General features: G+C 44.8%; 5 protein-coding genes and 1 pseudogene across 6 annotated transcripts; 1 reads left to right on the top strand and 5 right to left on the bottom strand.

Moving 5' to 3' along the window:
* Positions 1–14,114: 14,114 nt before the first annotated feature.
* Positions 14,115–16,450, bottom strand: LOC125514799 (uncharacterized). The gene is made up of 5 exons (XM_048680150.2): positions 16,088–16,450; positions 15,854–15,953; positions 15,533–15,632; positions 14,757–14,836; positions 14,115–14,634 (listed from the first exon to the last, which is right to left on the bottom strand). The coding sequence occupies exons 1-5, from the start codon at positions 16,287–16,289 to the stop codon at positions 14,301–14,303; spliced, it is 816 nt and encodes a 271-aa protein (XP_048536107.1). The 5' UTR covers positions 16,290–16,450; the 3' UTR covers positions 14,115–14,300.
* An 8,432-nt stretch (positions 16,451–24,882) lies between these two features.
* LOC125532683 (uncharacterized) lies at positions 24,883–27,729 on the bottom strand. Its single transcript, XM_087526589.1, has 6 exons — positions 27,673–27,729; positions 27,512–27,580; positions 27,339–27,431; positions 27,220–27,255; positions 25,020–25,185; positions 24,883–24,929 (listed from the first exon to the last, which is right to left on the bottom strand). The coding sequence occupies exons 1-6, from the start codon at positions 27,727–27,729 to the stop codon at positions 24,883–24,885; spliced, it is 468 nt and encodes a 155-aa protein (XP_087382715.1).
* LOC147964690 (protein FAR1-RELATED SEQUENCE 5-like) lies at positions 25,243–27,243 on the bottom strand (annotated as a pseudogene).
* A 1,948-nt stretch (positions 27,730–29,677) lies between the features above and the next one.
* LOC125517458 (zinc finger BED domain-containing protein DAYSLEEPER-like) lies at positions 29,678–31,131 on the bottom strand. The gene is made up of 4 exons (XM_087530112.1): positions 30,632–31,131; positions 30,244–30,599; positions 30,100–30,162; positions 29,678–29,772 (listed from the first exon to the last, which is right to left on the bottom strand). The coding sequence occupies exons 1-4, from the start codon at positions 31,129–31,131 to the stop codon at positions 29,678–29,680; spliced, it is 1,014 nt and encodes a 337-aa protein (XP_087386238.1).
* Positions 31,132–61,410: 30,279 nt separating this feature from the next.
* LOC125550430 (subtilisin-like protease SBT3.9) lies at positions 61,411–69,351 on the top strand. 2 transcript variants are annotated; one of them, XM_048713427.2, is made up of 10 exons: positions 61,411–61,642; positions 61,746–61,837; positions 61,972–62,069; positions 62,161–62,325; positions 62,444–63,057; positions 67,702–67,769; positions 67,874–68,140; positions 68,227–68,344; positions 68,418–68,589; positions 68,670–69,351. In XM_048713427.2, the coding sequence occupies exons 1-10, from the start codon at positions 61,505–61,507 to the stop codon at positions 69,206–69,208; spliced, it is 2,271 nt and encodes a 756-aa protein (XP_048569384.2). In that variant the 5' UTR covers positions 61,411–61,504; the 3' UTR covers positions 69,209–69,351. The 2 variants fall into 2 exon arrangements, with proteins under 2 accessions (XP_048569384.2, XP_048569385.2); XM_048713428.2 differs by lacking the exon at positions 61,746–61,837 and having other exon boundaries at positions 61,475–61,642.
* A 288-nt stretch (positions 69,352–69,639) lies between these two features.
* LOC125554566 (uncharacterized) lies at positions 69,640–70,449 on the bottom strand. Its single transcript, XM_048718087.2, has one exon. The coding sequence runs from the start codon at positions 70,221–70,223 to the stop codon at positions 69,870–69,872; it is 354 nt and encodes a 117-aa protein (XP_048574044.2). The 5' UTR covers positions 70,224–70,449; the 3' UTR covers positions 69,640–69,869.
* Positions 70,450–71,702: the final 1,253 nt, after the last annotated feature.

Raw genomic sequence — 71,702 nt, 5'->3', positions numbered from 1 at the left:
CCTAAGTGTATTGCGTGTGTAAATCTGGCTTACACCCGTTGTATTCGAACGTTAGAATCTATCACACCCGATCATCACGTGGTGCTTCGAAACAACGAACCTTCGCAATGGTGCACAGTTAGGGGGAACACTTTTCTTGAAATTATTGTGAGGGATCATCTTATTTTAGCTACCGTCGTTCTAAGCAAATAAGATGTAAAACATGATAAACATCACATGCAATCAAATAGTGACATGATATGGCCAATATCATTTTGCTCCTTTTGATCTCCATCTTCGGGGCGCCATGATCATCATCGTCACCGGCATGACACCATAATCTCCATCATCATGATCTCCATCATCGTGTCTTCATGAAGTTGTCTCGTCATCTATTACTTCTACTACTATGGCTAACGGTTTAGTAATAAAGTAAAGTAAATACATGACGTTTATGTTGACACACAGGTCATAAATAAATTAAGACAACTCCTATGACTCCTGCCGGTTGTCATACTCATCGACATGCAAGTCGTGATTCCTATTACAAGAACATGATCAATCTCATACATCACATATATCATTCATCACATCCTTTTGGCCATATCACATCACACGGCATATGCTGCAAAAACAAGTTAGACGTCCTCTAATTGTTGTTGCAAATTTTTACGTGGCTGCTATAGGTTTCTTAGCAAGAACGTTTCTTACCTACGCAAAAACCACAACGTGATATGCCAATTTCTATTTACCCTTCATAAGGACCCTTTTCATCGAATCCGATCCGACTAAAGTGGGAGAGACAGACACCCGCTAGCCACCTTATGCAACTAGTGCATGTCAGTCGGTGGAACCTGTCTCACGTAAGTGTACGTGTAAGGTCGGTCCGGGCTGCTTCATCTCACGATGCCGCCGAATCAAGATAAGACTAGTAACGGCAAGTAAATTGACAAAATCGACGCCCACAACTACTTTGTGTTCTACTCGTGCATAGAAACTACGCATAGACCTAGCTCATGATGCCACTGTTGGGGAATGTAGCAGAATTTTAAAATTTTCTACGCATCACCAAGATCAATCTATGGAGTCATCTAGCAACGAGAGAGAGGAGTGCATCTACATACCCTTGTAGATCACGAGCGGAAGCGTTCAAGAGAACGGGGTTGATGGAGTCGTACTCGTCGTGATCCAAATCACCGATGACCGAGCGCCGAACGGACGGCACCTCCGCGTTCAACACGCGTATGGTTGGGGAAGACGTCTCCTCCTTCTTGATCCAGCAAGGGGGAAGGAGAGGTTGATGGAGATCTAGCAGCACGACGGCGTGGTGGTGGAAGCAGCGGGGATCTCGGCAGGGCTTCGCCAAGCTCAGCGAGAGGGAGAGGTGTTACGAGGGGAGAGGGAGGCGCCAGGGGCTAGGGTGCGGCTCCCATGCGCCTCCCCACTATATATAGGGGTGGAGGGGGCTGGTTTCTTTCCCTCCAAGTCCATTGGGGCATTGGCAAAGGTGGGGGAAAGAAATCCCATCATTTCCCTTCCCCACCGATTGTTATCCCCCCTTTTTAGGGATCTTGATCTTCTCCCTTCGGGATATGATCTTATTCCTTCTAAGGGGGGATCTTGGTGCGCCTTGACCAGGGGTGTGGTGCCTTGCCCCCACTATCCACGTTCATGTGGGTCCCCCCATGCAGGTGGTCCCCACTCCGGAACCTTCTAGAACCTTCCCGGTACAATACCGAAAAATCCTGAACATTTTTCGGTGGCCAAAATAGGACTTCCTATATATAAATCTTTACCTTCGGACCATTCCGGAACTCCTCGTGACGTCCGGGATCTCATCCGGGACTCCAAACAACTTTCGGGTTACCACATACTAATATCTCTACAACCCTAGCGTCACCGAACCTTAAGTGTGTAGACCCTACGGGTTCGGGAGACATGCAGACATGACCGAGACGACTCTCCGGTCAATAACCAACAGCTGGATCTGGATACCCATGTTGGCTCCCACATGTTCCACGATGATCTCATCGGATGAACCACGATGTCGAGGATTCAATCAATCCCGTATTCAATTCCCTTTGTCCAGCGGTATTGTACTTGCCCGAGATTCGATCGTCGGTATCCGATACCTTGTTCAATCTCGTTACCGGCAAGTCTCTTTACTCGTTCCGTAACACATCATCCCGTGATCAACTCCTTGGTCACATTGTGCACATTATGATGATGTCCTACCGAGTGGGCCCAGAGATACCTCTCCATCACACGGAGTGACAAATCCCAGTCTCGATTTGTGCCAACCCAACAGACACTTTCGGAGATACCCGTAGTGCACCTTTATAGCCACCCAGTTACGTTGTGACGTTTGGCACACCCAAAGCATTCCTACGGTATCCGGGAGTTGCACAATCTCATGGTCTAAGGAAATGATACTTGACATTTAGAAAAGCTTTAGCATACGAACTACACGATCTTTGTGCTAGGATTAGGATTGGGTCTTGTCCATCACATCATTCTCCTAATGATGTGATCCCGTTATCAACGACATCCAATGTCCATGGTCAGGAAACCGTAACCATCTATTAATCAACGAGCTAGTTAACTAGAGGCTTACTAGGGACATGGTGTTGTCTATGTATCCACACATGTATCTGAGTTTCCTATCAATACAATTCTAGCATGGATAATAAACGATTATCATGAACAAGGAAATATAATAATAACCAATTTATTATTGCCTCTAGGGCATATTTCCAACACTATATGGTCAGGAGGCGAGGAAGATTTTCATACAACACCCACGGTTCAACATTGAAGTGTTCCTGAAGAGGATGAAGGATGGACGGTCAATGATCAACATCAATGAAGGCTCAATATTCGCCTTTCACTTCAGCAGCTTTCCAAATGAGATTCATCTGTCTATGTTCCGTCTATGATGCTAATTTCTAAAGGTTGTAGATGTTGCATGTGAAACTTGGTGCTGGTGCAGTTGTGTAATGGGGTAGCTGAGTGCTGAAGCTATATGATGTTGTACTCTGATGTAATTCAATTATGAAGTCCTACTTCCTTAATATGGAAATGAAATATATTATGTGCTTAATATGAAATGTCAATTAGATTAATAAATGGATTATTAATAATAGGGCAATTAGCCTGCTAATTGGGGTTTTCTATTACAAACGGTTATTGAGAAAACACCATGGGCGATGACCTCAGGCAACACACACAGTTTCTAGGAATAAACCGTGTTGGATCAATGAACAAGCACACACGACATCCTCTTGAAAACTATTTGTGTTAGGTCACCTTGCGCAAATGTTTACCACATAAAAAGTGTGTGCGATGGACAGCCTTTGCCACACAGTTTTTTCTACGCACTGTCTGTGATGCATTCAGTAACGCAAACGATAAAAATGTTAATATCGTGTGCAATGGCAATGCTATCACAAATGATTTAATGGGGAAAATTGTGTGTGATGTACCTATGAATGGAAACGATTTCCTTGGAGTGACTGTGTGGGATGTATATATGAACAGAAACGTACTTCTTGGATTAACTGTGTGGGATGTACATACTAACGGAAATGTATTCCTTGGATTGACTGTGTGGAATATACATACGGACGGAAACGTTTTGTAAGGACTGACTGTGTGGGATGTACTTACGACCGTAAACGATTTCGCCTATATAATTGTATTTTTTTAGCACTACTGTACGTATAATCGTATTTGATCGCTCGTCGGTCGCATACAACCTCATTTTGCCGAGCGTGTATACCAGGAGGGCATACCCCCGACGGTTTCTGGATCGTGTGGGAAGGACCCCCCTATCGCAGTCACTCACTAGGTGACGGTTCAGAACGCCGTCACGAAAAGGGGTTAAAAACCGTTTGTATAGCACCTTGTTGTACCAGTTTGGGTGAGCTTAAATAGTTGAAGAGACTTCGTTCGGTAATTTTAACATTCATAACTTCAAACTCTGAATCATCACCATAGGGGTCCTCATATAAAACATGGATTTCATCATCAATAGGATCTCTAGTGATGTTTTCAAACCGTTCTTCACTAAATCCTTCGTCAATTCCTTTGGAGATCCATTCAAATTTATCACAAGCATTGTTGTATAAGGCTTTAATTAATTTCGGATGAGGAACTTTCCTCCTAATATTTTGACCATAAGCATGATAGTCATTAGATTCCAACCTACGTTATCATGAAGAATTTCTTCTGTTGGAGGATGGTCACAATCTATTTTATAAAGGAAAAGATGTCCCTAGATTCGTGTATTATATAATCAAATTCATGCATAAGGATGATAGTAGTATTCTTTTTAACTTTTGGATCATGGATGTTGGGTGGTTCAAAGAACATCTTTTGTAGGACAGCATGAATATGCAAAAAATACTTTCTAATTTAACCACAAGCATACCGATGGCATCCACATAGCAATCTTTTTATCAAGAATAGATCCTTTAATTAGTGGTATGACTCCTGTGCAATTAAAGAATTCTTGGATGACATTCTTTCCAATAATATTCCCAGACCCACACGATAAGTTTTAGTTTTTAAGATTGTGGGAGCATCATTATGGTGAGCTTTATTCTCAGGAGGATCATAACTAAGATCAAATTATTTAGCCTTACCCTCATGATACTGACTAGCACTATCTTCACTAGCGCTTTCAACAATAACTTTCTCAAACTCAGACATGATAGCAACTTCAAGCAAGCAAGCAAAATATAAAAAAATAGTTTTGCGTTTTTGATTTCTTTTAGAGAAGTGGAGGGATATGAAAAAGAGAAGGCAAATAAAAGCAAATAGTAAGTAGAACAAGTAAATGACAATGTGTATGAAGGAACTTGTAGGTATTTGATGATGTCTCCCCGGCAACGGTGCCAGAAATTCTTTCTGCTACTTGTGAGCTGCATTGGGATTTTCCCCGAAGAGGAAGGGTGAAGCAATATAGTAGCGGATAGTATTTCCCTTAGTAGAGAACCAAGGTTATCTAACCAATAGGAGAACCACGCAAACACCCATCAATAGTACCTACACGCACGAGAGCAAATACTTGTAGCCAACGCGGGAAAGAGGGTTGTCAATCCCCTTGTACTCGTTAATTGCAAAGATCAAATCTGGTAATAGGTGATAGATAAATTGCAAAGTAAAATAAAACAAAGAAAACCGCAGCAAGGTATTTTTGGTTTTTGTAATATGATTAGAATAGACTCGGGGGCATAGTTTTCACTAGAGGCATCTCTCTCATAAAGATAGCATACGGTGGGTAGACAAATTACTGTTGGGCAATTGACAGAAAAGAGCATAGTCATAATGTTATTCATGGCAGTGATCATGTATATTGGCATTACGTCTGTGACAAGTAGACCGACTCCTACTTGCATCTACTACTATTACTCCACTTCGAGATCTTTCTATGCTTGCCTCTCTACGCATAAAGTTTATAACAAATAGAGTAGTGCATGAAGTATGATAGACACAACGTAGATAGAATAAAACCAAGCAATATGATTAAACCCTGTCATTTTACCCTTAATAGCAACAGTACGGTACGTGCCTCGCTGCCCCTGTTGTCACTGTGTGAGGACACCGCAAGATTGAACCCACTACAAACCACCTCTCCTTCTGAAGATAAATCAATCTAGTTGGCCAAACCAAACGGATAGATCGGAGAGAAATACAAAGCTATAACAATCATGCATAATAAAGTTAAGAAAAGACTCAAATACTTTCAATGAATAATCTGATCATAAACTCACGATTCATCGGGTCCCAACAAACACACCGCAAAAGAAGATTACATCGAATAGAACTCTGAGGAGAACATTATATTGAAAATCAGAGAGAGAGAGAGAGCTAATTACTATGGACCTGTAGGTTTGTGGTGAACTACTCACACATCATTGGAGGTGCAGTAAGGTTGATGTAGAGGCCCATTGTGATTGATTTCCCCCTATGGTAAAGTACTGAAAAGGCCTCCAGATGGGATCACGAAAGAACAGAGACTTGCGACGATGGAAAAGTTGTTTCGGTGGATGCTCTGGGGGTTTTCCAATATTAGGGAATTCATAACACTAGAATTAGGTCAGACGAAGTCACGAGGGGCCCACAAGGCATTAGGGCGCGCCTACCCCCCAAGGGCGGCCCTGTTGCCTTCCCGTCTCCTCGTAGGTGTTCTGGTCCTCCCCCGAAACTTTTAGGGTCTCTTATGTCTAGAAAAAAATCGTCAAAAAGTTTCGTCATGTTTGGACTCCGCTTGGTATAGATTTTCTGCAAAACCAAAAACAAGCAGAAAGTAGCAACTGACACTAGGCACTGAGTTAATAGGCTAGTCCCCAAAAATGATGTAATGTTGCATAAAAAGTATCTAAGATTAGTAATATAATAGCATGAAACAATAAAAAATTATAAATACGTTGGAGACACATATCAATTGTCCATGTCGATCGCCAACCTTACCTCGACTGGCAACATCCACGGCCAAGCGGCAGACTACGGCGAAGAGTAGGACGTGGGACACGGAACCGTCCATGTACGGGGAAGAGTAAGACACGGGACATAGGGTCATCCACGTCCGAGGAAGAGCAGGACATGGGACACGAAAGTGCCCAAAGCCGGTGAAGATTTAGGCTAGGATTATGTCTGACCGCTTTTGTTTAATGAAATATGTCAAAATTTTCATGAATTTGGTCTGGTTTAAATAAAATTATCCAGATTTGCATGAAATATGTATTTTTTTTTGTTAAATTTTGTTTGAAATGCATGCACGCATTATGGTCATGTGGTTGGGTGGCTGGATTTTGTATCCATGTCTGCGGGCGAGGCCATGGAGGGATAGTGCGTCCCATTTGGGACACGAAATTAGATATGCCCTTATTGGATTTAGGGCATCTCCAACACTGGCCCCCCAAAATGGACATAGTATTTGTCCGCGTACGCGTCTCCGGACATTGATACAGGAGCTGACCATCAAATACTTGCCCCCAAACCTCTTCCTGCAATACAAATTAATTTAGACATAATTCATGCAAACATGACGGAATGCATGCAAATGGACATAAATTTGATATATTTTATGTAAAATGGATATTTCATTTGTTCGATTAAAACCTAAAAGAACTTGGACTAATTTGTGGAGGATGGTAACCTTGTATGCCTCGCTGGGCTGGCTGACAGCACCTCCGTTGCTGTCGTCGTTGGAGTGATCCTTTCAGCATCAGGAGGGCGCGGGGGCACAACAGCCCTGCTCAACCACCGCTTGGCGCTTGTGGAGGAGCCGCTCGGCTTCCTCCTGTGTTGTGTGGAGGTCTGCCTCGGCCAACACCGCCCCTGGTGAGGAGCCCTCCCTGGCCCCTGTCGACAATGACGAAGGTGTCATTGAGCGACCACTCCCCCATGATCTTGGTGAGCTCCCCATCGAGCCGACGTAGTCATGGTGCGGAGGTCTCCGCGGTGGTCAATGGCCCAGGCCTCCATGTGGACCCATGCCGACGCCTCTTTGAACTTCATTAACGCTGCTTGACGCATTGCGTTGAGTGACTCCCTCTGCACCGCCTACGTGGTCGCCCTGTCCTCCGCCGACATGATGATCCACGACAACGAGCCACCGCCAATGTAGTGGAGGAGGCACCCGTGCGCCATCACAATTAACAGGGGCACCTCCTCCTTCATGGCCTTGCCGCCTTAGACGTAGCGAGGCGGCGATGTCAGCTCCTACTTCATGCGGGGTCTGATTTGAACGCTTTGATTGATTGGGGGAGCGTTGGCTCTGACTTGATGCGTCGAAGAGGCGATGACGCCGTCTTCGCCTTTACGTGATGGTGAGATGGCGATGTCGGCTCCTCCTTGATGCGGGCTCGCGGCGGCGAGGGCAGTGCTACACCGCGGTACCTGAGCGATTGCTCAATTATGAGCTCTATTTGCGCCATGTACTCCCTCGCCCGTCGTCACCGCCTCGGCGAGGAGGCGTAGCTGCTGCGGCTCTTGATCCTCCTCGTCATCGGAGGAGGTGACGATCTCCTCCTTCACAGAGGAGCCGACCGCCGTGGAGGTCGATGGCCGCGGAGAACAACGATGCTGGTGCCAAGATCCGGATTTGTAAGAAGATCCGGTGCAACCAGCTGCCGGCGTGGAGAACCACGACTTCGTCATCGTTGACGACAGTGAGCGAAAACGGAGAGGGGAGGAGAGGCGGTGAGCGGAGAGCAAAGGATGCGTGGTCTGGTGTGGATGGCGCCGGGGAAAGGACATGCCGCTTAAATAGGCGCAACCAAGCAAATGGACGCGTAGCCGGCTTCAATGCGACGCCGGAGTAGGCTTGTCGTCGCCGCGTTGGCTTTTCGGGCGGAGAGGGTTTTGGGATGGGACGTGACGGTCGGACGCGTACCGGATGGTGATCCGGACATCCACAAAGCTTCCTTTCATTTGCGTCCAGTTTGCGGTATTTCAGACAACCGGAAGCGCTCGCGGACCCATGAGATACCTCTTTGGATGAATTGTAGCGTTCTAACAGCTTGGTCCAAACATTTATATTTCAAGGGTCTTGAAGATGCCATGCTAAGAGCATCTCCAGCCGCGCCCCCAACAGGCCCCCAGGCCACTTTTTGGCGCCGGCGTCGGAAAAATGGTCCAGTCGCGTCCTCAGGAGCCCGTTTTCTGCCAGATTGGGCCGAAGTTGACGCCGGCGTACCCAACTCAAACCCGGCGCGCTGGGGTCGCGTGGGAGCGCCGGACGGACCGTTTTTAGCGCGAACTGTGATGGGCCCGCCCTGTCAGCGACGGGCCGCTTCGTCGTCCACATTGCCTCGTTTCCCGTGGGAATTAATGCCAAAGCTGCAGCGCCGTTGCCTCCATTGATGTCGCGCCTGCCGTGATGCAGCGCGCCGGTCAGCATGCCCATTGATACCGCGCAGTGAAGCGTCGCGTCGCCCAGCGCCACGACGCCCGCCACGCGTCGCCTGGCATGTGCCTCCCGCCGCCCGCCTCGCCGGTGAACGCCACACTAAAGCACATCGCCTCTCTTCCCCCCTCCCCCTCCCTCGCGCCTCGCACACTCCACTCCCCCCCCCCCCGTCGACGAGCAATGGCAGCGCGGTACCCAGGCGATTCCGCGGTGAAGAACGGTTTCGGCCGCCGCCACCTCCACGAGTGGGAGGCGCGCCTCCTTTTTGAGGCCGACTACCCGGCTCCCCCAGACATGAGGGTGCCGGGCGCGTGGCGTTTGAGCGCTGGCGGCGTGCCGGTGCCACCCGCTCCCACCGGGACGGACCGGCGGGCAGAGTTCGCCCGCATTAGGTCGTCGCTGGCGGAGGAGCAGCGGCGAATGCCGGCGTACTCCCCCGACAACAGCGTGTTCTGGACGATCTACTTCGACAGCCGCCGCGACAGCCTGATCGCCTCCACCAATGGCATCGTGCCTCGCGGCCGCCACAACGCCGAAGGGCGGCGCGAGTGGTGGGGGGTGCCCGGCCGCACCCTTGAGCACGTCCTCGACTACATCGAGGCCGGCAACACGCACGCCTCGAGTACCCCGCCCCCGCACCCCCGTCCTTCTCTCGCCGCCGTGGCAGCTCGTGGATGTCGTGGCGGTTGTCGGACGCGACGACCTCCTCCTCCTCGGGCAGCTCGCCGGCGGCCTTCGCCGTCAAGACCGAGCCGCAGGACACGGCGGGGGAGTCCCCGCTAGGGCGCCGCACCCGCAGCGGCGCCCTGACCATCCCCGAGGAAGGCCGTGGCGGTCGCCTACGCCTCGTCCGGCCGAAAATCGAGCCGGAGCCTTCCCTACTCCCGGTAAAGTCGGAGCACCTCGCGATGGCCGCCGCCGACGAGACGACCATGAGGTGGGCGAGGGAGGACTACGTCCGCGAGCAGGTGGCTCGCCAGCGCCGCTCCCTCGAGGAACTCAAGGCGCGCCATCGCCGCCCCTTCCGCGAGGTGGACGGCGTCCTCTACCTCGACAAAGACGAGGAGGAGGCCGGGCCATCCCGCGTCGGCGACACTGGACAGGGCTGCAGCAGGGACGGCGGCGGGTGGCAGGGCGAGGACGAGGACGACGACAGCGGCGGCGGCGGAGACTACACCGACTTCTATAAGGGCCTAGGCATGTAGAAGTCGGACGGCGGCGAGGCGTGGCGAGGACGCGTAGCTAGGCCGTGTTTATTTTTTTATTTGTTTTTTATACAAATTTGAATGAATGTCGTCGAGTTTGGATGAATTTTGACAAGTTTGTACCAAAAAACATCGAATTCGTTTTACCCTGAGGCCGACCTTGGGGCGACAACTGGTAACGCAGTCGCCCCCACGCCGAAAATCTCACTGGCTCGTCCCTAGGACGCATTTTTCCACGGGCATATCATCACATAGAGATCGAGCGACATGCCCTACCGTCTTTCAGACATCTGACTGAGAATCAATGGGCTAGATCAGTGTACCCACGCTACGGTGCATGAACAGTGCCCGTGCTAGGGACCGTCGCTGCAGGACGCTGAACAGTAGGCATCTACAGTGGTTCCCTGCTACAGCACGTGATCTGGGCTGTTGTTTCTCGATCCAACGGCCAGGCGTGCATGTCACTGGATCCGTGTCCTGCGCGTACCGTGGTTGCCGTACGGCGCGCGCGTGTGCCTTGTCCGTGTGGTCTGGTCGCAGGGAATAATCACTCAGGTGGGGTGGGTAGCAACGTCACATGGCGATGGCGCCGCGCAAACCCTTGAAGTCTTCAAAGGTCCAAACTGGGTTAAGTCACCGGTACGTACGACTAACCAAAACACCGCGCCGCGCCGTTCAGTTCGTCGTTTCGTCACCGCCACCAACCATCGCGCGACGGCGACGGTGACGGCGGACCCCATGTTAGATCTTTGAGAGGGCATCCCTCGCGTTCCGTACGGACGGCACGGATGATGGGTGTGTATGTGTATGTATGCTGGTGCCGGCAGCGCCGTTCACCTCTCCCGTAGGAAGCAGGACAAGCGTGACCGGTGCTTTGCCGGCGGTCAACCGGCCACGTGGCCGGACAAACCTGCTGAAAGTCGTCGCCCCAGGTCTAAAGGCGCACGGGCACGGTCAAATGCCATACCACCACAGGAATTTTGCGGCATATCACCTGACCTGCCTGCACCTTCCTCGCGTACCTGAGTCATGCCCACTGGCCTACTAGCTTTCCTTTCCATGCAAAAATCAATCGCCTTTTCCAGCGCCAAAGCTCGGACGCTTTCCCCCAGCCACCCCAAGTGTAAATTATACTGTACAGTACTAGTTTACATTGTACGTACCCGAAAAAGAATGAATTAAAACATCTACAGCCGGCACTCCGAGCCCGTATCAAACACCCAGGCTGAAGGTCCGGCCACGAAATTTCAATCCAAACAGGTGTCTCAAACGGGCCTTAAAAATCGACACCCCTTATATCCAGCCTACATATGAAATGTATACGGAGCGATCGGCCACGCCCGCTGACCTTGCTGCAGGTCGTAGTGGTCCCATCTACAACGACGAAAGTTCCGTCTTCTTTTATTGGTGCACCTAAATTTTAGTCTCACATTACCGCGCGAGGCGGACGCCGGCCGGCTTAAATAGCTGCGCCGGCGCATGGTGGCAAGCTTCTTTGTAGTTGTGTAGATCTATCAATTCCCACTGCGTGAGCGAGATAACTTGACACTAGAGTGCATTTCATTAACTGATGAATATTCATCAAGTGTCAAGTTCGTCTCGTTCATGTATGTTGATACCCTACTACAGTGACAGTAGATTTCTTTTTGTTCAAAACTTTACACGCACTATAATTTGGAATAGGGGGAGTACTAGTAATATTTTCGTAAAATGTAAACTTGCAGTAGGGAATTTATTTATTTATTTTGTCGAAAAAGAATGGATTACGCTGGAGTGGCCCACGGCTGTCCCTGCCATTCCATTTCCAACTCGCGCGCCCACAGGTACACGATTGGGACGGGAGCGCGTAGGACAGTACGAGTGCGAGTGTGAAGCGCAGCGCAGCCGCGGGCAACGTGCGGACGCGGCGCGGAGTCCTGCAAAGCAGCAAGCGCGTGCCGGGCGGCCGAAAATGTCCGTCCGTCGGTAGCCGCTGCCGCTTGGGCGATCCACTCATCCTTCGCTTTGCCCGCTGCTTCCGTCCGTCCTCCCGCGCTTGTCCTGCATGGGAACGCCCCCACGCTGGGTCATATCATAGCCGCTGAGAAGGCCCTACGACCATAAATCTTTGCTTGTCACGAGTGATGTCAGGGCATATGCAACGTCACGTCAGGTCGGTGCAAATTCCCTGGAGGATGATCGCGTCAGCTGGCACTACCACTGATGTTGTTGGACAGCAACAGAAAAGCGCGCACAAGAAAATGAGGTTCCTTGCGTTGCTGAATCAGCCGTGGTAACGCTAACGTGAGATACAAAGAATATGTCATATCTCCTCATCCCAAGAAAGGAATAGCACGATCCGGCCGGCCGGATGGATATGCAGATAGCTAAATCCAGTACCGACCGCGGGCGCTTTTGGTAAAAGATTCAGCATTCAGCAGTATGAACAGACCGAATAAAACTACCCATGACACAGCACTGCTGGAAAAAAAGTGCTAACGCTCTGGCCAACCAGGATTACCGACGTTATTCGGTGCGTGCTTTGCTACCCGGCCAAGGAACAAGACTTTTGGACTCACTTTGAGTAGGTTTTACTGCTACACATTCTCTCTGCAGTGCGAAGCAAATTCACACTCGTGAATCCATCCATTATGCAATAGCAATGCAAATTTCCAGTACTATATCTCCTGCCAGTAATCAGTTTCTTCTTCAGAAAAGTGCATATATAAACTAGTAGTATGAGCCTTCACCTACGTACCAGATGGAGAACCTGAATTTCCAGATAGGGACTGAACTTGCACTTTGCAGTGTCAACTGTCAAGTTTTATACTGTACTAACGCGGAGTCCATCCTTCTTAAACAAATACAAATGCATCCATTCACTACAGCTCTGATACTATTTTAAGAACCCCTCTCCACAAGCAAGCACACACGCTGCCGCAGGCCGGTCAAACTGAGCGTGTAAATGCAACCCAGAAAAGCAAAGATTTGGTTCAGAATCTAGGGGTGGTTGCAGCCTAACGAGATCAAACCTACCACCTTCCTTTCCTCCGTTTGTCAACCCTCATCCCTCCATGCGCGCGCGCTCATTCAAAGTCCTTGCCGCACACGTCTCACCTCCTCCCCTCCCGTGCCCCCGTCTCGCCACCATTTAAGCGTCCTCCTCCCTTCCTTCCTCCTCCAGGCCAACACGACCAACACCTTACGCACACAACCTCTCCTTCTTAAACCAGAGCTCTCCCTCTTGCCGATCGACGACCGCCGACAAAGCCCTAGCCCGTAATCGGCACCGCCTTCGACCGCCGCGGAGCTAGGATGGCGAGCTTACGCGTGGTGGTCACCGTGGTGTTGCTGCTCTTGTGCGCCTGCGCTCTGTTGGCGGAGTGCTCCCGGCCGTTGCGCGATCATGGCCACGGAGGGGGCGGCTTGTCGACGGCCAACTTGCCGGTGTTTGTCGTCGCAAGGGCGGGGCCAAGCAGGCGAGGCGCCGGTCACTAGTAGCCGGTTCTGTACGTAAACTTGTGAAATGTATCATATCACCGGTCTCTCTCTTTCAGTAGTTTTTGCTGATGTTGTTCTGCGGCTGTTTCATTTGTTCTTCCCCATAGGTATAGGCTTCGGTCGGTCTCTCTCTGGAGAAAAGATAGGTACTGCTAATTGTGAAAAATGTACTGTTAATATTCTTCTTTCATGGCTAGCAACCTAGCCCTCTTTTTCACACTTTTTTGGGGGGGTCGATTACATGTAAGATGGGTAGTGAACTTTCCCCTAAAAAGGTGTTATGTTATCTTTTCCTTTGCGGGGGATGTGCAGATGGAGTTTAACAGCAATAAGATTTATTAAGAATCCCAACGGAGATTACATAATGTTTGCCCAGGTTTATTGCTCATGATCACAGGGTAATTGTTGTCGGTCCGCTGGCTGCACAAGTTACTCAGAAGACCACAAAATGATTTCTGAAATATTAACAGTAAATTCTCAGGACCATCAAATTTGGAAGGAGTGAAAACAGAGGATAAATATCTGATTGCACTAAACAATAAGACCATCAAATTTGGAAGGAACAATGAGTCAAAAAACACATATATACACTGAACTTTAAGGTCACCTAGGCTAATGGCCTATCCTATGTCATGCAGGGAATTACTGGTCGTCTGCCGCTTTTCAGGGCTTCATTCAGAAAATAAAACAGAAGATGTCCGATAGATAGCAGTTGGGTATCATTTACTCCGGGCCTTCGACATTTTGGAAGACAGCCATTTCCCTAGCTTTGGTCGACTGCCCTTTTCGCAGGAGGGTTGCTCAATATTCTCCGAGTGTGTTCTCCTGTTACCCCTCAATCTAGAGTATGAGAACCAACCGCGAACAGAGCTTCCTTTCTTACGATCTTCCTCCACGTGCTGCTCGTGGTGCTCATAAACACAAAAATCTTCATCCAGAATACTGGTCGAATGCCTAGTAGCAGCAAGCTTCTTCTCGCCCTCATCTTCTTCGATCAGATCATCCATCAAACTCCGTGGTCTGACACTAAAACCTTCCACTGAAGTCCTTGACCTGCCATATGAAATTACTTGCCACATCATCGATTGTGAGCATATAGAAAATCCATGAGAGTTCTAGGAAGATGCAGATCAAGTGGACAAAGGGCCTTAAAGAGGCACTAGGATCTCACATACCTTCTGTGAGATGTTGCCCTTTGACTTTTTGAACTCTTGCAAGGGCTGTAGTCAACGGAGAGATGCTGGGCGAAATGGAGCTGCATGACAAGGACAATATAATGGAAGGTATTCAGAGGCAAATCAGTGGAAGTAGAAAATGGCACATCAGAATGTGACATTAAATAGGATTTGACACTTACTTCCGCAAATAGCTGAAACAGTTTACTCGATTTCCAAATGGCCTTGAACACAAATAATGAATCATACTACAAATGCATTATGCCAGCATGCATTTATTATACTCACTTATTGGATAATGGAAAGTAATTCTTGTTCAGGAATTTTCAGTATGCAAGAATGAGAAGAGGAAAAGTAGTACATGGCTGTGTTGGAATTTAGTAGCTCTAGCACCATTACTGAGCTACCTACAATAAGCATTTGGTACAATAAGCATTTGGTACAAGAGGACCACAAGTGACATCATCGGAACTAATATGTCAAGTAAAATCAAGGGTATTTAATAATTGTTATGCTCACACAAGAGCATAAGACGTTGTCTGATAGGCAAAAGTGCCAAATCAAATATGGAAATAACTTAACTGTAGATTGCCTAACAATAGGGGCATCTCTATTGTATGAACAAGGAGTAAGCGGAACAATGAGCAGTACAACAGCACATCATAGTTTCATAAATAGGATGACTTGTATCCTTACTGATCTCATGAAACGGGGCAGAGCTAATCCACACTAAAATGCACATTTCTACCAATCACAGAGGAGGAATGTGCACAGACCTCATCACCATCTTTTATACCAAATGCACGCAAGGTTGCCCTGTCATCCGTCATTTTCTCATCCTTGAAGCATAAGCAGAAGTGGCTCCACACGTGCTGCCTAAAACAAGCAAAGCAACAACCTTAAATGTTAAATTCCCACCACCAAATTTTAATTCAAACAAACAATGACAGTGAATTTCACTCTAAATTGCCCATTATTCATTGTATGTCAGAGAAAAAAATCTCTCTTCAATTATTTTGAATTATCCACATGGCATCCAAGCGCAATTAAAAGCAAACAACTTGCTAAATTACAGACCCCTTGTATATGTGGCATACCAAGTGACAGCATTCTCCATGTCATCGTAGAGAGCGATGAACACGCCTTGTATCGCCGCCTTGAGCTCCCACACAGCGGCCGACCTGGCGATCTGCACGCCTACATAATCAGAAGCAACGCACGGAAGGTCACATACTCGCAATCCCCACGCCGCGGCAGGGATCAATCTAGGGCAGAACCAAACCCCCCAAGCAATTCGGGGGAATTAAACGGAAGGGGGCGGGATCTGGTACCGAAGTAGGAATCGTCGAGCTTGCGGACGGTGAGGCGGAGGGGCGGCTCGGGGAGGCGGTGGTAGGAGAAGCTTGCGCGGCCGCAGGCGAGCGCGCCGATGCAGTCCGCTTTGGCTGCGCGGGCGGCGATGTCGTCGAGGTCGAGGGCGAACTCAATGTCGCCGGCGCCCATGGACGACGAGCGGGTGGCGGCCGACGGCATCGCGGGGCATCGACGGAGGGCGAGGGTGGTGGTGGCGCCGGGGCAGAGCGGGTGCGTGCAGCGTGCTCCCCTTATCTCGGCGAGGCAGTTTGCGGAGTGGTCGCGCCTCCTTGCGGCGCCGCGCTGTGCGTCGGGAATAGCGCAACGGTAGCCGTTGGTGGCAAGGATTTGGGCTGGGCCGTGATTAGCGGGAGTGGGCCAGAATTTGGGAGTTGCTGTGTATTGAGCATGATTGGTTTGCACATGCCAAAAGTCGGATTTCCTAGAAACAAATTGCCAAAAATTGGCTAGTGACTGCTTGGTTACCAACCTTTCTTACCAAGCTTACAAGAAGATGCCAAATTTTAGATTTTTTAAATGTTGGTTTGCCAAGTATTGGCAATGCCAAATGTTGGTATCAAACCAATCAGCCTTATCGTTTTCTCTTGCAGGCACCCTAAAAAGAATTATATGGAGGCACAAACACACACAATGTCTACGCAAAACATGGTTGCCTACCTTTAAGATTAATGATATACTTCTCATTGTCGACAAAAACATCGTTTCACATTTAAAGAATATTCTACTTTACAAGACATATAGAGTACCAAACGTATGCCACACTCATGTATTTGTTTATTGCAAGTATTAGAGACAAGTTGTTTTCCTAGGGTTTGCTAGAGAGGATGCGTCTAGCTTAACCCCTCAACCCGTTGATGCTGATTGGGGTTCCCTTGGCCTCTGTCGACAGTTGTGGCGACGGGTGTAAAGGTAGGACCCCCGATCTGAGTGTCCCAGGCCTTGTCTGCTATGGTCTAGCTATTCATCTTTGGTAATGTCAGGGCAGCTGCAATGATGGGAATAATAGTTACCTGGTTTTCTCCATGTCCATATATTTCCTCAAAGCGGCCTCAACGGGTAATAGGATGGTGTTTATGCCGGGCACTCGGTCTAGAGTGATTAGCATTTGTTCACATCGTCCGCGTCATGCGAAGAGAATGGTATTACAACGTATTGTTGGTCTCTAGTTTCATCTCCATCCGTTGAAGCTCAGCCATATATGATTCTGTCGGAGGAATTGTGAGGTTTGTCTCCCTCCTCTATTTGGGTGGAGCTGTGATTATCTTCTAGCCCTCCTCCATGTCGGCTTATCTGGGTCATCGGCTTCTTCTAGCCTACATCGACAAGTTCCTGGTTGCTGCTTTTACAAGATCCTATGTTCCAACAATGTTCTTCCGTTGAGTCGGAGGCTTAGAGGCGTCAATGAGTTTTACTCACGGCACGCCGTCGGTGGATGTAGAAGGAAGACGGTGTTGATTTCTTGAAGGACTTGTTATTAATTTCTTACTCTTGTAAGAAGCTGTTTTTATATAAGGGATAATTTATTTATTTCCCGACAAATACCATCGAGGTTTCTTTCTCGTTGGTTTTTTCTTGTTTATTTGAAAATGTTTTTTTCATGAACTTTGGTACGATAGATGAATATTTTAATGAGATACATGAACATATTTTCTTCTGAACACGTGAACATTGATTTTTCAAAAGCTGAACAACTTTTTGGGATATATGAGCATTTCTTTTTGTATATAAAGTGTTTCTAAAAACATTTAAAATTTAATTATTAATTATATGAAAATTTATTTCGAAATATACATACATTTTCGACAAGACATGTCCATTCATGTTTACGTATCAGAGTATTTTTATAAATGAACAAATTTTTATATGCATGAAAAATTCCTTTCAATGTTATAAAACGGTTGTATTTATTTTCTTGCAACACATGAAAAAAGTTCATTATTAAATTGATTGTTTGAAATTAGTGAAATAAAAGTATTTCTGAGATATTCAACAACTAAAAACCGTGCATGTTAATGGCCTCAAGCGATGTTAGTACAGTGCTCATTATAAGACCATGTACGATGCAGTGTGTACTTAGAGTGATGTTTAGAAAAATAAACAACTTTTTTTCTTAACCATTATTCCTTATTGCTATAGCACCTGTACCTGATTTTTTTTAAAGCACATGTACCTGCTTAAGCATATGTATTCTACCAATAAGCACCGTCGCTTAAGTAAAAACAACTTTATTTTTCTAAGATCCTTCTAAGCACCTTGAATTGTACATGTAAGTGTCATGTAGGCGCTCCCATTGTTGGTTGGCCTAGCTTCCATGTGTATGGCGAAGCATTTGCTTTGCCTAATAGTACATCGTTTTTAGTTGCTAAAACAAAAATACATTGTTTTTCTTTTACTTCCATCTGCCTCCCCCCCCCCCCCCCCCCCCTCTTAATTATCACATCCTAATTGTTTCATCTTGTTTCTTCAAACATAAACAAGTAATAAAATCAGGAAGTGTTAAAAAGCAAAAAAAATCACCCTAAGAAGCAATAAAATGAATAGAAAAAGTAATTAATCATGTGCATTCATGCACACAATCTGCTTACTTATCTCATATATACTCCCTCCGTACCTTCTTCGTCCACATTTTAGATTTGCCTTAAATCTAACTTTGTGAACTTTGATCAACTTTATATTAAAAAATGTCAACATCTGCAATACCAAATAAATAAAATATGAAAATATATCCTACAATGCATGTAATGCTATTTTTTTGGTATTACTAACATTGACATTTTCTTCTACAAACTCGATCAAACTTTACAAGTTTGACTTCAGGCAAAGCTAATATGCAGAGTAAAAAGGACAAGAGGGAGTATGAACTCATCACAAATACGACATCAACAAAGGGATAATCATATCAACGTTTTTCTTTTCTAGGCATGCATCATGATTGTTTCTCTACTTTAATTGAAGGGAAGTTGGTAGTTCACCTCACCTCCTTCTTCGTGTTTCCCTCCTCACACCCTCATTCGTGCTTGGTTTTGCGATAGATTTTTTTGGTAATATCAACTAATGCCGCATTAGAGTGACATGAAATAATCTGAACCAAATCGACACTTTTCTTTTCTTGTCCAACTCATTCCCTTCAAACAGAAAACAACATTCATTAATTTATGAAAAGTATAGCATTGGACTGAAGAGTCGCATTAATTACCCACAAAAAAAGAAGGGCCACATTAATTATGGAGAGTTATATTTTTGTGATTTTGACTATAGCATGCATAGTGCAGTTAAATACCTCAAGCGAGGATCACCTTAATTTAAGGAAATTATAATTTATGTGGGCTCCTCCTAAAATCTCTTTTCATTTTTCATCACCTCCTTTCACGTTCTGCCGGAAGATACTACTGGACGACGTCAATGTGGGACATGCCATATGAAAAAAAAGCACTTGCAACATCTCTGTTGAGACACTCCTATTGGTATTAACTCGCTAAAATATGTTTGCCCCGGTTGCAACACACGACAATTAGGTAGTAAGTAGTTAACTGAGTGGTTGTACCTTCAACCCAAGTACGGATGAAATTAAATCCCATTTTAACGCTTTGTGTCACATTAAGATCTATTTTCCTATCCAAGTACGGAGTATCTAAGATAATACAAATTGCAGAGTCAAAAAAATAATCATATACCAGCAATGCGCCCGTGCGTTGCAAGGATCCAAAGTAGAACAATACTTGTTCACAAACTTGAAAGAAAACACTCTAGTTTTGATATACATATGTCACTAAAATATATTATGTTTCACTAAAAATATATTACTCGGGCTGTTCCGATGAGGTGAGGAAGGGATGTCCTTGGTTTCAAAATACTAAGGAGTTTTCTACAAATTGAAACAGAGAAGTGAGCTACTGTTGCAAAAAGACCACAGCTTACCTCATAGTCGTTAGATGCACAAATCTAATGGTCAGAAATGATGGGTGGCAGACACACCATCATCATCAACTAAGTCTTTTATATTAGTAGGGATCATGGTGGTCGCCATGAGTGAAAACACGAAACATGCGATCATTTTTGCATGCAGGGGCCAATAAGTAAGAGGAAATTACTTTACCTAAGACAACATGTCCGGAAGAACAGTCTATCCGTAGCTGTGGATTAAACACAATACAATGGGGGTCGAAGAGCAGTGAGATATAAGTAAGAAGGAATTAAGGACAAACGCTATTGATCGCACCTCTTGCGTGTAGAATTCCAGAGCTAGCACTGTACACACGTGTGTGTATAGATATATGGTTGAAGGAAGTGATATTGGCGCGGCTCAATCAGATATGTTAGGTTTATTACGACGGACGGACGGCGTAATTAAATCCCATTCATCGGATTGAGCCTCCCCAATATCGCTCTCTCCATCCACCATGCGCGCAGCTCCCTTGTCTCGTCTCACAACTCAAGCTCTCTCTTATACGATCGTGAAGACATGGCTCTCACCAAGAAGGATATCGGCCGGCGATCTCGTTGCCAGCCACACGCAGGACAGATCGAGGGACGATAGATCTGCTCGATCGCAGCTTCTTATCATGATGGAAGGATTGAAGCAGGAGTAGGAGTGGTGGGCTGGCGAGGTAAAGTAAAGCAGCTAGGCTGCTTTTAAAGGGGGCTGCAGGAAGAGTCATGTAGCACTGGCTTGCTTGGTTGCTAGCTAGGGCTAAACTGCCGGCCTTGCAAAACCCTAGATGTATAGGAGTACAAGATCATTCAGCTAATGTACACATGCATGCTTAGCTAGCAGCTACAGGCCATGGAGAGAAGGCAGTGAGGTGAATGATGAGGGACGTACACACACTCTCTCTCGTGTGCAAATGATACATGGTCAATTGGTGTCTAATTAATTAACCATGCATGCAAGTACCAATTGACCATGTTAACAAACACTTCTTCTTCGGTACAACCCCCCTAGACACATCAACCGTTCAGATCGTCTTATACCCCTTCATGTAAAAACTTAAAAAATGGTAGGATGATCATTCCCCATCACCCTTCCCCCAGCCCCGCTCCCACGACGTACCCGCGCGCGAGGCGACGGCTTTTTTTTTACACTCGCGGAAAGACGGTGTATTTTTGTACAGTGGGGCGACGGCTTTTTTTTTACACTCGCGCAAGGACGGCATATTTTTGTATAGTGGGGCGACGTACGTACGCGCCCGTCGGTGGTCAAACAACGTCGGTGGTCAATCCGCGACGCGTCGCCCGCGGAAAACGCGTCGTGGCGCGTGGATAGCGGCCCCGCTGTCCCGTCCCGTCCGTCCCTTCGACTGCCGCAACGCCGCTCTCGACTGCCGTCCCGCCGCCTGCCACCCCGTCGTATCCCGTGCGCATCAATGCCGTCGACCCACCCGCCCGTCGCCATTACTGCCCGTCCGCCCGCCGCCCCCGCCGTCTGCCCTATAAAAACCACCCCCGTCCACCCGTCGCCGCTCACACCATTCCTTCCCCCGACCCATCGTCACATCCACCTCTGAAAAGCTCGCCGGCGAGATGTCGTTCCACCGCGGCAGCAGCTCCGGCACCGGCAGCGGCGACGGGCCGAGCGTGTGGCCGTCGAGCCTGAGCACGCCGGAGACAGAGGAGCTGTACCGGTTTGGGCTCCTCGTGCCGCCGGGTTGCCGTCTGCCGCACGACTGGAAGCTCGACAAGGACGGCTACCCGAGGCGCGGGCCCGGCGCCACCGCAGAGGAGAAGCGGACCGGCGGCCGCAACAACGTCGCCGGCCGTCACGCGTTCTGGGACGGCAAAGACTACGCCGCCGTCATTCGCGCGTGCCGGCTCGCGGAGTCCGGCGGCACGGCAGACCTCGTCCCGTGCCCCCGTCCAGAAGCACGCGGCCGTCGGGCCCCTCCACCACCTGCGCCGGCGACCGCCGATCCCCCCGCCCCGCCGGAGGTGGAACTGCCGCCGGAGCAGTTGGTTCTTCGGGAGGACGGTGATCCCATTACTGAAGAGTACCGCTTAAACAAAATAAGAATGGAACGGGCTGAAAAGAACAAGAAATCCAGTACGAGAAAGTCTAACATTACTGGAAGGAGAACAGGCGTGAGTACATCTGAGGCTTCAGCTACCCAGAACCCTATTATGGATCGGATTTTGACTGAGCTGAAGCACATTCGTAAGGATATGCTTCGTATGCCGGAGCTATGCGCACAGGTACAAGTTTTCTGATTTTGCCGTTCATAATGGTTTTCGATGTGTCACATAACTAATTACAACTAATTTTTAATCACAGAGGGTCATAGAGAAATTGAACAAAAGCGCTGTATTTTACAAAGCCGGTGATAGTGAAAAAGAAGAAGAGAGTGAGTATGGTGAAAATAGTGAAAGTAGAAACTATGGTGGAAAACCTCGTAAGGAATTTGTATATAATCCTGACGTGGAAAATTTTGAAACACTGGGAAAAAAGAATGTGCAAGAGGATGATGAAGATGATATTAATGATTCTGAAGAGAAGACACCTTATTATTGCACACTTGAATATTTCGATAGTTTCAAAGGTGATGAAGAAGATCCTATCGAAGTTCCTGAGGTATCTAATGAGAAATCCGTTACATCTTTAGGAACAGATGAAATCGCATCACGTGAATCGGTAGATTGTATTGGAGAAGATGAGGTAGAGGAGAAGGGTGTAGGGAAACGGAAGCGGAGACGATCAAACCATATAAAGTCTCCTTATATTCCCGTTATACCTACAAAGCATGCAAAGCGTTCAACAAAAGCAAGTGAGTTTTATCATATTATTTTCGAGCTGAAATTACTACTTATCATTGAATTATTAACATATTACCGTCATGTATTGCAGAACTATTCGAGAAAGAAGTCTTTGAAGAAGAATACGATGTGATTAAAGCTAGTGTTAAGTTTGTTCATGCTTATCAGCGGTCAGCAAAACATAGAAAGAAGGAAATATTCAATGATGGCATGCGCGAAGGTCTGAGTGCAGAGAGGGCTTGTAAGATTCTTGACCATGAATGGCTAACTGGTGATGTAAGTTATTGTTCTGTTTTCTATTAGCATTCAATGCAAATTGGAATTGTTATACATCATTTAAATTATTTTCAGGTTATCAATACTTATTCGTCGTATCTATTGGGAGTTGTTGGTGAAGATCGTCATATAATACCGACCTGGCTGGTCAATTGGTTACTTGAATTTAGACCGGACACCCAGGGAGGAAAAAATGACAACGAAGTTGTGGCGAAGAAGAATGGACCCTTGAATAGATGCACCGATGAGTATTTTAAAAAAGATAAGGTAAGTTCAACTGCCTTAAAGTATGCATATATGGGATATAAAACAATATGAAAGTATTTAAAGGGAATTTTTCACCGTTCAAGCCATTTTTCTCAGGTCTGGTTTTTTTTTCAAATGTTTATATTCAATTAAATTCATTATGTAATACTATTTGAATTGTACTAATATGAAGTTCTAACAGGGGTCAATTGATAAATTGAGGGACTTAATGATTGCGCAGCTTATTTTTTCGGAGAGAAATACGCTCAACGATGTGAAGGATAAAGTTACCCGGCTTGCAAAGAAGAAATAAATATGCCAAAAAAATTTGTAAAAGAAAATTTTGTAGGCTCAAATAATGTTTACATTTATTTCGACTATCATGTCTTGTGATGAAGAAGACACTACTATTTTGAATATTTAAGTCGAGAATGACATTTGGATTATTATGTTGTCTTCATGCCGTTGTCTTTAGATTTGAAATCTTCATATTTATAGTTGTGCAGTCGTCAAGTTGTTTTCCTGTACTGCTAAATGTTAAAAAAATGTACATGTATTTATTATGCACTTTAAAGCACTATCTATGTCGCTTATTATAACACCGACGTTCTTAATTTCCTTTTCTACAAAAAAAATTGCCGACAAGTGCGCCGGCTAGTCTGACGTCAGACAGGACCGACGGCACTGTCCAACAGGGCAGCGTCGAACGACGGGTAGCATAACTAATCAAAGACGCTCGACTGCAAGTGCGCTGCCGGGTATATAAGCTGGTCGTCGCGTGCTCCGTCGGGCGAGGTGGGACTAAAACTTAGCTATTGCAGCCGCCGTGCCTGCAGCGACGCACGTGACCGCGTGGGCCGGCCCAATATCATTGTTTCCGCCCACGGCGCGACGACGGCCCAAGTAGCACGCGGCGCGACGACGGCCCAAGTTCCACGCGGGGCCACTTGGGCTGTTTAGTCCCACCTCGGCCGACGGAGCGCGGGACGACCGGCTTATATACCCGGCGGCACATAGGCTATCGAACTTCTTTTTGTTGCCTTGTACTGCTGCCGCCGTCCGACTCTGCCCTGTGGGACAGTGCCGCCGGCCGACGCTGCCACTGTGGGACAGTGCCGCCGGCGCACTTGTCGGATGTTTTTTTAAATGACGGCGTTCTAAGCGACGGCGACCGTGCAATGCAGAAAATATACAGTAAACAGCGATGGCAGTACTATGCAAAAATGAGCACGTCAAAATAAACAACAGCGACTTGCACAAAATTAACAGTAAAAATTAACACATCAAAATAAACAAAGTAAAACTCCTTCTTGCATTACATAGTCTATCATCAAAACAAAATAGTCTGACATCAACGAAGTAAAATAAGTTCATATAACATATTATAACAATTATTAAAGATCAAATATATAGAACATTAAAAAACTGTCTTCAATGAAAGGGTGGAACGATCTTCCATAGCCATCCATAATAAAACTGTCTTCAATCAAAGGGTGAACCAATCTTCCATACTCCACAAGTTAAGCAAAGTTCCTACATAACAATAAGATATGTGTTAATTCACAATGAACAAATAAATTCGGTTTGAACAATAACATATACAATAACATAAGAAAATTATACTTAGGATTTTGAGGGCACGTGGACTTATAATGACCCGTAACACCGCACAGTCCACATTAACGTTTGCTTTTCTCATCAAAAGCTTTTGGTCGCCCATTTTTAGTGACATCAGGACCATCCTTACCGTGGCCTTTAACATTCTGTTTTGGTGCGCTTTTGGTGTTAACTTTTGCGGGATCACGAACAAGACCATGATCTTGATTAGGCTCGAATGCATCGTCGTTCACAAACTGTACCTCTGCACCAGGCTCATCCTCCTCAGTGTAATCATTATCTATTATGTCCCTCAGAGCCGCCTTCAACTTGTCGAATAAAAATGGTTTATGACATGCTTTATGAGTTGCTTCAACAGATAAGATAGTCAACTCGCTGTACCTAGCTCTGTCCCTTGCACCTGCCCATCCCCATGCAAACAGATCGCTAGTGCGCTTCACGGGAAGTCCACCCCTTGCAACTTGGCTCAGTACTAAACACTTAGGTATCTCACGTAAGCGTAGCTGAATCAGAACGTGAAGAATATGTTTGCAAGGAAGTCCTTTGCGATACATGCTTCTGCAACTGCACTTCACAGTTTCTTCTAAGTTACCTGGGGTGTAGTCCACAGTGAATCTGATATCTCTATTTTCCTTCCATGTCAGTATGAATCTGTGAGTGTCTGCTCCTCTCAGTCTCTCAAGGACCTCTAGATCCCGTGCCTTCTTCATATCTTCCTGCAAGATATAAAAGTTTGCCGCAGTGAACTCACGGGCAGCTGATTTCTCAATATCTTTACACTCATCCAATACTGGTACTGGAACTGTCTGTGAGTTTGTGCAATCGTCATGCGCCTCATTCTCACGGAGACGAACTATGCAGTTCTCATAGTGCACAATCATATCAACAATAGTCATACCGGAGTCTAGATGCAAGTGAAGGCATGAATTCAGACTCTCACTTCGCTGGTTACTTCACATACCTAAGAAAAACCCACCTGACAGATATGATGCAGCCCAAAGCCTTTTCTTCTTGTACATCCTACATAACCATGTCTTTGTTTTCTCCGACTGCCATTTGGCGGTAAACGCTGCCCATCTCTCCTCAAATACCTTTTTTGAAGTGGCATAATAAAGTAGAGACCTGAACTCCTTTAGAGACTTATGATGAAGGTGTTTCTGCATGTTCTTCTCAATATGCCACGAGCAAAGACGATGCCAAACCTCCGAAAGTACCTTCCTTATGGCCTTAATCATAGCTGCATCTCCATCAGTAATTACTGACCTGGGCCTCTTCTGACAGTGAGCCCTCAAAAACGTCTGAAGCAGCCAGACATATGTATCTTCCGTCTCGTCAGACACAAGAGCACAACCGAATACCGTGGTGCAACGGTGGTTGTTCAGACCGACAAAAGGTATAAATGGCATGCCATACCTATTCATCCTGTATGTGCTGTTGAAGACTATCACATCACCGTAGTCAACATAGTTTCGACGTGATTGAGAATCACACCAGAATATGTTTTTCAGTCTTCCTTCATCATCGACGGTGTGCTCAAAGAAGAAATCTGGATCTCTCTCTTTTCTGGTCATCATGATACCAATGGCAGTGTCTGCATCACCTTGTGCAAGCAACTTCATTTTTTTTCTCTATAACACATGTTATAAAGCTTCTTCCTCCCAAAACCAGCCTTTGCATATGACCCGGAGCGCGCAACGAGTTGATCATAAATCATATGTTTCCTGATTCCAGCACCTGCCATGGTTAAGATCTCAGCCTTCGGATATTCTTTTATCTGATTGTGAGACCGAAGAAACGTGACTTCATCCGGTCTAGCTAGAACGTGACTGTGATCATCATTGAAACTGCTGACATACCAAACGTCACGCTCTTTATCAAGTTTCAAAGTTATATGCGCATCGCAGAAGCAACGAGTCTCCCCTCTCAACCTGCGGGTCCTGCCTTCCATTGTACAACGTTTTGCCTGTCGTTTCCTAGCTCTCGCACACACATACTTTCTCAAGCGCTTAGTTGCCTCAGGACCTTTCGAATATTTCAGTGAGTCCTTTCTTACGCTGAAACCACGCTCGTACGCATACTGATTATAGAAATTGTAAGCATCTCCTAGTGACTTGAACGTCTTCCTCATGACCTTCCAATGCATGTCCAATGATTCTTGCTGATATTCATCAAATCCGATGTCAAAATTAAACAGATCATCACCAACATGCTCATCATTCCCGCTTGTACCATCTACATCTCCCTGTAAATTAATGTATTAAACCATTTATGCCAGTCAGTTATAATTTTAAAATGTACTTTAGTGATGTAAGTTTCAAAACTTACTTTGCGGAAGCTGTCATCATGAGATGCATCAACGTGCGATTTGTCACTTTCATCGTCCACAATATTCCTCACAAAGTCCCCGTCCTCGTCCATCTGCGCGCATTGCAAAAAAAACATGTAAGCGCTCATATGGTTATTATGTCATTTCTTCTCTGATTTTATTAATAACATACCCGGAGTGCACTTTCAGCAAATGAATCATCTATATCCATATCATCATCATCATCATCATCGCCATGTCGCTGCATCATGCAAAAAAATATTAAATTTTCCGTGCGGTCTATCATATTTACCCCCTCATATTTATTGTTTTATCAACATTGATCACACTTACATTGCCACTATAAGATTCATCCGAACTCATGTAGTTCTCCTCACGAGGTTCATCCATATTCCGTGACGAGGTTTCGTTGTCCTCGCCGTAATCATCGCCATCATAATCTCCCTCCTCCTCTAACTATATAGTTAAAAAAACCTCTAACTATATATAGTTAAAAAAATTTGTACGATGAATCAAATGCCGTGTAACATCATCCCTAAAACAACTATCTTATCAAGCACAACAATGTCTCAAACCAACCTCTTGCACGGCGGCGAGGATTTCAGCCGGATCCATTTCCTCCGATGACGAACGTGATGACGGCGTGACGTTGCTGGCCGGCGGAGGCAGGTGTCGACGGCGTGAGGACGATGGCTGGTCGTAGTAGGCGTAGTGCGCGGAGGGAGGCGGCGACGTAGATCGCGGGTGGGCGGCCATCTGGGCGACGGGAATGGAATGCGGCGGCGGGCATGCGCGCCGGCAGCGGTAAAGGCGTCGGGGCACGCGCGGCGGCCTGTTTGGGCCGCGACTCGGGTGACGGCGACTTCGTGTAGATGGGGGCCAACATGGAGACGGCGTGGATGCGTTAGGGTTCAGGGTTTCGACGGCGGGCGTCGGCGGCTACCGTGTCTTTTTTTTTCCTCCAACAACTGTCCACGCCAACGTCGAGACGTGAGAGCGTACGGCGACGGGTGCGGATACGCGGGCGGGCGGGCGTACAGCAGCGGGTGCGGCATACGCGGGCGGGCGTACGACGTCGCGCGTGACGTACGGCGTCGGGTGGGTATTCCTATACCTAATGTGAAATTATCATACTACACACTATACGTTTTAGGGGGTTGTATCGAAGCACTCCCCGTTAACAAATTAGCACACGATCGCATAGAATAGGGAGTGATCCCGCACCGATGCGGTAGAGGAGCGGAGAATCTTTTCCCCCGCAATCGAAGTGCCATCGGGAGCAGGAGCCGAATATGTGGCGCCTCGAATGGATCCTCTCCTCGGAGGCGCGTACGTACAAAACCATATGCACGCCCCCAATTTCTTATGGCCGACTTGCACTCTCAAACCTCTCGCTCTGGAATGCAAACGCATGTTCACGAATCATTCTCCTACGTGCACGTCCAAACGAAGATACGATGAGGGTCCGGCCGGCCAGAAAGCGGGGACAGCGGTGTTGTTCCGCATGCCGTCGCACCCGGGCCGGGAACAGCGGCCTCGCATCGCTGCTCCTTGGTTTATGTTTTTACTCGACCATTTCATCCCGGCCGTCTGCTACTGATCTTGCCCTCTTCATTTCTTGCGTTTGAAAAGGTACTATATTCAGTTACAAAGTTTATTTTGTATACTGCGGGCGGTTCCATTTTTTCTTAATCGGAGTACTGAACAAGAGATATGATCAGAGCAAGAGAATGTTTGCTCTAATCGTGTGTTACTATTACGGCGGAGTCACGCTGGTGAGGGTCCCATCGAAACTTTCCCTGTTCATTACGTACCTCTTGCCAGAGGGTCGGCATGGCCCACGCGATTTTTTTTCTGAGAATCGCCCATGCAAAATACTTGAGTTATTTTGAGAAACGCGCGAAATACTTGAGTTTTTTTTGAGGATTGCGAAATACTTTTTTTTTGAGACGAAGAGGATTGCGAAATACTTGAGTGGGTTGCTGAAAGGAAACACAAATGGGCCGGCCCACTTTGCCTATGACTGATTTTCTATTTATCCGTTATTTTTTCGTCAGGGTTTTCACGCACAAAAACGGTTTTAGAAGTTACTCCCCCGTCGCTATATCTGGCCATGGGCCGGGCCGGGTGGGCTTTGGCCCAGGCCCCATCAAGCCCACGGTCTGTTTCCCAGGCCCACGGAAATACTATGTTTCCCAGGCCCAGGCCCTCCCAACACAGAAAGCCCGAAAGCCCTAAGCCCTCCCAAAAGCCCTCGACGTTGTAACATCAAATAGTATCAGAACAAAATTGCTCCAAAACAACACAACACATAGTATCCTAAAGTGCATAAACAGCATTAAAGAGGAAAGAGCATAAACAACACCAAAACAAAATTGCTCCAAAACAACACAACAACACCAAAAGTGCACAGCAGCACCAAAAGTGCATAAACTGCACCAAAACAGCAGCACATCAGCACCAAAACAGCACTAAAGAGCATTGTTTTCACATCAAATAGTATCAAACATTCCAATTTCGAGTTTCTAGAAATACAAGTGCATAAATGTATTATTACACGCTAGATGGCCAATTCATAGAACCAAAAATAAGGACCAGTAGCTGCTAGTTGCCATCTCGACATGCCTTCTCCGAATCTTCTACTCATCTCATTGCTCTAGCAAGAACTCTACAAAATGCAATAAATAGCAGGTTATCTATAAACTCTAAAGTACATGTTGAACTTGACAAGTAGACATGAACAAATAATAGGGATGTTACATTCATCATCGGAAGAAGAATTTTCATCATCTAGCTCAACCACTTCCGCCTTTCTCTTATGACCTACAACTACAACAACATGTTAGTTATAAACTCTAAAGTACATAGCATGAAGAAAGAAACAAAGTAAGTTAAACTATATACCATCTTTCTTCTCCAATTTGCAGCGATACCAATCTTGCAAACACATCAAGGCCTCAACCATCTTTGGTTTAAGTGAGGCTCGGCTCGGGGTTATAACCTTTTTACTCAAGCTGAAAGCAGATTCTGATGCAACACTTGACACGGGAACAACAAGGATATCACGTGCCAATCTTGCTAGCTGCGGATACCTAGCTGCAGACTTGCTCCAGTAATCCAAGATATCAATGTTCTCATTTAACCTCTTCGCAGGTTTAGCCAAGTACAATTCCAATTCAGATTTCTCTTCAAATGTGCTCGTGCTTTCCACATACTGATCATAGTCAGCAAAGGCACCAAGTCCACAAGTGCTTGACATACTAGTTTTGGGTAAGTTGTCATGAATAGGCACAACACTACCATTTCATTAAATAAAGAAGTCAAGGTAGTTCTAACATCAGCAATCCGACGCTTGGCATCATCCTCTTCATACAACTTGGAGTAGGAATAAGCCAAGAACTTGAACTTAATACGAGGATCGAGAACAGCAGCACAAGATAGAAATACGCTATAGTCAGACCAATATTTCATGAACTTTTCTCTCATAGCAAACAACATTGGACCCATGTAGCCATTTATACCATCGGTAGCCTCAATAATAGCAATGTGAACTAGATAAACATTCATGAAGTACAAGTTGGCTGTTGGATATTTTGTTCCTGAGAAAATAGTAGTTACCTCGAAGAAAACCTTCAAAAACTGATAAATATGAGATACCTTGGACCATTCTTCCTCACATGGCCAAAAATGCACCTTGAAGATGCTATCCCTCTCAGGATACCACTGCAACACTTCTTTAAAGTATAAACAGGAGCCAAGCATAGTATACGTTGAATTCCAATGAATGGGCATGTCAGGTTTCAACTTCCTTGATTCTTCTAGGTTGAAAGTAGTTGTAGCAGTGATATAAAACTTGTGCAGCCTATTACTTGAAGCCTTTAGATACATTATACCATCTCTAAGTTTGTCCACAACTTTATCAATCAATGTCAAACCAGATTGAACTACCAAATTCAGTATGTGTGCACAACAACGAATTTGAAAGAATTTTTTGGACAAAGGTAAAGCACCTTGAGACAAGTGGGTTCGCAAGCAAACAATCATTCTATCATTATAGGCTGCATTATCAAGAGTGATGCACATTACTTTCTTCTCAATCCTCCATTCACGAAAAGCTAGATGGACCTCGTCGGCAATAGATGCTCCATCATATGGTGGATCAATTTTTTTGAACCAAACAATTCTTTTGTTTAGTTTCCAATCAGCATCTATGTAATGACAGGTAATGCAAATATAGCTATGCTTGGTGACTTCAGATTTCCAATTGTCAGATGTGGAACTTACTTTACCAGGGGCAGCAACAATAATTTCAAGAAATTCTTTTTTCTGGTCAAGAAACATTGCCATTATCTCTCTTTTTATTGTGTGCCGACCAATACTCTTGAATGCTGGACAACAAGCAGTCATCATTGTTCTAAAACAATCTTCTTCAACTGTTGTAAATGGATGAGAACCGGACACAAGATAAATAGAGACTCCATGTCTAGCTACTTGAGCATCATATCTAACATTTCTCAACGCATTTGTTCCATCATCATTTGTTTCAGATTTCAAGAAAAAATTATTCATTGTTGATTGATCAGTCTTATGCAACGATTCGGTGTGCCTAAGGAGATGAGATGTACCGTGTCCAGGTTTAGCTGACAGCTCAGCGGAGCAATGGTTGCACTTAGCTACAATAAAGGCATCACCATCTTTGGATATCTTGGTGAAGTCCAACCATACTTTTGACTTCAGTCTGCTACTGTTGGGGAACGTAGTAATTTCAAAAAAATTCCTACGCACACGCAAGATCATGGTGATGCATAGCAACGAGAGGGGAGAGTGTGATCTACGTATCCTCATAGACCGACAGCGGAAGCGTTATGACAACACGGTTGATGTAGTCGTACGTCTTCACGGCCCGACCGATCAAGCACTGAAACTATGGCACCTCCGAGTTCTAGCACACGTTCAGCTTGATGACGATCCCCGGACTCCGATCTAGCAAAGTGTCGGGGAAGAGTTCCGTCAGCACGACGGTGTGGTGACGATCTTGATGTTCAACTATCACAGGGATTCACGTAAGCACCACTACAATATTATCGAGGACTATGGTGGAAGGGGGCACCGCACACGGCTAAGAGAATGATCTTAGAGATCAACTTGTGTGTCTAGGGGTGCCCCCTGCCCCCGTATATAAAGGAGCCAAGGGGGGGTGCGGCCGACCCTAGGAGGAGGCGCGCAGAAGGAGTCCTACTCCTACCAGGAGTAGGATTCCTCTCCCTTTTCCCTAGTTGGATTAGGACTTGGGGGGAAGGAGGAGAGGGAAGAAAGGAAAGGGGGGGCGTCGCCCCCCCTCCTTGTCCAATTCGTACTTGGGGGGGCGGGGGCACGCGGCAGCCCCTAGGCCTCCTCTCCTCTTCCTCCACTAGGCCCATTAAGGCCCATTAGGTTACCGGGGGGTTCCGGTAACCTCCCGGTACTCCGGTAAAATGCCAATTTCACCCGGAACACTTCCGATGTCCAAACATAGGCTTCCAATATATCAATCTTTATGTCTGGACCATTTCGAGACTCCTCGTCATGTCCGTGATCACATCCGGGACTCCGAACTAATTTCGGTATATCAAAATATATAAACTCATAATGAAACTGTCATCGTAACGTTAAGAGTGCGGACCCTACGGGTTCGAGAACAATGTAGACATGACCGAGACATGTCTCCGGTCAATAACCAATAGCGGAACCTGGATGCTCATATTGGCTCCCACATATTCTACAAAGATCTTTTATCGGTCAGACCGCATAACAACATACGTTGTTCCCTTTGTCATCGGTATGTTACTTGCCCGAGATTCGATCGTCGGTATTGTTGGGGAACGTTGCAGAAAACAAAAAAATTCCTACTCATTTCACCAAGATCCATCTAGGAGTTCATCTAGCAACGAGTGATTAGATGCATCTACATACCTTTGTAGATCGCGAGCGGAAGCGTTCAAAGAACGGGGTTGATGTAGTCGAACACGACGTGATCCAAATCACCGATGACCAAGCGCCGAACGGACGGCACCTCCGCGTTCAACACACGTACGGAACGGATGACGTCTCCTCCTTTCTTGATCCAGCAAGGGGGAAGGAGAGGTTGATGAAGATCCAGCAGCACGACGGCGTGGTGGTGGATGCAGGGCGTCACAGTAGCAGGGCTTCGCCGTGTACTACGAGGGAGAGATGTAACAGGGGAGAGGGAAGCACCAAAGGCTGAGGTATGAAGTCCTCCCTCTCCTCAACTATATATAGGAGGGCCAAGGGGGGGGGGGGTGCGCCAACCTAGGAGATCCAATCTCCTAGGTGCGGCAGCCAAGGGGAGGTTTCCCTCCCCCCCAAGGCACCTAGAGGTGCCTTCCACCATTGGGACTCTTCCCTTTTGTGGAAACCTAGGCGCATGGGCTTTTGGGGCTGGTGCCCTTGGCCCATGCAGGCCAAGGCGCACCCCCTACAGCCCATGTGGCCCCCGGGACAGGTGGCCCCACCCGGTGGGCCCCCGGGACCCTTCCGGTGGTCCCGGTACAATACCGATGACCCCGAAACTTGTCCCGATGGCCGAAACTGCACTTCCTATATATAATTCTTTACCTCCGGACCATTCCGGAACTCCTCGTGACGTCCGGGATCTCATCCGGGACTCCGAACAACATTCGGGTTACTGCATATACATATCTTCACAACCCTAGCGTCACTGAACCTTAAGTGTGTAGACCCTACGGGTTCGGGAGACATGCAGACATGACCGGGACGACTCTCCGGTCAATAACCAACAGCGGGATCTGGATACCCATGTTGGCTCCCACATGCTCCACGATGATCTCATCAGATGAACCACGATGTTGAGGATTAAACAACCCCGTATACAATTCCCTTTGTCAATCGGTATGTTACTTGCCCGAGACTCGATCGTCGGTATCCCAATACCTTGTTCAGTCTCGTTACCGGCAAGTCACTTTACTCGTACCGTAATGCATGATCCCGTGATCAACCACTTGGTCACCTTGAGCTCATAATGATGATGCATTACCGAGTGGGCCCAGTGATACCTCTCCGTTATATGGAGTGACAAATCCCAGTCTCGATCCGTGTCAACCCAACAGACACTTTCGAAAATACCTGTAGTGCACCTTTATAGTCACCCAGTTACGTTGTGACGTTTGATACACCCAAAGCACTCTTACGGTATCCGGGAGTTACACGATCTCATGGTCAAAGGAAAAGATACTTGACATTGGAAAAGCTCTAGCAAACGAACTACACGATCTTGTTCTATGCTTAGGATTAGGTCTTGTCCATCACATCATTCTCCTAATGATGTGATCCCGTTATCAATGACATCCAATGTCCATAGCCAGGAAACCATGACTATCTGTTGATCAACGAGCTAGTCAACTAGAGGCTTACTAGGGACATATTATGGTCTATGTATTCACACGTGTATTACGATTTCCGGATAATACAGTTATAGCATGAATAAAGACAATTATCATGAACAAAGAAATATAATAATAATACTTTTATTATTGCCTCTAGGGCATATTTCCAACAGTCTCCCACTTGCACTAGAGTCAATAATCTAGTTACATTGTGATGAATCGAACACCCATGGAATTCTGGTGTTGATCATGTTTTGCCCTAGGGAGAGGTTTAGTCAACGGATGTGCTATATTCAGGTCCGTATGTACTTTACAAATCTCTTTGTCTCCATCTTGAACATTTTCATGAATGGAGTTGAAGCGACGCTTGATGTGCCTTGTCTTCTTGTGAAACCTGGGCTCCTTGGCAAGTGCAATAGCTCCAGTGTTATCACAGAAGAGTTTGATTGGCCCCGACGCATTGGGTATGACTCCTAGGTCGGTGATGAACTCCTTCACCCATATTGCTTCATGTGCTGCCTCCGAGGCTGCCATGTACTCCGCTTCACATGTAGATCCCGCCACGTCGCTCTGCTTGCAGCTGCACCAGCTCACTGCTCCACTATTCAATATATACACGTATCCGGTTTGTGACCTAGAGTCATCCAGATCTGTGTCGAAGCTAGCGTCGACGTAACCCTTTACGACGAGCTCTTCGTCACCTCCATAAACGAGAAACATTTCCTTAGTCCTTTTCAGGTACTTCAGGATATTCTTGACCGCTGTCCAGTGTTCCTTGCCGGGATTACTTTGGTACCTTCCTACCAAACTTACGGCAAGGTTTACATCAGGTCTGGTACACAACATGGCATACATAATAGAACCTATGGCTGAGGCATAGGGGATGACACTCATTTCTTCTATCTCTTCTGCCGTGGTCGGGCATTGAGCTGAGCTCAATCTCACACCTTGCAAAACAGGCAAGAACCCTTTCTTGGACTGATCCATTTTGAACTTCTTCAAAATCTTATCAAGGTATGTGCTTTGTGAAAGACCTATGAGGCGTCTTGATCTATCCCTATAGATCTTGATGCCTAATATATAAGCAGCTTCTCCAAGGTCCTTCATTGAAAAACTCTTATTCAAGTAGGCCTTGATGCTGTCCAAGAGTTCTATATCATTTCCCATCAAAAGTATGTCATCTACATATAATATGAGAAATGCTACAGAGCTCCCACTCACTTTCTTGTAAACGCAGGCTTCTCCATAAGTCTGCGTAAACCCAAACGCTTTGATCATCTCATCAAAGCGAATGTTCCAACTCCGAGATGCTTGCACCAGCCCATAAATTGAGCGTTGGAGCTTGCACACCTTGTCAGCATTCTTAGGATCGACAAAACCTTCCGGCTGCATCATATACAATTCTTCCTTAAGGAAACCATTAAGGAATGCCGTTTTGACGTCCATTTGCCATATTTCATAATCGTAGAATGCGGAAATTGCTAACATGATTCGGACGGACTTTAGCTTCGCTACCGGTGAGAAAGTCTCATCGTAATCAACCCCTTGAACTTGTCGATAACCCTTAGCGACAAGCTGAGCTTTATAGATGGTCACATTACCATCCGCGTCTGTCTTCTTCTTAAAGATCCATTTATTTTCTATGGCTCGCCGTTCAACGGGCAAGTCAGTCAAAGTCCATACTTCGTTTTCATACATGGATCCTATCTCGGATTTCATGGCTTCTAGCCATTTGTCGGAATCCGGTCCCGCCATCGCTTCTTCATAGTTCGAAGGTTCACCGTTGTCTAACAACATGATTTCCAAGACAGGGTTGCCGTACCACTCTGGTGCGGAACGTGTTCTTGTGGACCTTCGAATTTCAGTAGGAGCTTGATCAGAAGTATCTTGATCATCATGAACAACTTCCTCTCTAGTCGGTGCAGGCACCTCAGGAACATTTTCTTGAGTTGCGCCATTTACCGGTTCAAGAGGCAATACTTCATCAAGTTCTACTTTCCTCCCACTTAGTTCTTTCGAGAGAAACTCTTTCTCTAGAAAGGATCCATTCCTGGCAATAAAGATCTTGCCTTCGGATCTGAGGTAGAAGGTATACCCAGCAGTTTCTTTAGGGTATCCTATGAAGACGCATTTTTCCGACTTGGGTTCGAGCTTTTCAGGTTGAAGTTTCTTGACATAAGCATCGCATCCCCAAACTTTTAGAAACGACAGCTTAGGTTTCTTCCCAAACCATAATTCATACGGTGTCGTCTCAACGGATTTCGACGGAGCCCTATTTAAAGTGAATGCGGCAGTCTCTAAAGCATAGCCCCAAAAAGATAGCGGTAAATCGGTAAGAGACATCATAGATCATACCATATCTAATAGAGTGCGATTATGACGTTCGGACACACCATTACGCTGAGGTGTTCCAGGCGGCGTGAGTTGTGAAACTATTCCACATTTTCTTAAGTGTGTGCCAAATTCGTGACTCAAGTATTCTCCTCCACGATCTGATCGTAGAAACTTGATTTTCCTGTCACGTTGATTCTCAACCTCACTCTGAAATTCCTTGAACTTTTCAAAGGTTTCAGACTTGTGTTTCATTAAGGAGACATACCCATATCTACTCAAGTCATCAGTGAGGGTGAGAACATAACGATAGCCACCGCGAGCCTCAACACTCATTGGACCGCACACATCAGTATGTATGATTTCCAATAAGTTGGTTGCTCGCTCCATTGTTCCTGAGAACGGAGTCTTGGTCATTTTTCCCATGAGGCATGGTTCGCACGTGTCAAATGATTCATAATCAAGAGACTCTAAAAGTCCATCTGCATGGAGCTTCTTCATGCGTTTGACACCTATGTGACCAAGGCGGCAGTGCCACAAGTATGTGGGACTATCATTATCAACCTTACATCTTTTGGTACTCACACTATGAATATGTGTAGTAATACGCTCGAGATTCATTAAGAATAAACCATTGACTATCGGAGCATGACCATAAAACATATCTCTCATATAAATAGAACAACCATTATTCTCGGATTTAAATGAGTAGCCATCTCGTATTAAACGAGATCCTGATACAATGTTCATGCTCAAACATGGCACTAAATAACAATTATTGAGGTTTATAACTAATCCCGTAGGTAAATGTAGAGGTAGCGTGCCGACGGCGATCACATCGACCTTGGAACCATTCCTGACGCGCATCGTCACCTCGTCCTTCACCAGTCTCCGTTTATTCCGCAGCTCCTGCTGTGAGTTACAAATATGAGCAACGGCACCGGTATCAAATACCCAGGAGTTACTGTGAGCACTGGTAAGGTACACATCAATTACATGTATATCAAATATACCTTTGGTGTAGCCGGCCTTCTTGTCCGCTAAGTATTTGGGGCAGTTCCGCTTCCAGTGACCCTTCCCTTTGCAATAAAAGCACTCTGTCTCAGGCTTGGGTCCATTCTTTGACTTCTTCCCGACAGCTTGCTTGCCGGGCACAGCAACTTCCTTGCCGTCCTTCTTGAAGTTCTTTTTACCCTTGCCCTTCTTGAACTTAGTGGTTTTATTCATCATCAGCACTTGATGTTCCTTCTTGACTTCTACCTCTGCTGATTTCAGCATAGCAAATACTTCAGGAATGGTCTTTACCATCCCCTGCATATTGAAGTTCATCACAAAGCTCTTGTAGCTTGGTGGAAGCGACTGGAGGATTCTTTCAATGACCGCGTCATCCGGGAGATTAACTCCCACCTGAGTCAAGCGGTTATGTAACCCAGACATAGTGAGTATGTGCTCACTGACAGAACTATTTTCCTCCATCTTACAGCTGAAGAATTTGTCGGAGACTTCATATCTCTCGATCCGGGCATGAGCTTGAAAAACCATTTTCAGCTCTTCGAACATCTCATATGCTCCATGTCTCTCAAAACGCTTTTGGAGCCCCGGCTCTAAGCTGTAAAGCATGCCGCACTGAACGAGGGAGTAGTCATCAGTACGTGTCTGCCAAGCGTTCATAGCGTCTTGGTTCTGTGGGACGGGTGGATCACCTAGCGGTGCTTGTAGGACATAATCTTTCTTGGCAGCTATGAGGATGATCCTCAGGTTCCGGACCCAGTCCGTATAGTTGCTGCCATCGTCTTTCAGCTTGGTTTTCTCTAGGAACGCGTTGAAATTGAATACAACGTTGGCCATTTGATCTACAAGACATATTGTAAAGATTTTAGACTAAGTTCATGATAATTAAGTTCATCTAATCAAATTATTAATGAACTCCCACTCAGATTAGACATCCCTCTAGTCATCTAAGTGTTACACGATCCGAGTCGACTAGGCCGTGTTCGATTAACACGTGAGACGGACTAGTCATTGTCGGTGAACATCTTCATGTTGATCGTATCTTCCATACGACTCGTGTTCGACCTTTCGGTCTCTGTGTTCCGAGGCCATGTCTGTACATGCTAGGCTCGTCAAGTTAACCCTAAGTGTTTTTGCATGTGTAAAACTGTCTTACACCCATTGTATGTGAACGTAAGGATCTATCACACCCGATTAACACGTGGTGCTTCGAAACGACGAACTGTAGCAACGGTGCACAGTTAGGGGAGAACACTTCTTGAAATTGTTGTAAGGGATCATCTTATTTACTACCGTCGTTCTAAGCAAACAAGATGCAAAACATGATAAACATCACATGCAATCAAATAATAATAGTGACATGATATGGCCAATATCACATAGCTCCTTTGATCTCCATCTTGGGGCTCCATGATCATCCTGTCACCGTCATACTCATCGACATGTAAGTTGTTATTCCTTGTACAATAGCATGAACATCTCATACATCACATATAGATCATTCATCATTCATCACAACTTTGGCCATATCATATCACAAAGCACTTGCTGCAAAAACAAGTTAGACGTCCTCTAATTATTGTTGTAGGTTTTACGTGGCTGAAGTAGGGTTCTAACAAGAACGTTTTCTTACCTACGTGAAAGCCACAACGTGATTTGTCAACTTCTATTTACCCTTCATAAGGACCCTGTTCATCGAATCTGCTCCAACTAAAGTAGGAGAAACAGACACCCGCCAGCCACCTTATGCAACTTGTGCATGTTAGTCGGTGGAACCGGTCTCACGTAAGCATACGTGTAAGGTTGGTCCGGGCCGCTTCATCCCACAATACCGTTGAAGCAAGATAAGACTAGTAGCGGCAAGAAAGTTGACAACATCTACGCCCACAACAAATTGTGTTCTACTCGCGCAAGAGAAGTACGCATAGACCTAGCTCATGATGCCACTGTTGGGGAACGTTGCAGAAAACAAAAATTTTCCTACTCGTTTCACCAAGATCCATCTAGGAGTTCATCTAGCAACGAGTGATTAGATGCATCTACATACCTTTGTAGATCGCGAGCGGAAGCCTTCAAAGAACGGGGTTGATGTAGTCGAACACGACGTGATCCAAATCACCGATGACCAAGCGCCGAACGGACGGCACCTCCGCGTTCAACACACGTACGGAATGGATGACGTCTCCTCCTTTCTTGATCCAGCAAGGGGGAAGGAGAGGTTGATGAAGATCCAGCAGCACGACGGCGTGGTGGTGGATGCAGGGCGTCACAGTAGCAGGGCTTCGCCGTGTACTACGAGGGAGAGATGTAACAGGGGAGAGGGAAGCACCAAAGGCTGAGGTATGAAGTCCTCCCTCTCCTCAACTATATATAGGAGGGCCAAGGGGGGGGGGTGCGCCAGCCTAGGAGATCCAATCTCCTAGGTGCGGCAGCCAAGGGGAGGTTTCCCTCCCCCCCAAGGCACCTAGAGGTGCCTTCCACCATTGGGACTCTTCCCTTTTGTGGAAACCTAGGCGCATGGGCTTTTGGGGCTGGTGCCCTTGGCCCATGCAGGCCAAGGCGCACCCCCTACAGCCCATGTGGCCCCCGGGACAGGTGGCCCCACCCGGTGGGCCCCCGGGACCCTTCCGGTGGTCCCGGTACAATACCGATGACCCCGAAACTTGTCCCGATGGCCAAAACTGCACTTCCTATATATAATTCTTTACCTCCGGACCATTCCGGAACTCCTCGTGACGTCCGGGATCTCATCCGGGACTCCGAACAACATTCGTGTTACTGCATATACATATCTTCACAACCCTAGCGTCACCGAACCTTAAGTGTGTAGACCCTACGGGTTCGGGAGACATGCAGACATGACCGGGACGACTCTCCGGTCAATAACCAACAGCGGGATCTGGATACCCATGTTGGCTCCCACATGCTCCACGATGATCTCATCGGATGAACCACGATGTCGAGGATTAAACAACCCCGTATACAATTCCCTTTGTCAATCGGTATGTTACTTGCCCGAGACTCGATCGTCGGTATCCCAATACCTTGTTCAGTCTCGTTACCGGCAAGTCACTTTACTCGTACCGTAATGCATGATCCCGTGATCAACCACTTGGTCACCTTGAGCTCATAATGATGATGCATTACCGAGTGGGCCCAGTGATACCTCTCCGTTATATGGAGTGACAAATCCCAGTCTCGATCCGTGTCAACCCAACAGACACTTTCGAAAATACCTGTAGTGCACCTTTATAGTCACCCAGTTACGTTGTGACGTTTGATACACCCAAAGCACTCTTACGGTATCCGGGAGTTACACGATCTCATGGTCAAAGGAAAAGATACTTGACATTGGAAAAGCTCTAGCAAACGAACTACACGATCTTGTGCTATGCTTAGGATTAGGTCTTGTCCATCACATCATTCTCCTAATGATGTGATCCCGTTATCAATGACATCCAATGTCCATAGCCAGGAAACCATGACTATCTGTTGATCAACGAGCTAGTCAACTAGAGGCTTACTAGGGACATATTATGGTCTATGTATTCACACGTGTATTACGATTTCCGGATAATACAGTTATAGCATGAATAAAGACAATTATCATGAACAAAGAAATATAATAATAATACTTTTATTATTGCCTCTAGGGCATATTTCCAATAGGTATCTCAATACCTAGTTCAATCTCGTTACCGGCAAGTCTCTTTACTCGTTTCATAATACATCATCTCACAACTAACTTATTAGTTGTAATGCTTGCAAGGCTTATGTGATGTGCATTACGGAGAGGGCCCAGAGATACCTCTCCGACAATCGGAGTGACAAATCCTAATCTCGAAATACGCCAACCCAACATGTACCTTTGGAAAAACCTGTAGAGCTCCTCTATAATCACCCAATTACGTTGTGACGTTTGGTAGCACACAAAGTGTTCCTCCGGCAAACGGGAGTTGCATAATCTCATAGTCATAGGAACATGTATAAGTCATGAAGAAAGCAATAGCAACATACTAAACGATCGGGTGCTAAGCTAATGGAATGGGTCATGTCAATCACATCATTCTCCTAATAATGTGATCCCGTTAATCAAATGACAACAGATGTCTATGGTTAGGAAACATAACCATCTTTGATTAACGAGCTAGTCAAGTAGAGGCATACTAGTGACGTTTAGTTTGTCTATGTATTCACACAAGTATTATGTTTCCGGATAATACAATTCTAGCATGAATAATAAACATTTATCATGATATAAGGAAATAAAATAATAACATCATTATTGCCTCTAGGGCATATTTCCTTCAGTCTCCCACTTGCACTAGAGTCAATAATCTAGATTACACAGTAATGATTCTAACACCCATGGAGCTTTGGTGCTGATCATGTTTTGCTCGTGGAAGAGGCTTAGTCAACGGGTCTGCAACATTCAGATCCGTATGTATCTTGAAAATCTCTATGTCTCCCACCTGGACTAGATCCCGGATGGAATTGAAGCGTCTCTTGATGTGCTTGGTTCTCTTGTGAAATCTGGATTCCTTTGCCAAGGCAATTGCACCAGTATTGTCACAAAAGATTTTCATTGGACCCGATGCACTAGGTATGACACCTAGATCGGATATGAACTCCTTCATCTAGACTCCTTCGTTTGCTGCTTCCGAAGCAGCTATGTACTCCGCTTCACATGTAGATCCCGCCACAACGCTTTGTTTAGAACTGCACCAACTGACAGCTCCACCGTTTAATGTAAACACGTATCCGGTTTGCGATTTAGAATCGTCCGGATCAGTGTCAAAGCTTGCATCAACGTAACCATTTACGATGAGCTCTGTGTCACCTCCATATATGAGAAACATATCCTTAGTCCTTTTCAGGTATTTCAGGATGTTCTTGACCGCTGTCTAGTGATCCACTCCTGGATTACTTTGGTACCTCCCTGCTAGACTTAAAGCAAGACACACATCAGGTCTGGTACACAGCATTGCATACATGATAGAGCCTATGGCTGAAGCATAGGGAACATCTTTCATTTTCTCTCTATCTTCTGCATTGGTCGGGCATTGAGTCTTACTCAATTTCACACCTTGTAACACAGGAAAGAATCCTTTCTTTGCTTGATCCATTTTGAACTTCTTCAAAATTTTGTCAAGGTATGTGCTTTGTGAAAGTCCAATTAAGCGTCTTGATCTATCTCTATAGATCTTAATGCCCAATATGTAAGAAGCTTCACCGAGGTCTTTCATTGAAAAACTCTTATTCAAGTATCCCTTTATGCTATCCAGAAATTCTATATCATTTCCGATTAGTAATATGTCATCTACATATAATATCAGAAATGCTACAGAGCTCCCACTCACTTTCTTGTAAATACAGGCTTCTCCAAAAGTCTGTACAAAACCAAATGCTTTGATCACACTATCAAAGCGTTTATTCCAACTCCGAGAGGCTTGCACCAGTCCATAAATGGATCACTGGAGCTTGCACACTTTGTTAGCTCCCTTTGGATCGACAAAACCTTCCGGCTGCATCATATACAACTCTTCTTCCAGAAATCCATTCAGGAATGCAGTTTTTACATCCATCTGCCAAATTTCATAATCATAAAATGCGGCAATTGCTAACATGATTCGGACAGACTTAAGCATCGCTACGGGTGAGAAGGTCTCATCGTAGTCAATCCCTTGAACTTGTCGAAAACCTTTTGCGACAAGTCGAGCTTTGTAGACAGTAACATTACCGTCAGCGTCAGTCTTCTTCTTGAAGATCCATTTATTTTCAATTGCTTGCCGATCAATGGGCAAGTCAACCAAAGTCCATACTTTGTTCTCATACATGGATCCCATCTCAGATTTCATGGCTTCAAGCCATTTTGCGGAATCTGGGCTCACCATCGCTTCTTCATAGTTCGTAGGTTCACCATGATCTAGTAGCATGATTTCCAGAACAGGATTACCGTACCACTCTGGTGCGAATCTTACTCTAGTTGATCTATGAGGTTCAGTAGTATCTTGTTCTGAAGTTTCATGATCATCATCATTAGCTTCCTCACTAATTGGTGTAGGTGTCACAGAAACTGGTTTCTGTGATGTACTACTTTCCAATAAGGGAGCAGGTACAGTTACCTCATCAAGTTCTACTTTCCTCCCACTCACTTCTTTCGAGAGAAACTCCTTCTCTAGAAAGTTTTCGAATTTAGCAACAAAAGTCTTGCCTTCGGATCTGTGATAGAAGGTGTATCCAATAGTTTCCTTTGGATATCCTATGAAGACACATTTCTCCGATTTGGGTTCGAGCTTATCAGGTTGAAGCTTTTTCACATAAGCATCGCAGCCCCAAACTTTCAGAAATGACAACTTTGGTTTCTTGCCAAACCACAGTTCATAAGGCGTCGTCTCAACAGATTTTGATGGTGCCCTATTTAACGTGAATGTGGCCGTCTCTAAAGCATAACCCCAAAACGATAGCGGTAAATCAATAAGAGACATCATAGATCGCACCATATCTAGTAAAGTACGATTACGACGTTCGGACACACCATTACGCTGTGGTGTTCCGGGTGGCGTGAGTTGCGAAACTATTCCGCATTGTTTCAAAGGTACACCAAACTCGTAACTCAAATATTCTCCTCCACGATCAGATCGTAGGAATTTTATTTTCTTGTTACGATGATTTTCAACTTCACTCTGAAATTCTTTGAACTTTTCAAATGTTTCAGACTTATATTTCATTAAGTAGATATACCCATATCTGCTTAAGTCATCTGTGAAGGTGAGAAAATAACGATATCCGCCACGAGCCTCAACATTCATCGGACCACATACATCTGTATGTATGATTTCCAACAAATCTGTTTCTCTCTCCATAGTACCGGAGAACGGTGTTTTTGTCATCTTACCCATAAGGCACGGTTCGCAAGTACCAAGTGATTCATAATCAAGTGGTTCCAAAAGTCCATCAGTATGGAGTTTCTTCACGCGCTTTACACCGATATGACCTAAACGGAAGTGCCACAAATAAGTTGCACTATCATTATCAACTCTGCATCTTTTGGCTTCAACATTATGAATGTGTGTGTCACCACTATCGATATTTAATAAGAATAGACCATTCTTCATGGGTGCATGACCATAAAATTTTTTACTCATATAAATAGAACAACCATTATTCTCTGATTTAAATGAATAACCGTCTCGCATCAAACAAGATCCAGATATAATATTCATGCTCAACGCTGGCACCAAATAACAATTATTTAGGTCTAATACTAATCCCGAAGGTAGATGTAGAGGTAGCGTGCCGACCGCGATCACATCGACTTTGGAACCATTTCCCACGCGCATCGTCACCTCGTCCTTATCCAATCTTCGCTTAATCCGTAGTCCCTGTTTCGAGTTGCAAATGTTAGCAACAGAACCAGTATCAAATACCCAGGTGCTACTGCGAGCATTAGTAAGGTACACATCAATAACATGTATATCGCATATACCTTTGTTCACCTTGCCATCCTTCTTATCCGCCAAATACTTGGGGCAGTTCCGCTTCCAGTGACCAGTCTGCTTGCAGTAGAAGCACTCAGTTTCAGGCTTAGGTCCAGATTTGGGTTTCTTCTCTTGAGCAGCAACTTGCTTGCTGTTCTTTTTGAAGTTCCCCTTCTTCTTCCCTTTGCCCTTTTTCTTGAAACTAGTGGTCTTGTTGACCATCAACACTTGATGCTCCTTCTTGATTTCTACCTCCGCAACTTTCAGCATTGCGAAGAGCTCGGGAATAGTCTTATTCATCCCTTGCATATTATAGTTCATCACAAAGCTCTTGTAGCTAGGTGGCAGTGATTGGAGAATTCTGTCAATGACGCAATCATCTGGAAGATTAACTCCCAATTGAATCAAGTGATTATTATACCCAGACATTTTGAGTATATGCTCACTGACAGAACTGTTCTCCTCCATCTTGCAGCTATAGAACCTATTGGAGACTTCACATCTCTCAATCCGGGCATTTGCTTGAAATATTAACTTCAACTCCTGGAACATCTCATATGCTCCATGACGTTCAAAACGTCGTTGAAGTCCCGATTCTAAGCCGTAAAGCATGGCACACTGAACTATCGAGTAGTCATCAGCTTTGCTCTGCCAGACGTTCATAACATCTGGTGTTGCTCTAGCAGCAGGCCTGGCACCCAGCGGTGCTTCCAGGACGTAATTCTTCTGCGTAGCAATGAGGATAATCCTCAAGTTATGGACCCAGTCCGTGTAATTGCTACCATCATCTTTCAACTTTGCTTTCTCAAGGAACGCATTAAAATTCAACGGAACAACAGCACGGGCCATCTATCTACAATCAAACATAAACAAGCAAGATACTATCAGGTACTAAGTTCATGATAAATTTTAAGTTCAATTAATCATATTACTAAAGAACTCCCACTTAGATAGACATCCCTCTAATCCTCTAAGTGATCACGTGATCCAAATCAACTAAACCATGTCCGATCATCACGTGAGATGGAGTAGTTTCATTGGTGAACATCACTATGTTGATCATATCTACTATATGATTCACGCTCGACCTTTCGGTCTCCGTGTTCCGAGGCCATATCTGTATATGCTTGGCTCGTCAAGTATAACCTGAGTATTCCGCGTGTGCAACTATTTTGCACCCGTTGTATTTGAACGTAGAGCCTATCACACCCGATCATCATGTGGTGTCTCAGCACGAAGAACTTTCGCAACGGTGCATACTCAGGGAGAACACTTCTTGATAATTAGTGAGAGATCATCTTAAAATGCTACCGTCAATCAAAGCAAGATAAGATGCATAAAAGATAAACATCACATGCAATCAATATAAGTGATATGATATGGCCATCATCATCTTGTGCTTGTGATCTTCATCTTCGAAGCACCGTCATGATCACCATCGTCACCGGTGCGACACCTTAATCATCATCGTAGCATCGTTGTCGTCTCGCAAATCTTATGCTTCCACGACTATCGCTACCGCTTGGTGATAAAGTAAAGCATTACAGCGCAATTGCATTGCATACAATAAAGCGACAACCATATGGCTCCTGCCAGTTGCCGATAACTCAGTTACAAAACATGATCATCTCATACAATAAAATTTAGCATCATGTCTTGACCATATCACATCACAACATGCCCTGCAAAAACAAGTTAGACGTCCTCTACTTTGTTGTTGCAAGTTTTACGTGGCTGCTACGGGCTTAGCAAGAACCGGTCTTACCTACGCATCAAAACCACAACGATAGTTTGTCAAGTTGGTGTTGTTTTAACCTTCGCAAGGACCGGGCGTAGCCACACTTGGTTCAACTAAAGTTGGAGAAACTGACACCCGCTAGCCACCTTTGTGCAAAGCATGTCGGGAGAACCGGTCTCGCGTAAGCGTACGCGTAATGTCGGTCCGGGCCGCTTCGTCCGACAATACCGCCGAACCAAAGTATGACATGCTGGTAAGCAGTATGACTTATATCGCCCACAACTCACTTGTGTTCTACTCGTGCATATAACATCAACGCATAAAACCTAGGCTCTGATACCACTGTTGGGGAACATAGTAATTTCAAAAAAATTCCTACGCACACGCAAGATCATGGTGATGCATAGCAAGGAGAGGGGAGAGTGTGATCTACGTACCCTCGTAGACCAACAACGGAAGCGTTATGACAACGCGGTTGATGTAGTCGTACGTCTTCACGGCCCGACCGATCAAGCACCGAAACTACGGCACCTCCGAGTTCTAGCACACGTTCAGCTCGATGACGATCCCCGGACTCCGATCCAGCAAAGTGTCAGGGAAGAGTTCCGTCAGCACGATGGCGTGGTGACGATCTTGATGTTCAACTGTCGCAGGGCTTCGCCTAAGCACCACTACAATATTATCGAGGACTATGGTGGAAGGGGGCACCGCACACGGCTAAGAGAACGATCTTAGAGATCAACTTGTGTGTCTAGGGGTGCCCCCTGCCCCCGTATATAAAGGAGCCAAGGGGGGTGCGGCCGGCCCTAGGAGGAGGCGCGCAGGAGGAGTCCTACTCCTACCGGGAGTAGGACTCCTCTCCCTTTTCCCTAGTTGGATTAGGACTTGGGGGGAAGGAGGAGAGGGAAGAAAGGAAAGGGGGGGGGCGCCGCCCCCCCTCCTTGTCCAATTCGGACTTGGGGGGGGGGGCGCGGCAGCCCCTAGGCCTCCTCTCCTCTTCCTCCACTAGGCCCATTAAGGCCCATTAGGTTACCGGGGGGTTCCGGTAACCTCCCGGTACTCCGGTAAAATGCCGATTTCACCCGGAACACTTCTGATGTCCAAACATAGGCTTCCAATATATCAATCTTTATGTCTCGACCATTTCAAGACTCCCCGTCATGTCCGTGATCACATCCGGGACTCTGAACTAACTTCGGTACATCAAAATATATAAACTCATAATGAAACTGTCATCGTAACGTTAAGCGTGCGGACCCTACGGGTTTGAGAACAATGTAGACATGACCGAGACATGTCTCCGGTCAACAACCAATAGCGGAACCTGGATGCTCATATTGGCTCCCACATATTCTACGAAGATCTTTTCTCGGTCAGACCGCATAACAACATACGTTGTTCCCTTTGTCATCGGTATGTTACTTGCCCGAGATTCGATCGTCGGTATCTCAATACCTAGTTCAATCTCGTTACCGGCAAGTCTCTTTACTCGTTTCGTAATACATCATCTCACAACTAACTTATTAGTTGTAATGCTTGCAAGGCTTATGTGATGTGCATTACCGAGAGGGCCTAGAGATACCTCTCCGACAATCGGAGTGACAAATCCTAATCTCGAAATACGCCAACCCAACATGTACCTTTGGAGACACCTGTAGAGCTCCTTTATAATCACCCAGTTACGTTGTGACGTTTGGTAGCACACAAAGTGTTCCTCCGGCAAATGGGAGTTGCATAATCTCATAGTCATAGGAACATGTATAAGTCATGAAGAAAGCAATAACAACATACTAAACGATCGGGTGCTAAGCTAATGGAATGGGTCATGTCAATCACATCATTCTCCTAATAATGTGATCCCGTTAATCAAATGACAACAGATGTCTATGGTTAGGAAACATAACCATCTTTGATTAACGAGCTAGTCAAGCAGAGGCATACTAGTGACGTTTAGTTTGTCTATGTATTCACACAAGTATTATGTTTCTGGATAATACAATTCTAGAATGAATAATAAACATTTATCATGATATAAGGAAATAAAATAATAAAATTATTATTGCCTCTAGGGCATATTTCCTTCAGCTACTGCTAGAGGACGCAGTGCGTTGCTGCTGTGCTTTGGCTGTAGGTTGCTGCTGTGCTTCGGTTGTAGGCTGCTGCTGTCCTGCCGATTGTCCACTTCCTGAACGTGCAGTAGATGCTGGCCTCCTCCCCCTTTTACTTGCAGATTTCTGTCGTACATGAGGAGGATTTGGAGGTACATACAATAAACAGCTCCATCTCACCCTCAACCTCATGCCCTTCTAATTCTTCAGGATGATAATCTGGTTCATCACCCTGAGCACCCTCCATGCTAAATCTATATCAATGCTACCTCTTGAGCACTTGCATTGGTTTTCCCTTGAAGAGGAAAGGGTGATGCAGCAAAGTAGCATAAGTATTTCCCTCAGTTTTTGAGAACCAAGGTATCAATCCAATAGGAGGCCACGCACGAGTCCCTCGCACCTACACAAACGAATAAATCCTCGCAACCAACGCGATAAGGGGTTGTCAATCCCTACACGGTCACTTACGAGAGTGAGATCTGATAGATATGATAATATAATATTTTTGGTATTTTTATGATAAAGATGCAAAGTAAAATAAAAGGCAAAGGAAATAACTAAGTATTGGAAGATTAATATGATGGAAGATAGACCCAGGGGCCATAGGTTTCACTAGTGGCTTCTCTCAAGAGCATAAGTATTCACGGTGGGTAAACAAATTACTGTTGAGCAATTGACAGAATTGAGCATAGTTATGAGAATATCTAGGTATGATCATGTATATAGGCATCACGTCCGAGACAAGTAGACTGACTCCTGCCTGCATCTACTACTATTACTCCACACCTCAACCGCTATCCAGCATGCATCTAGAGTATTAAGTTCAAGAGAACAGAGTAACGCTTTAAGCAAGATGACATGATGTAGAGGGATAAACTCATGGAATATGATGTAAACCCCATCTTGTTATCCTCGATGGCAACAATACAATACGTGTCTTGCTGCCCCTACTGTCACTGGGAAAGGACACCGCAAGATTGAACCCAAAGCTAAGCACTTCTCCCATTGCAAGAAAGATCAATCTAGTAGGCCAAACCAAACTGATAATTCAAAGAGACTTGCAAAGATAACCAATCATACATAAAAGAATTCAGAGAAGATTCAAATATTGTTCATAGATAAACTTGATCATAAACCCACAATTCATCGGTCTCAACAAACACACTGCAAAAGAAGATTACATTGAATAGATCTCCACAAGAGAGGGGAGAACTTTGTATTGAGATCCAAAAAGAGAGAAGAAGCCATCTAGCTAATAACTATGGACCCGTAGGTCTGAGGTAAACTACTCACACTTCAACGGAGAGGCTATGGTGTTGATGTAGAAGCCTTCCGTGATCGATGACCCCTTCGGCGGAGCTCCGGAAAAGGCCCCAAGATGGGATCTCATGGATATAGAAATTTACGGCGGTGGAATTAGGGTTTTGGCTCCGTATCTGGTAGTTTGGGGGTACGTAGGTATATATAGGAGGAAGGAGTACGTCGGTGGAGCAACAGGGGGCCCACGAGGGAGGAGGGCGCGCCCAGGGGGGTTAGGCGCGCCCCCTACCTAGTGGCCTCCTGGTTGATGTCTTGACGTAGGGTCCAACTCCTCTGGATCATGTTCGTTCCGAAAATCACGTTCCCGAAGGTTTCATTCTGTTTGGACTCCGTTTGATATTCTTTTTCTGCGAAACCCTAAAATAGGCAAAAATACAGCAATTCTGGGCTGGGCCTCCGGTTAATAGGTTAGTCCCAAAAATAATATAAAAGTGTATAATAAAGCCCAATAATGTCCAAAACAGAATATAATATAGCATGGAACAATAAAAAAATTATAGATACGTTGGAGACGTATCAAGCATCCCCAAGCTTAGTTCCTGCTCGTCCTCGAGTAGGTAAATGATAAAAACAGAAGTTTTGATGTGAAATGCTACTTGGCATAATTTCAATGTAATTCTTCTTAATTGTGGTATGAATATTCAGATCCGAAAGATTCAAGACAAAAGTTTAATATTGACATAGAGATAATAATACTTCAAGCATACTAACTAAGCAATTATGTCTCTTCAAAATAATATGGCCAAAGAAAGTTATCCCTACAAAATCATATAGTCTGGCTATGCTCTATCTTCACCACACAAAGTATTTAAATCATGCACAACCCCGATGACAAGCCAAGCAATTGTTTCATACTTTTGGTGTTCTCAAACTTTTTCAATTTCACGCAATACATGAGAGTGAGCCATGGCCATAGCACTTTAGGTGGAATAAAATGGTTGTTGTGGAGGAGACAAAAAGGGGGAAAATAGTCTCACATCAACTAGGCGTATCAACGGGCTATGGAGATGCCCATCAATAGATATCAATGTGAGTGAGTAGGGATTGCCATGCAACGGATGCACTAGAGCTATAAGTATATGAAAGCTCAACAAAAGGAACTAAGTGGGTGTGCATCCAACTCGCTTGCTCACAAAGACCTAAGGCATTTTGAGGAAGCCCCATCACTGGAATATACAAGCCAAATTCTATAATGAAAAATTCCCACTAGTATATGGAAGTGATAACATAGGAGACTCTCTATTATGAAGATCATGGTGCTACTTTGAAGCACAAGTGTGGTAAAAGGATAGTATCATTGTCCCTTCTCTCTTTTTCTCTCATTTTTTTATTTGGGCCTTTTCCTCTTTTTTTATGGCCTCTTTTTTTTGGCTTCTTTGGCCTCTTTTTATTTATTTATTTTTCGTCCGGAGTCTCATCCCGACTTATGGGGGAATCATAGTCTCCATCATCCTTTCCTCACTTGGGACAATGCTCTAAAAATGATGATCATCACACTTTTATTTACTTACAACTCAATACTTAGAACAAAATATGACTCTATGTGAATGCCTCCGGCGGTGTACCGGGATATGCAATGAATCAAGAGTGACATGTATGAAAGAATTATGAACGGTGGCTTTGCCACAAATACAATGTCAACTACATGATCATGCAAAGCAGTATGACAATGATGGAGCGTGTCATAGTAAACGAAACGGTGGAAAGTTGCATGGCAATATATCTCGGAATGACTATGGAAATACCATGATAGGTAGGTATGGTGGCTGTTTTGAGGAAGCTATATGGTGGGTGTATGATACCGGCGAAAGGTGCGCGGTATTAGAGAGGCTAGCAATGGTGGAAGGAAGAAAAGTGCTTATGATCCATGGACTCAATCTTAGTCATAAAGAACTCATATACTTATTGCAAAAATCTACAAGTTATCAAAGCAAAGTATTACGCACATGCTCCTAGGGGGATAGATTGGTAGGAAAAGACCATCGCTCGTCCCCGACCGCCACTCATAAGGAAGACAATCAATAAATAAATCATGCTCCGACTTCATCACATAACGGTTCACCATACGTGCATGCTACGGGAATCACAAACTTTAACACAAGTATTTCTCAAATTCACAACTACTCAACTAGCATGACTCTAATATTACCATCTCCATATCTCAAAACAATTATCAAGTATCAAACTTCTCATAGTATTCAACACGCTCATAAGAAAATTTTATTATTAATCTTGAATGCCTAACATAATTAAAGAAAATTACCATAATTTTTTGTAGTACTCTCAAAATAATCTAAGTGAAGCATGAGAGAACAATAGTTTCTATAAAACAAGTCCACCGACGTGCTCTAAAAGATATAAGTGAAGCACTAGAGCAAAAACTATATAACTCAAATGATATAAGTGAAGCACATAGAGTATTCCAATAATTTCCGAATCATGTGTGTCTCTCTCAAAAGGTGTGTACAGAAAAGATGATTGTGGAAAACTAACAAATAAAGACTCAAATAATACAAGATGCCCCAAGCAAAACACATATCATGTGGTAAATAAAAATATAGCTCCAAGTAAAGTTACCGATGGAAGTAGACGAAAGAGGGGATGCCTTCTGGGCATCCCCAAGCTTTGGCTTTTAGGTGTCCTTAGATTATCTTGGAGTGCCATGGGCATCCCCAATCTTAGGCTCTTGCCACTCCTTGTTCCATAATCCATCAAATCTTTCACCCAAAACTTGAAAACTTCACAACACAAAACTTAAAGTAGAAAAATCTCGTGAGCTCCGTTAGCGAAAGAAAACAAAACACCACTTCAAGGTACTGTAATGAACTCATTCTTTACTTATATTGGTGTTAAACCTACTGTATTCCAACTTGTCTATGGTTTATAAACTATTTTACTAGCCATAGATTCATCAAAATAAGCAAACAACACACGAAAAACAGAATCTGTCAAAAACAGAACAGTCTATAGTAATCTATAGCTAACGCAAGATCAGGAACCCCAAAAATTCTAAAATAAATTGATGGACGTGAGGAATGTATCTATTAATCATCTGAGAAAAGAATTAACTAAATACCACTTTCCAAATAAAAATGGCATCAGTTCTCGTGAGCGCTATAGTTTCTGTTTTTTTACAGCAAGATTAAAAGGACTTCCCCCAAGTCTTCGCAACGGTTCTACTTGGCACAAAAACTAATTAAACACAAAAAACACAACCAAAACAGAGGCTAGATAAATTATTTATTACTAAACAGGAGCAAAAAGCAAAGAATAAAAATAAAATTGGGTTGCCTCCCAACAAGCGCTATTGTTTAACGCCTCTAGCAAGGCATAAAAAGCAAGGATAGATCTAGGTGTTGCCATCTTTGGTAGGCAATCCATAAGTGGCTCTCATAATAGATTCATATGGTAATTTTATTTTATTTCTAGGGAAGTGTTCCATGCCTTTTCTTAACAGAAATTGGAATCTAATATTCCCTTCCTTCATATCAATAATTGCACCAATTGTTCTAAGTAAAGGTCTATCAAGAATAATAGGACATGAAGGATTGCAATCGATATCAAGAACAATAAAATCTACGGGCACATAGTTCCTATTTGCAACAATAATAACATCATTAATTCTTCCCATAGGTTTCTTAATGGTGGAATCCGCAAGATGCAGGTTTAAAGAGCAATCATCAAAATCACGGAAACCTAATAAATCACACAAACTCTTTGGAATCGTGGAAACACTAGCACCCAAATCACACAAAGAATATAATTCATGATCTGTAATTTTAATTTTAATAGTAGGTTCCCACTCATCATAAAGTTTTCTAGGGATAGAAACTTCCAACTCAAGTTTCTCTTCATAAGATTGCATCAAAGCATCAACGATATGTTTAGTAAAAGCTTTATTTTGGCTATAAGCATGAGAAGAATTTAGCACGGATTGAAACAAGAAAATACAATCTATCAAAGAGCAATTATCATAATTAAATTCCTTGAAATCCAAAATAGTGGGTTCATTAATATTTAAAGTTTTGACTTCTTCAATCCCACTTTTAACAATGTTAACATCAAGATCTAAAGACTCCGAATTCTTGGAACGCCGTCTAGGTAAAGGTGGATCATATTCAGTCCCATCATTATCAAGATTCATATTGCAAAACAAAGATTTAATTGGGGACACATCAATAACTTTTAGATCTTCATCTTTATTATCATGGAAACTAGAAGAACACGCTTTTATAAAGCAATCTTTCTTAGCACGCATCCTAGCGGTTCTTTCTTTGCACTCATCAATGGAAATTCTCATGGCTTTGAGAGACTCATTGATATCATGATTAGGTGGAATAGATCTAAGTTTTAAAGAATCAACATCAAGAGAAATTCTATCAACGTTCCTAGCCAACTCATCAATCTTAAGCAATTTTTCTTCAATCAAAGCATTGAAATTCTTTTGCGAAGTAATAAATTATTTAATATTAGATTCAAAATTAGAGGGCATCTTATTATAATTTCCATAAGAATTGTTGTAGGAATTACCATAATTATTAGAGGAATTACTAGGATACGACCTAGGGTTAAAGTTTCCTCCATACGCGTTGTTACCAAATTTATTCCTACCAACAAAATTCACATCCATAGATTCATTATTATTCTCAATCAAAGTAGACAAAGGCATATCATTAGGATCAGAATAAACACTTTTATTAGCAAATAATTTCATAAGTTCATCCATCTTTCCACTCAAAACATTAATTTCTTCTATCGCATGCACTTTCTTATGAGTAGATCTTTCAGTGTGCCATTGAGAATAATTAACCATAATATTATCTAGGAGTTTAGTAGCTTATCCTAAAATGATTTCCATAAAAGTGCCTCCCGCGGCCGAATCTAAAAGATTTCTAGAAGCAAAATTCAATTCGGCATAAAATTTTTATATAATCATCCACAAATTCAAACCATGTGTAGGGAAATTACGTACCATTAATTTCATCCTCTCCCAAGCTTGTGCAACATGTTCATGATCAAGTTGCTTAAAATTCATAATATCATTTCTAAGAGAGATGATCTTAGCGGGAGGAAAATACTTAGAGATAAAAACATCTTTGCACTTATTCCACGAATCAATACTATTTTTAGGCAAAGACGAAAAGCAAGATTTAGCACGATCTCTAAGCGAAAAAGGAAATAGCTTTAATTTAACAATATCATTATCCACATCTTTCTTCTTTTGCATATCACACAAATCAACGAAGCTATTTAGATGGGTAGCGGCATCTTCACTAGGAAGGCCGGAAAACGGATCTTTCATGACAAGATTCAGCAAAGCAGCATTAACTTCATAAGATTCCGTATCGGTAAGAGGAGCAATCGGAGTGCTAATAAAATCATGTTGTTGGTATTGCTAAAGTCACACAATTTAGTATTATCTTGAGCCATCGTGACAAGCAAGCAATCCAACACACAAGCAAATGAGAGACAGGCAAAAAGAGGCAAATAGAGAAAGAGAGGGAGGACGGAGAGAGAGAGGGCGAATAAAATGGTAAGGGTGAAGTGGGGGAGAGGAAAACGAGAGGCAAATGGCAAATAATGTAATGTGGGAGATAAGGGTTTATGATGGGTACTTGGTGTGTTGACTTTTGCATAGACTCCCCGGCAACGGCACTAGAAATCCTTCTTGCTACCTCTTCAGCACTTGTGTTGGTTTTCCCTTGAAGAGGAAAGGGTGATACAACAAAGTAGCGTAAGTATTTCCCTCAGTTTTTGAGAATCAAGGTATCAATCCAGTAGGAGGCCACGCACGAGTCCCTCGCACCTACACAAACAAATAAATCCTCGCAACCAACGCGATAAGGGGTTGTCAATCCCTACACAGTCACTTACGAGAGTGAGATCTGATAGATATGATAAGATAATATTTTTGGTATTTTTATAATAAAGATGCAAAGTAAAATAAAAGGCAAAGAAAATAACTAAGTATTTAAAGATTAATATGATGGAAGATAGACCCGGGGGCCATATGTTTCACTAATGGCTTCTCTCAAGAGCATAAGTATTCACGGTGGGTAAACAAATTACTGTTGAGCAATTGACAGAATTGAGCATAGTTATGAGAATATCTAGGTATGATCATGTATATAGGCATCACGTCCGAGACAAGTAGACCGACTCCTGCCTGCATCTATTACTATTACTCCACACCTCGACCGCTATCCAGCATGCATCTAGAGTATTAAGTTCAAGAGAACAGAGTAACGCTTTAAGCAAGATGACATGATGTAGAGGGATAAACTCATGGAATATGATGTAAACACCATCTTGTTATCCTCGATGGCAACAATACAATACGTACCTTGCTGCCCCTACTGTCACTGGGAAAGGACACCGCAAGATTGAACCCAAAGCTAAGCACTTCTCCCATTGCAAGAAAGATCAATCTAGTAGGCCAAACCAAACTGATAATTCGAAGAGACTTGCAAAGATAAGCAATCATACATAAAAGAATTCAGAGAAGATTCAAATATTGTTCATAGATAAACTTGATCATAAACCCACAATTCATCGGTCTCAACAAACACACCACAAAAGAAGATTACATCGAATAGATCTCCACAAGAGAGGGGGAGAACTTTGTATTGAGATCCAAAAAGAGAGAAGAAGCCACGTAGCTAATAACTATAGACCCGTAGGTCTGAGGTAAACTACTCACACTTCATCGGAGAGGCTATGCTGTTGATGTAGAAGCCTTCCGTGATCGATGCCCCCTCCGGCGGAGCTCCGGAAAAGGCCCCAAGATGGGATCTCGTGGATACATAAAGTTAAGGCGGTGGAATTAGGGTTTTGGCTCCGTATCTGGTAGTTTGGGGGTACATAGGTATATATAGGAGGAAGGAGTACGTCGATGGAGCAACAGGGGGCCCACGAGGGTGGAGGGCGCGCCCCCTACCTCGTGGCCTCCTGGTTGATGTCTTGACGTAGGGTCCAAGTCCTCTGGATCATGTTCGTTCCGAAAATCACGTTCCCGAAGGTTTCATTCCGTTTGGACTCTGTTTGATATTCTTTTTCTGTGAAACCCTAAAATAGTCAAAAAACAGCAATTCTGGGCTGTTCCTCCGGTTAATAGGTTAGTCCCCAAAATAATATAAAAGTGTATAATAAAGCCCAGTAATGTCCAAAACAGAATATAATATAGTATGGAACAATCAAAAATTATAGATACGTTGGAAACGTATCAATCAACAACAAGAAATATATATGTCAAGTTGTCAACAACAAGAAATATCTATGTCAACAGCAGCAAGATATCTATATCAACACACTTATAGCCACGGTTTCATCAATCATCTACACACACTTATATTCATGTACAGCAGCGAGTTCATCTATAGTTCTACAGTCTACACACACTTATATTTATGTACAGCAGCGAAATCATCTACCATTGTTTATGAAATACAAATCTGCATCAAACCCATCCTGCTGACATGCATGTACACCTGCTAATCAGTCAAGAACAGGAAAAAAATCTGCATCAAATTACCTTAAGAGCAGAGGTGCGGCGGCGCTCGGACGACGGCTAGTTGCTGGAGAGGAAGCATGCCGGCGTCACGGTTGGGGAGGAGAGGAGGCCTGCCGGCGGCGGTACGGTTGGGGAAGAGAGGCAATCAGGCAGCGGCGCGGTTGAGGAGGAGAGGCAACCGAGCGGCGTCGCTGTTGGGAAGGAGACGAATCCTGCCGTCGTCGCAGTTGGGGAGGAGAGGAGGCCTGCCGGTGGCTGTGCGGTTGGGGAGGAGAGGCAGCCTGCCGGCGGCGGTGCGGGGCGGGGGCGCGGCACTGCAGGACGGGCTAGGTCGCCGCAGCCAGCACGGGCCACAGGCAGAGGAGGGGAGGGGTAGCGAGTACCTGTCGATGGATAAATTAGGGTTCAAGTCGATGCGGTGGAGTCGAGGACTAGAGGTGGAGTGGTGGACTGCTGGGCTGCCTACTGGGCTGCTGGTTGCTGCTGTTGGAGTAGGGCCGAATGAGCCTAATTTTGGTCTAATATTGAAGCCCAGGCCCGGCCCCAATAATTGTTGGGGCTTACTTTTGAGGCCCAGGCCCGGCCCACTGATCAAGCCCAGCCCTCCCAGGCCTCTTTTTTAATATTCAAATACGTCTGCACACATCCGTTTGACCAACACTTAATATGGGATGGAGGGCATATTTTAAAAACATATTAAATAATAGTAGACATGTATTAAAAAATTGTTAAAAAACTTAATTCTGATTTTCTGAAAAAATTGTGAACATAATTTTGAAAACCTGAACACTTTTTGAGAACGTGAGTGGTCCCATCGGAAGTTTTTGTGTTTATTACCTCCTGCCAGTGGGTCTGCCTCGCATGCACGAAATACTTAAGTTTTATTTTTGAAGAAAAATGAAATCCTTGAGTGAGAGCTCATGTATGATGCTCGTAGGCGTTAGACAAAGGAGCTTTCACTGAAGGACAGCGCAAATAGACCGACTTTCTATTTATTCTTTGTTTTTAGTCAGTTTTTTTCACGCACAAAAATGGTTATAGAAGCTACTCCCTCCACCGATATTAAGGGTCGCTCAAATGGATGTATCTAGCCTCTAGATACATCCGGTTGAGCGACACTTAATACAAATGGAGGGCATATTTTAAAACCTATTTAAAGATATAGAATTTATTTCAGAAAATTGTGAACAAATTAGAATTCTGAACAATTTTTTTCAATTTTTGAACAAGTTTTAAAAGGTGAACAAAATTTAAAAAACATGAACACTTTTTAAAATATGAACACTGTTTTTCTGAATACGTGAACATTTTTTAAATCGCAAAAAAATTCAAATTCTGGAAAAAAAATCTGAATTGTGGTTTGAAAAATATGAACATTTTTTTAGAATGTGAACAATGTTTTTGAAAAAGTACCTTTCGAAATTACAAACACATTTGAAATTCTGAACAATTGTTTTAGAATTATGAACAATTTTTGGACACATGAACAGCATTTTTCAACAAATGTGATTTTTTTTAAAAGACATAAACAATTTTTGAAATCATGAACGTTCATATACGAAATGTAATGATTACAAAGACTTCCATGTACATTCAATGAACTAGGCATCTTCAGAAGAGGCGTAATCTTTTGTGAACAAAATTTTGAAAACATGTATGTTCACAACAAAGTTAAATTTCAAAAAAGTATTATAACTTTTGTTCAAATTTTTAAAAGTGAACAAATTTTGAAAAAAAAAGGTGAAGAAAATGTAAAGATTATGAAGACTTCCATATACGTTCATAGCACTAGGCATCTTCACAGAAGAGGAGTAAAGCATGAAGATGATGAAGTATACATGACGACGTGGCTTCATAGGTTGTGTGGTACATATCTCATTAGTTTTAGGATTGTGGTTTAGGTTGCGAAGCCAGTGATGCGTGCTTGCTGAAAATGATGTGATTGGGTTATGAAATCCATGAGAGAGGGAGAGCAGATTGGTCCTTAATTTTTCGGTTCCTTTTTTTTTAACATAGTATAAATGAGACGCTAATACATATGCACATACACTCATCCCTATGAGTGCACGCACTCGCATCCTATCCCTATGAGCATCTTTAAAAGACTAAATCGCCACATCATCTTAAGATTGACGAAGTCGCCACAGACGTCTTCATAGTCAACGAAAACGTCTCCTCTCACTTAATGCACATAGCGAGAAGACTGAAATAAATATAAAAAAATGCGAGCATCAACGTCAAGTTTAATACTTGAATCCTGGCGGGATGGGGATACCAAGGTCCTCCTACCCATATAACCACATGTTGGTTCGCCTTATTTCTCCATTTTCAAAGGGACTAGGCAGGGGTTCCGGTATCACCCTGTCTTTTTGATATACTACCTCCTTTCCGGTTTATATGGCTTATCTTAAAATTTTAGTTTTTCCATTTTATAAGGCTCAATTTAGTTGTTCCCCATCACATGTTCAGACTTCAAGGTGCATTAAATCATTGCATGCAAGTATTAAGAGAAAACTGACCAATGCATGCACTTTATGCATGCATACATTGCAATTAATGCATTCGTAAACATAATTTTTTGAGGAAAATAAGAGCATTAATTGAATGCTTTTGCAAACTACAAAAAATATTCCACCACTCATCATCTATCTTGGTTGGTGAGATTTTTGAATTGAGCCTTATAAACCGGAAAGGATGGAGTAATTGCTAATGGACTAGCTATACTCGTCAGAAAGCTCATGAACAACCGAACAAGGGTTGATTAAAGGCTTGCTTCTCATTTGTTGATGATACCATTTTCTTGCTTTGTTGATTTCATCTTGCTTGGCCATTCCATGTCATCCATGATGCAATGAATCTTAAAAAGACGCGCTTAGAAGGATGTCCAAGGCACCCTACGTCGGCCTTAAAGAAAATAGAAAATGCATGTACGTCATCGCCAATAAACCGATAGTATTGCCTTATCTGTAAACTTGTCTATAAGAAAAACGAATCAGCCAAACCATTCGTCGCTCGTGGAATGTTTTATTATTCTGCCAAAAGTCTACCAAACTCTATGAAATTCCGTTGCACGTACGATTGTCAACTTTCCTATGAGTTATAACTACACGTCGACGAGGTCATTACATCAGAAACCTGAATACCATATTGGGTTTCATGGTTATCTGATCGGGTACATGGTAGTTTTTCTCACGTGTTGGTCTATGAACTGTTTACCTGCACCCCATGGCTGAACATGTCTGGGGCTGTATTTATGAATACACATGAGAGAACAAAAGGATACTCACTTGACAAACATAACACTTGTCCCCAAACCAGACATGGATATGAGAAGAGCTTTCGCCTGCACCCTGCTACTGGCGGCACTGTCGCCTCTTTCCGAGGCGGATGCGTCGAGCAAAGTAAGATGCATGATTCCTCTTTCAAAAGACTTACTTTTCAAAAAAAAAAACGGTCGTCTTGTTCTGATATGAGTTCTTGAAAACATCGTGTCATGAATTCCAGCTCTATATAGTGTACATGGGGGAGAAGAAACATGATGATCCATCCATGGTCACCGCGTCACACCACGACATACTAACCTCCGTTTTTGGGAGGTACTAGCTAGTACTCCCTCCGTTTTCATAACAAGTGTCGTGGTTTTAGCGAGTAGCTAGTAGTTCATAGTGCCTGATATACATATTACAACGAAACTGATATAATTTGCTCACCTTTTCTCCGTTGGCAACAGCAAGAACGAAGCCATGAAGTCGATAGTTTACAGCTACAGGCACGGATTTTCTGGCTTTGCCGCCATGCTCACCGAATCTCAAGCTGCGACACTTGCAAGTAATCATTATTCATAAGATGGCCTCAGCATGTTATCATTGCATCTTACATGCATAATCCACAGAAACTAATCAACACGCGCCCACTGTAGAATGTTCTGATGTTGTCAGTGTGAGGCCCAACATTTACCACGAAGCGCACACGACTCGGAGCTGGGACTTCCTCGGCCTTGACCACGACCAACCGCCAGAGGATTCAGGCCTCCTGCAAAAGGCAAAGTACGGTGAAGATGTCATCATCGGGGTGATGGATTCAGGTTTGCAACCACATTTCTAGCTTAAAATCACCATCACCACATCCAAATGAAAAACAAAAGGACTCAGAGAGTCGGGGACATAATCAATCGGCTCCATGTCTGTGCATGCACGCTGCAGGGATATGGCCTGAATCACGAAGCTTTGACGACAGCGGCTATGGTCCGGTACCGGCGAGGTGGAGAGGCACATGCCAGGCCGGACAGCAGTTCGACGCCACGAGTTGCAACAGAAAGATCGGCGCACGATGGTTCAGCGATGACATGAGCGATGAGGAGCTCAAGGGAGAGTACATGTCGCCCAGGGACCTCAGCGGCCACGGCACGCACGTCGCCTCGACCATCGCCGGCGGGCAGGTTCCGAACGTGAGCTACGGAGGCCTTGCCGCCGGGGTGGCACGCGGCGGGGCGCCACGCGCCAGACTGGCAATCTACAAGGTGTTGTGGGGGGCACGTGGATCGGGCTCCCACGCGGGGGTCCTTGCGGCCCTCGACCACGCCATAGACGACGGCGTGGACGTGCTGTCACTTTCGCTGGGACAGGCAGGCAGCGAGCTCTTTGAGACGCTGCACGCCGTCGAGAGAGGGATCTCCGTCGTGTTCTCTGCCGGGAACGGCGGACCTGTGCCGCAAACGGCGTGGAATGCTGTGCCTTGGGTCACCACGGTGGCTGCTAGCACCATAGACCGGTCTTTCCCTACAATGATATCGCTCGGGAGTAAACAAAAGTTAATGGTAAGTACCGTACAAACAATTTTGGGTTTTACTTTTATTTTATTTTTTAGAAAAGGAGGACGATCTCCGGTCTCTGCATCTGGACGATGCATACGGCCACTTTATTAATTATTGACACAAGACTGTACAGAGTCATACAACAATAAGACTAAAGCCACCAAACTAAGCAACGACTGTCGCTATCCTTATCCAGTTGATGTAGGGGCGCTGAAAGTCTGGGCCTAATACCAAACAGACCACGCAGCCAAACCTAAACATCTAAATACTTGAGGTCCCACCCAGGACGCCTGCCGGGTATGGGCACCCACCAGTCCGGCGTGCTTCTCAACCAGGAGCCCTACCGGGTATGAGGCCGCCGCAGCCACATGCACGAATTCATCTTCAGAGCTGTACTACTGCATCAACCTTGGCCGGTCCAACTGCCGCCGACGCCACCATGACGCCAGGCAGCGTCACCCTCCTGCGCGAGTCCATCTCCGATCATCAGGCGCCGAGTCTCCACTGCGCCACGCCGCCGAGATCCGCCGTCATCAATGAAGCAGATGAAACACCGCTCCTCCTCTTGTCCCCTCCAACCAACACTCGCTCCAAAATGATGCCCCCATGAGGGAGAACGATACCGATAGCACCGTCATCGTCCGATCCGGTAGACCCAGATCTAGGGTTTCCCCCGGAACTTCCCGATCAGGTTGATGAGACCTGCAACGACGATGCCTCCAGAAGGAAACGACGTCTGAGACGCCGCCATCGTCCGCCAAGACCACAGTCTGGCGCGATTTTCATCGGAAGCCACGTCTTCCCGACCTCGTGGCTGGCTGGAACCGAACGGAACCTCGCCACGAAGACGTATGTTGCCGTCGGTACTCCGGCGGAGATCCACATCTCCTCACCGGTCCCTCCACGCGCCGCCGGTCGGCGAAAGGCCTCCCTGCGACAGATCCAAACAGGGCGTTGGATCCGCAGTAGCCGTTGTCACCATCACGAGCAGGACAGCCCACCTCGCCGGATGGGGCACTGCCACCGTTGCCGTCCATGCAGGGCCGCCGCTCCGCCGACGATGGTGCTCGGGCCCTCGCCGCACAACCCGGATACTCCGTCCTAGCCGCCGCCGTTGGAACTCATGAGAAGGGCCGCCCCACCGCCTCAGATGGGATCCGCCGCCTCCCCCCGCCCAGGACCTTTGGCACCGGGCCCGCCGCCACCGCGGCCCATGCCGGCGGCAGCAGCGGCAGGAGGGGGTGGAGGGAGAGGTGCTGGCGGCGCTAGGGTTGGGCCCCCTGGCATCGCCCGGGGGGAGGCGACGCGAGGGGTGCGAGTTCAGCCCACCTACTCGTACAATGTATGTTACAAAATGACGCGAGGGTTGGGTTTTACTATTATTGAGTACTGTTTTTATTACCGGTTCTAATTCAATGCATGTTAATGGTTCCGGGGTAAATTCAGATTTTGGCAAATATATGCATGCATATTCCTACGTACGTCTAAAATTGTCAAAAATCATTTCATGCAATTTTAGGCTTCATGGTATGTATAATTTAATCAAACCTCTAAAAATATCAGACGACTCCGAAATAGAAAATCATTGTTATCAAAATGAATTTTATATATTCCTTGACGTCATGATTTATTAGATATATTAGTAGGTCTAGAGCCTTACAACATTATTTTTGCGAGCGCATGGCTAATAGTATAGCAAACTATTGGCTATAGAAATCTGTCGTCTCATCTATTGTCATCATTTATAGTTACTTCTATAGTAGTGTGGGTTAAGGTTGGCTATTACATCACTATTTTATTTACCTACTCTCTTTTTCTTTCTTCGCATTTATTATATTTGTCTAGAAGTATGCATATAGTTAGGCTTTTTGCATGAGAGTCCACTCCTCTTACTTTTTAATATATCTCTCCTTCACATATGCAAAAGTGTCATGTAAGTAGGCTATAAGCCGGAAAATGCCAACGGAGGCCAAGCTCCAGGGAGCTCGGTATTTTTGAAAAAAACCAAAAGTCATATTTCAAAGTTTCAAATAAATTCAAAAAAAATTCCATAGAAACTTATTAGATTTCCGCATGTGCGTGTGGAAAAATCATTTGAAATTTTTGTATTTTGTAGGCTGTACAAAAAAGACAAAATTTCGGCCCAACAACAAAAAAAGCGGCCCATTTTAGAAATATGTTTTTGTCTTTTTTCTGTACGCCACGTGTGAAAGTATATGGTTATGAATTTTTGCACATACGCAATACACATATGTGAGAGTGTATACAAACATTTTCAAATTTTTTCACGCAGTGGAAAATCATATTTTGAAAACAAGCTCCGTGGAGCTCGGCCTCCAAAAGCCCTCACTCGGCTATAAGCCCACTATATACTTGCTTTTAGGTGCTACTAGTATAATATATAAAGCGTTACATAGTCATCAACTCATACTACTTTTTTAGATTAAAGGGCGATTTTATTAACTTAAAATATAGTATCAAACGGATACAAAGCATAATGAGTAACACCTGACCTCTGCATAGATAGGAATGCACGGCCAATCGCAGATAGTTTGACAAGCGAAAAAATAAAAGCCAACATATTGGCACTAGTAAAGGCACAACTAACGATATCCTTCACATGCAACTGATTGGGTAGATATCCTTCTTTACGAACCATGGCACAACTAACGATATTTTTCAAAGTTTTTCTATAGATATATACTCCTTCCGGTTCATATTACGTGTCTCTGATTTAGTACAAGTTGTACTAAATCAGCGATTCTTATTATGGAACGAAAAGCGTACTTATAAAGATGAAAGAATATTCATGCTACATGATTTTATAATACTTATTCATTTTTGAATTTTTGTATTTGCAAGAATTTACCAAGTGACTATGAATGTTAAACTTCAAATATCTAGTTTACTTCCACATATTGATGTTCATAGAAATATTAATTATGTCGTCTAAATTTTGGAGATATGTAGATCAATCCAATGAGGCTGATTTTAAGCAACTAGCTGCTAAGAGCATCTCCAATCGGACCTCTCAGATTGTCCCTATATATCCGAGCTGACAGTCCAGACAGTGCCCGGACAGAAGAGAGAAAGGAATAGTCTTTCCAATCGGACACCCCAAATCATCCTCGTATATCTAGGTTGTCCACGAAACCCCAAACCCAACCTATATATGGGGAGGAAATGAGCGTTCCCCGGTCACCCCAACACGTCGAACTTGACCCACTTTAGACCTCTCTCTCTCTCTCTCTCTCTCTCTCTCTCTCACACACACACACACACACAATAATATTCATGTGCCCAAACAATTTTGGGGACACGACTGTGTGCATGGGCAAATAGGGGTTCGGAGTGGACAAGCCCGGACATTGTCCAGATGTGCCCGCGGACAAATAGGGGGTCAAATTAGTTCGGTCCAATTGGAGATGCTCTAATGGAAGCAACACATAGAATGTTCATTGTGGCTCTTTTTGCATATGAAGATATATTTGAAATGTCAACATAATCCTTTATCTTCTTTATAAGCTTTGCAAGGAAAAACATTATCCATAATTTATGCAATAAAGGTGGCAAAACTAACGGACAAACAACATAACTATTCTTATATTTGTTATTATACCCCCTCCCCTGGATAAATGTTTACTTGGTATGTCCTCGAAACTAGGCATTTCCTATTCAATGTCAGTTGCACCCATTAAGGTGTTAACCGCAAACCGGTGCACCCCCCCCCCCCCCCCCCCCCTCTGAGAGGGGCCGGCCCGTTTGGCCTTTTCCTTTTCTTTTTCTTTTTCCTATTAAAACCGCAAAAACCTGCACGCTATGAGTTGAACCCAGGATCTAATTTCTACTTGATAAACTACAGCAACCACCCGGGTCACGACTCTAGTTGTGATCACTTCTCCCTTTTTCCTTTTATTTTTTTCTTCCTTTCTTCCTTTTGCTTTTCTTTTTCTTTTCTTAAATCCATGTTTTTTTCAAAATCAATGAAAATTTTCACATTTGTGAACTTTTTTCAGAATTGATGAACATTTTTCAAAATCGATGAAATTTTTCAAATTTGTAATTTTTGTATTGAAAATCAATGATTTTTTTCAAATCAATCAACTTCTAAATTTTGTTAGAATTTTAAAGAAAATTGATGAAGCTTTTCCAAAATTGATGAAGTTTTTCCAAAATGGGCGATTTTTTCAAATGGATGAACTATTTTTCAAAATTGATTGACCTTTTTCAAATTTGTGAATATTTTTTAAAATCAATAAAAAAAATCAAATTTGTGAATTTTTTGAAATTGATGAACCTTTTTCAAAGCGCGGCTACAGTTTGTTCTTAAATAGTTGACCCTACAATCATCGAGTAGCACCTTGTAGCTCTAGTGGTTAGGCGACCTACAGTGGAGCTAAACGGCGCAAGGTCGGTTCCTCACGAGAGCCACTTTTTTCTTTGTGTGTGTGTGTGTGGTGGGGGGGGGGGGGGGGATCGTGTTATAAATACATTTTCTCTACGTTGGGTGTTCGTGGGTCGGCCCACCAGGTGCGGCAGTGAGCGCCAAATGCCTGAATCGGCGCATAAAGCGTCGTATAGGAGCTCCCTCGACACTATCTCCTCTCATAGTTAACACTACATCAGGTTGTTTGACTTCAAACGCAGGGGCAATCTCTTCAGAACAATGCATCTATGAACATCAGTGACTTTAAGACCCTTGTTTACGCGAGGAGGTAATGAAATAAAGCATCACTTGACACATTTTGGTTTCCCATTTTGTTCTTTGTCTAAAATCACAATGATTATGAACGGTGTTCAATTTATTTGTTTTATGCAGCTGTAGCATGCAGTCGCTTGCGTCAAGCAACATCACTGGTAAAATTGTTCTGTGCTATGCACCGGCAGAGGCGGCCATTACACCACCTCGGCTAGCACTTCCTATTGTGATAAATCGTACAATGGAGGCCGGCGCGAAGGGCCTTATCTTTGCGCAATATGATGCCAACATCCTTGACATCTTGACCATGTGTAAAGGCAACATGGCATGTGTAATGGTGGACTTCGAAATCGCGCACACAATTCTCGCATATTTGGATAAAACAAAGTGAGTACATGTCGCATTGTCCAACAAAATAGGGGCCGTGCTTTTTTTCCTTGTAAGAAGTTCATATTTGGCATACGACTTGATAGGAATCCAGTGGTGAAGGTGTCTCCTGCCATGAGTGTTATTGGGAACCAAGTGTTGTCGCCGATGGTCGCCTCATTCTCATCAAGAGGCCCGAGTGCCGCGTTCCCAGGAATACTCAAGGTATCATCTTTATAACATGAAACAACATTATACAGTAGGTTAAACGATGTTAAACATCCCTACGTATGAACAGCCAGATGTTGCTGCACCTGGGGTCAGCATCTTGGCAGCCAAGGGCAACACTTATGTGTTCATGTCCGGGAAATCCATGGCGTGTCCGCATGTATCCACGGTGGTTGCACTACTTAAGTCAGCTCACCCGGATTGGTCCCCTGCCATGATAAAGTCTGCCATCATCACTACAGGTATGCACATGAGAACGATACAAGAAATTCTTCTCAACATTGTAGTATGACTAAACCTTGTGTGTGTGGCATGGTTGTAGCTTCCGTGACCGATCATTTCGGTGTGCTGATCCAAGCAGAGGGTGTCTCGAGGAAACTAGCCGACCCATTCGACTTTGGCGGTGGCCATATAGATCCAGATAAGGCCATTGACCCTGGCTTGGTTTACGGCATGAATGCAAGAGATTACAACAAGTTCTTAAATTGCACCAATGAATTGTTAGATGACTGTAAGTCCTATATCAGCAATCTTAACCTTCCATCAATCGCCATGCCAGACATCATAGACAATATCACAGTCCGGCACACTGTCATGAATGTCGGGCCAGTTGAAGCAACTTACCGAGTGACGGTTGAGGCTCCCGCAGGTATAATCGTAACTGTGGAGCCATCTATGATCAGTTTTACAAGAGGTGGTAGCAAAAGCATGATGTTTACGGTGATGTTCATAGCAAGGAAGAGAGTGCAAGGTGGGTACACCTTTGGGAGTTTGACATGGCCGGATGAAAATACCCACTCAGTGAGAATTCCTATTGCAGTGCAAACTGTTGTACAAGACTTTGTGAGAGATACATCATAAATTCAACTAGTTATGTGTATACCTTATTCATGCACTTGAGCGATTGTCATATGAATTGTTGAAAAAACATTGAAGATCCTATATATACATCATTAGGGAATGTACTACTTATATTTTAATTCTTGTTTGTGAAGAGACTGCTACATCTTTCTACTTTTCAATTAGTCTAAGTGCTCATAACTTTTGACTATATATATCAGACAAGTTTGTACAAAATTGAGCTAGGTTACATAAAAATTAGTATACAAATTTTGGTTGAAAGCATACAAGTTTCTACAATTCCCGCGGAAGATGCAACCAGGTTCCAACTCAAGAAAAGAAGACGGAGGGGACGAGAGGACGTTTTGGCGGAGGGAAAAAAGGGTTTGTAGACCAAGCTCAAACATTATTCAATGCCAATAATAGGAAGACCAAAACGAGGCCAAATCGACTAGAATTTAGAACTAATATCTGAACTTGAACGATATTAACAAGAAACAAGAGCAACTGGCAAATTTCGTCATCAGCTAGCGGGGATCATCGTGACACGCTCACTCTCTCATCTCTTTCCTTTTTTTCCTTTTTTCTGTTTTTTTCTTCTGGGCAGCAACACAACTACACAAGCAACGCAAATGCAAGAAGATACTACAACCATGTGCTTAGAAGTCAGGCTTGGATCCTCTCAGTGGCCGAGGATGGTCATGTGGGTGTCGAACGACGGCAGCTCGTCGTCCTCGTCGGTGTCTCCATCGCCGTCGCGGTCGACCTTGCCGGCGCCAGGAATGGAGATGGACGTCAGGGACGGCAGCTTCGTGCCGAGCCCGCCCTCCTCCTCCGTGTCCTCCGGCGCCTTGGGTTCCCCCAGCTTGCACGTCTTGTCCTTGAGTGGGTTGCAGGCGAAGCCGCCGGGGGCGGGGGCTGCCGGGCCGGCGGCGGCGGCGGCGGCGGCCCCGGCCCCGGCGGCGGCTGCATGCCTGGTGGCGAGCACCGCGCACGCGAGCACCGCGGCGGCGAGGATCAGCGACACGCGCGCCATGACCGTGCTGGTTATGCTGTAGACGGCGGGTGGTGTGGAGGCGGCACGAACGTGGGGTACGTGCAGGAGCTTTTCCTTTCCGCTGAAGTCTGGCGAGCGGGACGAGAGGCCCGGCGGCGCGCGCTTTAAAAGGTGGAGATGGGATGCCGGATTTAGCCGGGAGTCACGACGGTTGCGGGCGTTGCTCGGCGTGTGTGGCTGGGCACCGTCCCCACGGGCCACGGTTACGCTGGGAGCGGGTGTTGAGGAGCTGATCAAGAACATGCAACAGACTACAGTTCTCTCCAGAAACCTGCGGTAGACTCTGGATCGGTCTTCGCATGCTAGGACGCCAAGAATATTTACGTGGACGAGCCGTCCTCGCGTGGGTCAAAGTCACCTCCGGCCTCCGGGGTCCAGCATCTACGCGAGGCTGCCCGCTGTGCCAGCCACGTCGCTGTTCACAGAATCGTCAATACGGGGCCGTGCTTGCACGGATTATTTCGCAGGCTCGTACGGCTCCCCTCCGCGGGGAGAAGAAAATACGATGGTTCATCGGGGGATGACAGACGACAATACAGGGGTTTTTATATTTTAGAGTACTTTGGCTGAAAAAGGAACGTGGGGGAGGAGATTGCTCTGGCCGTTGGATTAACTATTATAAATACCCCTCTGTTAATGATCTAAAAGCTCTTATACTTCTTTATAGAAGGATAGTTAATAAATAAATCAACAGTACAGATAAATAAATCAAATGTGTCTTGCTACACTCTTATAGTACTCCCTTCATCTCATATTAATTATCACAAAATGGATGTATCTAAATGTACTTTAGTGCTAGATACATCTATTTGAGCACGGAACGGAGCACGTGGAGAGAGCGTGCAAGCCTCGTCCTTTCTAAAGCTAAAGGTGTGGTCATTTCGCTCCTTTCATACATTTCAAAGAATATACATGACAATTTGGCCACCTTGCTGGAAAATTCTCCTTCGCAAATCAAGGTGAGCAATGTTCGAGTTCCACCAATCTTTAAGGGATGACAAGTCCAGTGCCAAATTGTGTGCAATAGAGAGCCACCTAGCAACAAGCGTAAACCTTATCATGAGGCCATCCTTAGAGGACAAGGCGATCAACAGCGAGGGCTTTCCTGTTGAGAAGAAGCCAAGAAAAAACTTACACTTGAGATCCATCCTAGCCTCCAAACCTTATTGGCATTGAAGGGGCGTCGTCGCCCCTCGAATTGAAGCCTATACGCCAAGCCGTGGAATAATTCCCATCAGTCGAGGCCGTCTCGTGACTATTGTAGATGCACTGATGAGGAGCACTCCGAATGGCGACAAAGTCATGAATCTAAGCAATGGTAGTTAAGTTCCAAATTAATCTCATCTAACGATTGGCCTAAAATACATTTGTGTCTCGCAAGCAAAAACATGGGGAGATCCTAGCCCCCTTTCCTAGCCCGCCGGTGGCCACTCCGGCCCTGGCGTCCACGATCTTCAC

Source organism: Triticum urartu, chromosome 6A (assembly GCF_056163025.1).
Source record: "Triticum urartu cultivar PI428250 chromosome 6A, HENAU_Tu73, whole genome shotgun sequence".
Taxonomy (NCBI): domain Eukaryota; kingdom Viridiplantae; phylum Streptophyta; class Magnoliopsida; order Poales; family Poaceae; genus Triticum; species Triticum urartu.
Note: the sequence above shows the minus strand (reverse complement) of the source record. Positions and strands in the feature narration are given on the sequence as shown.

Coding starts and splice junctions, on each gene's coding strand:
- LOC125514799 (XM_048680150.2), bottom strand. CDS start 16,289: ATGCCGTCGGCCGCCACCCGCTCGTCGTCCATGGGCGCCGGCGACATT. Junction 14,837..15,532: donor GTATAAAAGATGGTGATGAG/GTCTGTGCACAT, acceptor CTTGTCATGCAG/CTCCATTTCGCCCAGCATCT. Junction 14,635..14,756: donor AGGGCAACATCTCACAGAAG/GTATGTGAGATC, acceptor TTCATATGGCAG/GTCAAGGACTTCAGTGGAAG.
- LOC125532683 (XM_087526589.1), bottom strand. CDS start 27,729: ATGGATGAACCTCGTGAGGAGAACTACATGAGTTCGGATGAATCTTAT. Junction 27,256..27,338: donor ATGATGACAGCTTCCGCAAA/GTAAGTTTTGAA, acceptor ATTAATTTACAG/GGAGATGTAGATGGTACAAG. Junction 25,186..27,219: donor CAAGCGGGAATGATGAGCAT/GTTGGTGATGAT, acceptor ATCCCGCAAAAG/TTAACACCAAAAGCGCACCA.
- LOC125517458 (XM_087530112.1), bottom strand. CDS start 31,131: ATGCCCATTCATTGGAATTCAACGTATACTATGCTTGGCTCCTGTTTA. Junction 30,600..30,631: donor TTTAATGAAATGGTAGTGTT/GTGCCTATTCAT, acceptor ACCCAAAACTAG/TATGTCAAGCACTTGTGGAC. Junction 29,773..30,099: donor TTCTTCTTCCGATGATGAAT/GTAACATCCCTA, acceptor GTTTTGGTGCAG/TTTATGCACTTTTGGTGCTG.
- LOC125550430 (XM_048713427.2), top strand. CDS start 61,505: ATGAGAGAACAAAAGGATACTCACTTGACAAACATAACACTTGTCCCC. Junction 61,838..61,971: donor CTAACCTCCGTTTTTGGGAG/GTACTAGCTAGT, acceptor CGTTGGCAACAG/CAAGAACGAAGCCATGAAGT. Junction 63,058..67,701: donor GGAGTAAACAAAAGTTAATG/GTAAGTACCGTA, acceptor CTTCAAACGCAG/GGGCAATCTCTTCAGAACAA.
- LOC125554566 (XM_048718087.2), bottom strand. CDS start 70,223: ATGGCGCGCGTGTCGCTGATCCTCGCCGCCGCGGTGCTCGCGTGCGCG.